Source organism: Taudactylus pleione, unplaced genomic scaffold (genome assembly GCF_031769625.1).
Source record: "Taudactylus pleione unplaced genomic scaffold, aTauple2 ptg000125l, whole genome shotgun sequence".
In the NCBI taxonomy this organism is placed as follows: Eukaryota; Metazoa; Chordata; class Amphibia; order Anura; family Myobatrachidae; genus Taudactylus; species Taudactylus pleione.
In genome coordinates, this window is record NW_028284527.1 from 11,138,434 (window position 1) to 11,210,522 (window position 72,089).

The following is a 72,089-nucleotide window of genomic DNA, read 5'->3' on the forward strand; positions in this document are numbered from 1 at the left end:
ATTATCATGTAGGATTCAAGTATTCTTGATTTATCTGCAGTGTGCTGGTTGCAATTTTCTTTTTTCTGTGTTCAGTGTAAACCCCACCCTTTACAAGCACCTGTAGTATATCATTAAGCTGATTGAGCAACTACCATATTTTTTGCTTGCAGTTTGGAGGCATGAAGGGAGTCAGCATTAGGAGGAGGTGCTGATCTTTATAGTGCCATGTGGAGGTTTTTTTGGGGTACCTCCAAGGTAAGTTAGCTCTCAGCTCATACATGTACTGTTATCATGCAGTACATCAATTTGTAATTCTATGATCCAGAATGGGTGCTACTGTTATGTAGCAATAATTATTTTGGGGTGAGCATTTGGGAGTGGGGCCCCCGGGGTTGTTCTGGCTGGACCTTTCTCATGGCATCATCACTTACTTCACAAAGAATATTTTTTCACTTCTTTATTCATTTGTATATTATTTATGTCATTTTAATTCTTTTACATTTCATTAACACTTATTGATTTATCTTTACACATCTATCCTTTTACACTTCACTATCACTTTTTTTCCCTTTTTTGTGTGATGCCCTGGGGATGGTCTTTGGCTGGAATTTTTTGGGGTGCCCTTCTTCTCAGACTTGAACTCCTTAATGTTAGGGATGCTGGTATAGAGGAGCCTTGACGTTGGCCCAGCGCTTATTCATATATTTGCAAATGTATGTAAACCAATACCTCTGAATTTCTATTATCATGTAAGATTCAAGTATTCTTGATTTATCTGCAGTGTGCTGGGGGTCAATTTTCTTTTTTCTGTATTCAGTGTAAACCCCGCCCTTTACAAGCACCTATAGCATATCATTAAGCTGATTGAGTAACTACCATATTTTTTGCTTGCAGTTTGAAACATGAAGGGAGTCAGCATTAGGAGGAGATGCTGTTCCTTATAGTGTCATGTGGAGGTTTTTTTGGGGTACCTCCAAGGTAAGTTAGCTCTCAGCTCATACATGTACTGTTATCATGCAGTACATCAATTTGTAATTATATGACCCAGAGTGGGTGCTACTATTATGAAGCAATAATTATTATTAGGTGAGCATTTGGGAGTGGGGCCCCCAGGGCTGTTCTGGCTGGACCTTTCTCATGGCATCACCACTTAATTCACATAGAATATTTTTTCACTTCTCTATTCGTTTGTATATTATTTATGTCATTTTAATTCTTTTACATTTCATTAACACTTATTGAATTATCTTTACACATCTATCCTTTTACTCTTCACTATCACCTTTTTTCCCCTTTTCGTGTGATGCCCTGGGGATGGTCCTTGGCTGGAATTTTTTGGGGTGCCTTGCTTCTCAGACTTGAACCCCTTAATGTTAGGGATGCTGGTATAGAGGAGCCTTGACATTGTCCCAGCGCTTATTCATATACTTGCAAATGTATGTAAACCAATACCTCTGAATTTCTATTATCATGTAAGATTCAAGTATTCTTGATTTATCTGCAGTGTGCTGGGGGCAATTTTCTTTTTTCTGTATTCAGTGTAAACCCCGCCCTTTACAAGCACCTGTAGCATATCATTAAGCTGATTGAGCAACTACCATATTTTTTGCTTGCAGTTTGGTGGCATGAAGGGAGTCAGCATTAGGAGGAGGTGCTGATCCTTATAGTGCCATGTAGAGGTTTTTTTGGGGTACCTCCAAGGTAAGTTAGCTCTCAGCTCATTCATGTACTGTTATCATGCAGTACAACAATTTGTAATTATATGATCCAGAGTGGGTGCTACTATTATGTAGCAATAATTATTTTTGGGTGAGCTTTTTGTAGTGGGGCCCCCGGGGTTGTTCTGGCTGGACCTTTCTCATGGCATTACCACTTAATTCACATAGAATATTTTTTCACTTCTCTATTCATTTGTATATTAATTATGTCATTTTAATTCTTGTACATTTCATTAACACTTATTATTTTATCTTTACACATCTATCCTTTTACACTTCACTATCACCTTTTTTGCACTTTTCATGTGATGCCCTGGGGAAGGTCTTTGGCTGGAATTTTTTGGGGTGCCCTGCTTCTCAGACTTGAACCACTTAATGTTAGGGATGCTGGTATAGAGGAGTCTTGACTTTGGCCCAGCGCTTATTTATATATTTGCAAATGTATGTAAACCAATACCTCTGAATTTCTATTACCATGTAAGATTCAAGTATTCTTGATTTATCTGCAGTGTGCTCAGGGGCAATTTTCTTTTTTCTGTATTCAGTGTAAACCCCGCCCATTACAAGCAGCCGTAGCATATCATTAAGCTGATTGAGCAACTACCATATTTTTTGCTTGCAGTTTGGTGGCATGAAGGGAGTCAGCATTAGGAGGAGGTGCTGATCCTTATAGTGCCATGTAGAGATTTTTTTGGGGTACCTCCAAGGTAAGTTAGCTCTCAGCTCATACATGTACTGTTATCATGCAGTACAACAATTTGTAATTATATAATCCAGAGTGGGTGCTACTATTATGTAGCAATAATTATTTTGGGGTGAGCATTTTGGAGTGGGGCCCCCGGTGTTGTTCTGGCTGGACCTTTCTCATGGCATCACCACTTAATTCACATAGAATATTTTTTCACTTCTCTATTCGTTTGTATATTATTTATGTCATTTTAATTCTTTTACATTTCATTAACACTTATTGTTTTATCTTTACACATCTATCCTTTTACACTTCACTATCACCTTTTTTCCCCTTTTCATGTGATGCCCTGGGGATGGTCCTTGGCTGGAATTTTTTGGGGTGCCTTGCTTCTCAGACTTGAACCCCTTAATGTTAGGGATGCTGGTATAGAGGAGCCTTGACGTTGTCCCAGCACTTATTCATATATTTGCAAATGTATGTAAACCAATATCTCTGAATTTCTATTATCATGTAGGATTCAAGTATTCTTGATTTATCTGCAGTGTGCTGGTAGCAATTTTCTTTTTTCTGTGTTCATTGCAAACCCCACCCTTTACAAGCACCTGTAGTATATCATTAAGCTGATTGAGCAACTACCATATTTTTTGCTTGCAGTTTGGAGGCATGAAGGGAGTCAGCATTAGGAGGAGGTGCTGATCCTTATAGTGCCATGTGGAGGTTTTTTTGGGGTATCTCCAAGGTAAGTTAGCTCTCAGCTCATACATGTACTGTTATCATGCAGTACATCAATTTGTAATTCTATGATCCAGAATGGGTGCTACTGTTATGTAGCAATAATTATTTTGGGGTGAGCATTTGGGAGTGGGGCCCCCGGGGTTGTTCTGGCTGGACCTTTCTCATGGCATCATCACTTACTTCACAAAGAATATTTTTTTCACTTCTTTATTCATTTGTATATTTTTACTGTCATTTTAATTATTTTACATTTCATTAACACTTATTGATTTATCTTTACACATCTATCCTTTTACACTTCACTATCACCTTTTTTCCCCTTTTCATGTGATGCCCTGGCGATGGTCCTTGGCTGGATTTTTTTTGGGGTGCCTTGCTTTCGGACCTGAACCCCTGAATGTTAGGGACGCTGGTATAGAGGAGCCTTGACATTGTCCCAGCGCTTATTCATATATTTGCAAATGTATGTAAACCAATACCTCTGAATTTCTATTATCATGTAGGATTCAAGTATTCTTGTTTTATCTGCAGTGTGCTGGGGGGCAATTTTCTTTTTTCTGTGTTCAGTGTAAACCCGGCCCTTTAAAAGCACCTGCAGCCTATCATTAAGCTGATTGAGCAACTACCATAGTTTTTGCTTGCAGATTGGAGGCATGAAGGGAGTTTGCATTAGCAGCAGGTGCTGATCCTTATAGTGCCATGTGTAGGCTTTTTTGGGGTACCTCCAAAATAAGTTAGCTCTCAGCTCATACATGTACTGTTATCATGCAGTACATCAATTTGTAATTATATGACCCAGAGTGGATGCTACTATAATGTAGCAATAAATATTTTGGGGTGAGCATTTGGGAGTGGGGCCCCCGAGGTTGTTCTGGCTGGACCTTTCTCATGGCATCGCCACTTAATTCACATAGAATATTTTTTCACTTCTCTATTCATTTGTATATTATTTATGTCATTTTAATTCTTTTACATTTCATTAACACTTATTGATTTATCTTTACACATCTATCCTTTTACACTTCACTATCACTTTTTTTCCCTTTTTCGTGTGATGCCCTGGGGATGGTCTTTGGCTGGAATTTTTTGGGGTGCCCTTCTTCTCAGACTTGAACCCCTTAATGTTAGGGATGCTGGTATAGAGGAGCCTTGACGTTGGCCCAGCGCTTATTCATATATTTGCAAATATATGTAAACCAATACCTCTGAATTTCTATTATCATGTAAGATTCAAGTATTCTTGAATTATCTGCAGTGTGCTGGGGGTCAATTTTCTTTTTTCTGTATTCAGTGTAAACCCCGCCCTTTACAAGCACCTATAGCATATCATTAAGCTGATTGAGTAACTACCATATTTTTTGCTTGCAGTTTGAAACATGAAGGGAGTCAGCATTAGGAGGAGATGCTGTTCCTTATAGTGTCATGTGGAGGTTTTTTTGGGGTACCTCCAAGGTAAGTTAGCTCTCAGCTCATACATGTACTGTTATCATGCAGTACATCAATTTGTAATTATATGACCCAGAGTGGGTGCTACTATTATGAAGCAATAATTATTATTGGGTAAGTATTTGGGAGTGGGGCCCCCAGGGTTGTTGTGGCTGGACCTTTCTCATGGCATCACCACTTAATTCACATAGAATATTTTTTCACTTCTCTATTCATTTGTATATTATTTATGTCATTTTAATTCTTTTACATTTCATTAACACTTATTGAATTATCTTTACACATCTATCCTTTTACTCTTCACTATCACCTTTTTTCCCCTTTTCGTGTGATGCCCTGGGGATGGTCCTTGGCTGGAATTTTTTGGGGTGCCTTGCTTCTCAGACTTGAACCCCTTAATGTTAGGGATGCTGGTATAGAGGAGCCTTGACGTTGGCAAAGCGCTTATTCATATATTTGCAAATGTATGTAAACCAATACCTCTGAATTTCTATTATCATGTAGGATTCAAGTATTCTTGATTTATCTGTAGTGTGCTGAAGGGCAATTTTCTTTTTTCTGTGTTCAGTGTAAACCCCACCCTTTACAAGCACCTATAGCATACCATTAAGCTGACTGAGCAACTACCATATTTTTTGCTTGCAGTTTGGAGGCATGAAGGGAGTCAGCATTAGGAGGAGGTGCTGATCCTTATAGTGCCATGTGGAGTTTTTTTGGGGGCACCTCCAAGGTAAGTTAGCTCTCAGCTCATACATGTATTGTTATCATGCAGTAAATCAATTTGTAATTATATGACCCACAGTGGGTGCTACTATTATGTAGCAATAATTATTTTGGGGTGAGCATTTGGGAGTGAGGCCCCCGGGGTTGTTCTGGCTGGACCTTTCTCATGGCATCACCACTTAATTCACATAGAATATTTTTTCACTTCTCTATTCGTTTGTATATTATTTATATCATTTTAATTCTTTTACATTTCATTAACACTAACTGATTTATATTTACAGTTCAATCCTTTTACACTTCACTATCACCTTTGTTCCCCTTTTCGTGTGATGCCCTTGGGATGGTCCTTGGCTGGAATTTTTTGGGGTGCCTTGCTTCTCGGACGTGAACCCCTTAATGTTAGGGACGGTGGTATAGAGGAGCCTTGACGTTGGCCCAGCGCGTATACCTATATTTGCAAATGCAAGTAAACCAATACCTCTGAATTTCTATTATCATGTTGGATTCAAGTATTCTTGATTTATCTGCAGTGTGCTTGGGGGCAATTTTCTTTTTTCTGTATTCAGTGTAAACCCCGCCCTTTACAAGCACATGTAGCATATCATTAACCTGTTTGAGCAACTACCATATCTTTTGCTTGCAGTTTGGTGGCATGAAGGGAGTCAGCATTAGGAGGAGGTGCTGATCCTTATAGTGCCATGTGGAGGTTTATATGGGGTACCTCCAAGGTAAGTTAGCTCTCAGCTCATACATGTACTGTTATCATGCAGTACATCCATTTGTAATTATATGACCCAGAGTGGGCGCTACTATTATGTTGCTATATTTTTTTGAGGGGGAGAGCGTTTGGGAGTGGGGCCCCCGGGGTTGTTCTGGCTGGACCTTTCTCATGGCATCACCACTTAATTCACATAGAATATTTTTTCACTTCTCTATTCGTTTGTATATTATTTATGTCATTTTAATTCTTTTACATTTCATTAACACTTATTGTTTTATCTTTACACATCTATCCTTTTACACTTCACTATCACCTTTTTTCCCCTTTTCGTGTGATGCCCTGGGGATGGTCCTTGGCTGGAATTTTTTGGGGTGCCTTGCTTCTCAGACTTGAACCCCTTAATGTTAGGGATGCTGGTATAGAGGAGCCTTGACATTGTCCCAGCGCTTATTCATATATTTGCAAATGTATGTAAACCAATATCTCTGAATTTCTATTATCATGTAAGATTCAAGTATTCTTGATTTATCTGCAGTGTGCTGGTTGCAATTTTCTTTTTTCTGTGTTCAGTGTAAACACCACCCTTTACAAGCACCTGAAGTATATCATTAAGCTGATTGAGCAACTACCATATTTTTTTGCTTGCAGTTTGGAGGCATTAAGGGAGTCAGCATTAGGAGGAGGTGCTGATCCTTATAGTACCATGTGGAGGTTTTTTTGGGGTACCTCCAAGGTAAGTTAGCTCTCAGCTCATACATGTACTATTATTATGCAGTACATCAATTTGTAATTCTATGATCCAGAATGGGTGCTACTATTATGTAGCAATAATTATTTTGGGGTGAGCATTTGGGAGTGGGGCCCCCGGGGTTGTTCTGGCTGGACCTTTCTCATGGCATCACCACTTAATTCACATAGAATATTTTTTCACTTCTCTATTCGTTTGTATATTATTTATGTCATTTTAATTCTATTACATTTCATTAACACTTATTGTTTTCTCTTTACACATCTATCCTTTTACACTTCACTATCACCTTTTTTCCCCTTTTCGTGTGATGCCCTGGGGATGGTCCTTGGCTGGAATTTTTTGGGGTGCCTTGCTTCTCAGACTTGAACCCCTTAATGTTAGGGATGCTGGTATAGAGGAGCCTTGACGTTGGCCCAGCGCTTATTCATATATTTGCAAATGTATGTAAACCAATACCTCTGAATTTCTATTATCATGTAGGATTCAAGTATTCTTGATTTATCTGCAGTGTGCTGGGGGTCAATTTTCTTTTTTCTGTATTCAGTGTAAACCCCGCCCTTTACAAGCACCTATAGCATATCATTAAGCTGATTGAGTAACTACCATATTTTTTGCTTGCAGTTTGAAACATGAAGGGAGTCAGCATTAGGAGGAGATGCTGTTCCTTATAGTGTCATGTGGAGGTTTTTTTGGGGTACCTCCAAGGTAAGTTAGCTCTCAGCTCATACATGTACTGTTATCATGCAGTACATCAATTTGTAATTATATGACCCAGAGTGGGTGCTACTATTATGAAGCAATAATTATTATTGGGTAAGCATTTGGGAGTGGGGCCCCCAGGGTTGTTGTGGCTGGACCTTTCTCATGGCATCACCACTTAATTCACATAGAATATTTTTTCACTTCTCTATTCATTTGTATATTATTTATGTCATTTTAATTCTTTTACATTTCATTAACACTTATTGAATTATCTTTACACATCTATCCTTTTACTCTTCACTATCACCTTTTTTCCCCTTTTCGTGTGATGCCCTGGGGATGGTCCTTGGCTGGAATTTTTTGTGGTGCCTTGCTTCTCAGACTTGAACCCCTTAATGTTAGGGATGCTGGTATAGAGGAGCCTTGACGTTGGCAAAGCGCTTATTCATATATTTGCAAATGTATGTAAACCAATACCTCTGAATTTCTATTATCATGTAGGATTCAAGTATTCTTGATTTATCTGTAGTGTGCTGAAGGGCAATTTTCTTTTTTCTGTGTTCAGTGTAAACCCCACCCTTTACAAGCACCTATAGCATACCATTAAGCTGACTGAGCAACTACCATATTTTTTGCTTGCAGTTTGGAGGCATGAAGGGAGTCAGCATTAGGAGGAGGTGCTGATCCTTATAGTGCCATGTGGAGTTTTTTTGGGGGCACCTCCAAGGTAAGTTAGCTCTCAGCTCATACATGTATTGTTATCATGCAGTAAATCAATTTGTAATTATATGACCCACAGTGGGTGCTACTATTATGTAGCAATAATTATTTTGGGGTGAGCATTTGGGAGTGAGGCCCCCGGGGTTGTTCTGGCTGGACCTTTCTCATGGCATCACCACTTAATTCACATAGAATATTTTTTCACTTCTCTATTCGTTTGTATATTATTTATATCATTTTAATTCTTTTACATTTCATTAACACTAACTGATTTATATTTACAGTTCAATCCTTTTACACTTCACTATCAACTTTGTTCCCCTTTTCGTGTGATGCCCTTGGGATGGTCCTTGGCTGGAATTTTTTGGGGTGCCTTGCTTCTCGGACGTGAACCCCTTAATGTTAGGGACGGTGGTATAGAGGAGCCTTGACGTTGGCCCAGCGCGTATACCTATATTTGCAAATGCAAGTAAACCAATACCTCTGAATTTCTATTATCATGTTGGATTCAAGTATTCTTGATTTATCTGCAGTGTGCTGGGGGGCAATTTTCTTTTTTCTTTGTTCAGTGTAAACCCGGCCATTTAAAAGCACCTATAGCCATTCATTAAGCTGATTGAGCAACTACCATAGTTTTTGCTTGCAGATTGGAGGCATTAAGGGAGTTTGCATTAGCAGCAGTTGCTGATCCTTATAGTGCCATGTGTAGGCTTTTTTGGGGTACCTCCAATATAAGTTAGCTCTCAGCTCACACATGTACTGTTATCATATAGTACATCAATTTGTAATTATATGACCCAGAGTGGGTGCTACTATTATGTTGCAATAATTATTTTGGGGTGAGCATTTGGGAGTGGGGCCCCTGAGGTTGTACTGGCTGGACCTTTCTCATGGAATTGCCACTTAATTCACATAGAATATTTTTTCACTTCTCTATTCATTTGTATATTATTTATGTCATTTTAATTCTTTTTCGTTTCATTAACACTTATTGAATTATCTTTACACATCTATCCTTTTACACTTCACTATCACCTTTTTTCCCCTTTTCGTGTGATGTCCTGGGGATGGTCCTTGGCTGGAATTTTTTTGGGTGCCTTTCTTCTCGGGCGTGAACCCCTTCATGTTAGGGACGCTGATATAGTGGAGCCTTGACGTTGGCCAAGCGCTTATTCATATATTTGCAAATATATGTAAAGCAATACCTCTGAATTTCTATTATCATGTAGGATTCAAGTATTCTTGATTTATCTGCAGTGTGCTGGGGGGCAATTTTCTTTTTTCTGTGTTCAGTGTAAACCCCACCCTTTACAAGCACCTGTAGTATATCATTAAGCTGATTGAGCAACTACCATATTTTTTGCTTGCAGTTTGGAGGCATGAAGGGAGTCAGCATTAGAAGGAGGTGCTGATCTTTATAGTGCCATGTGGAGGTTTTTTTGGGGTACCTCCAAGGTAAGTTAGCTCTCAGCTCATACATGTACTGTTATCATGCAGTACATCAATTTGTAATTCTATGATCCAGAATGGGTGCTACTGTTATGTAGCAATAATTATTTTGGGGTGAGCATTTGGGAGTGGGGCCCCCGGGGTTGTTCTGGCTGGACCTTTCTCATGGCATCATCACTTACTTCACAAAGAATATTTTTTCACTTCATTATTCATTTGTATATTTTTAATGTCATTTTAATTCTTTTACATTTCATTAACACTTATTGATTTATCTTTACACATCTATCCTTTTACACTTCACTATCACCTTTTTTCCCCTTTTCATGTGATGCCCTGTGGATTTTCTTTGGCTGGAATTTTTTGGGGTGCCCTGCTTCTCAGACTTGAACCCCTTAATGTTAGGGATTCTGGTATAGAGGAGCCTTGACTTTGGCCCAGCTCTTATTCATATATTTGCAAATGTATGTAAACCAATACCTCTGAATTTCTATTATCATGTAAGATTCAAGTATTCTTGATTTATCTGCAGTGTGCTGGGGGGCAATTTTCTTTTTTCTGTATTCAGTGTAAACCCCGCCCTTTACAAGCACCTGTAGCATATCATTAACCTGTTTGAGCAACTACCATATTTTTTGCTTGCAGTTCGGTGGCATGTAGGGAGTCAGCATTAGGAGGAGGTGCTGATCCTTATAGTGCCATGTGGAGGTTTTTTTGGGGTACCTCCAAGGTAAGTTAGCACTCAGCTCATACATGTACTATTATCATGCAGTACATCAATTTGTAATTCTATGATCCAGAATGGGTGCTACTGTTATGTAGCAATAATTATTTTGGGGTGAGCATTTGAGAGTGGGGCCCCCGGGGTTGTTCTGGCTGGACCTTTCTCATGGCATCACCACTTAATTCACAAAGAATATTTTTTCACTTCTCTATTCGTTTGTATATTATTTATGTCATTTTAATTCTATTACATTTCATTAACACTTATTGATTTATCTTTACACATATATCCTTTTACACTTCACTATCACCTTTTTTCCCCTTTTCATGTGAAGCCCTGGTGATGGTCCTTGGCTGGATTTTTTTTGGGGTGCCTTGCTTTCGGACCTGAACCCCTGAATGTTAGTGACGCTGGTATAGAGGAGCCTTGACGTTGGCCCAGCGCTTATTCATATATTTGCAAATGTATGTAAACCAATACCTCTGAATTTCTATTATCATGTAGGATTCAAGTTTTCTTGATTTATCTGCAGTGTGCTGGTTGCAATTTTCTTTTTTCTTTGTTCAGTGTAAACCCGGCCCTTTAAAAGCACCTATAGCCTTTCTTTAAGCTGATTGAGCAACTACCATAGTTTTTGCTTGCAGATTGGAGGCATGAAGGGAGTTTGCATTAGCAGCAGTTGCTGATCCTTATAGTGCCATGTGTAGGCTTTTTTGGGGTACCTCCAATATAAGTTAGCTCTCAGCTCACACATGTACTGTTATCATATAGTACATCAATTTGTAATTATATGACCCAGAGTGGGTGCTACTATTATGTAGCAATAATTATTTTGGTGTGAGCATTTGGGAGTGGGGCCCCCGAGGTTGTTCTGGCTGGACCTTTCTCATGGCATCGCCACTTAATTCACATAGAATATTTTTTCACTTCTCTATTCATTTGTATATTATTTATGTCATTTTAATTCTTTTACATTTCATTAACACTTATTGAATTATCTTTACACATCTATCCTTTTACTCTTCACTATCACCTTTTTTCCCCTTTTCGTGTGATGCCCTGGGGATGGTCCTTGGCTGGAATTTTTTGGGGTGCCTTGCTTCTCAGACTTGAACCCCTTAATGTTAGGGATGCTGGTATAGAGGAGCCTTGACGTTGGCAAAGCGCTTATTCATATATTTGCAAATGTATGTAAACCAATACCTCTGAATTTCTATTATCATGTAGGATTCAAGTATTCTTGATTTATCTGTAGTGTGCTGAAGGGCAATTTTCTTTTTTCTGTGTTCAGTGTAAACCCCACCCTTTACAAGCACCTATAGCATACCATTAAGCTGACTGAGCAACTACCATATTTTTTGCTTGCAGTTTGGAGGCATGAAGGGAGTCAGCATTAGGAGGAGGTGCTGATCCTTATAGTGCCATGTGGAGTTTTTTTGGGGGCACCTCCAAGGTAAGTTAGCTCTCAGCTCATACATGTATTGTTATCATGCAGTAAATCAATTTGTAATTATATGACCCACAGTGGGTGCTACTATTATGTAGCAATAATTATTTTGGGGTGAGCATTTGGGAGTGAGGCCCCCGGGGTTGTTCTGGCTGGACCTTTCTCATGGCATCACCACTTAATTCACATAGAATATTTTTTCACTTCTCTATTCGTTTGTATATTATTTATATCATTTTAATTCTTTTACATTTCATTAACACTAACTGATTTATATTTACAGTTCAATCCTTTTACACTTCACTATCACCTTTGTTCCCCTTTTCGTGTGATGCCCTTGGGATGGTCCTTGGCTGGAATTTTTTGGGGTGCCTTGCTTCTCGGACGTGAACCCCTTAATGTTAGGGACGGTGGTATAGAGGAGCCTTGACGTTGGCCCAGCGCGTATACCTATATTTGCAAATGCAAGTAAACCAATACCTCTGAATTTCTATTATCATGTTGGATTCAAGTATTCTTGATTTATCTGCAGTGTGCTTGGGGGCAATTTTCTTTTTTCTGTATTCAGTGTAAACCCCGCCCTTTACAAGCACCTGTAGCATATCATTAACCTGTTTGAGCAACTACCATATCTTTTGCTTGCAGTTTGGTGGCATGAAGGGAGTCAGCATTAGGAGGAGGTGCTGATCCTTATAGTGCCATGTGGAGGTTTATATGGGGTACCTCCAAGGTAAGTTAGCTCTCAGCTCATACATGTACTGTTATCATGCAGTACATCCATTTGTAATTATATGACCCAGAGTGGGCGCTACTATTATGTTGCTATATTTTTTTGAGGGGGAGAGCGTTTGGGAGTGGGGCCCCCGGGGTTGTTCTGGCTGGACCTTTCTCATGGCATCACCACTTAATTCACATAGAATATTTTTTCACTTCTCTATTCGTTTGTATATTATTTATGTCATTTTAATTCTTTTACATTTCATTAACACTTATTGTTTTATCTTTACACATCTATCCTTTTACACTTCACTATCACCTTTTTTCCCCTTTTCGTGTGATGCCCTGGGGATGGTCCTTGGCTGGAATTTTTTGGGGTGCCTTGCTTCTCAGACTTGAACCCCTTAATGTTAGGGATGCTGGTATAGAGGAGCCTTGACATTGTCCCAGCGCTTATTCATATATTTGCAAATGTATGTAAACCAATATCTCTGAATTTCTATTATCATGTAAGATTCAAGTATTCTTGATTTATCTGCAGTGTGCTGGTTGCAATTTTCTTTTTTCTGTGTTCAGTGTAAACACCACCCTTTACAAGCACCTGAAGTATATCATTAAGCTGATTGAGCAACTACCATATTTTTTTGCTTGCAGTTTGGAGGCATTAAGGGAGTCAGCATTAGGAGGAGGTGCTGATCCATATAGTACCATGTGGAGGTTTTTTTGGGGTACCTCCAAGGTAAGTTAGCTCTCAGCTCATACATGTACTATTATTATGCAGTACATCAATTTGTAATTCTATGATCCAGAATGGGTGCTACTATTATGTAGCAATAATTATTTTGGGGTGAGCATTTGGGAGTGGGGCCCCCGGGGTTGTTCTGGCTGGACCTTTCTCATGGCATCACCACTTAATTCACATAGAATATTTTTTCACTTCTCTATTCGTTTGTATATTATTTATGTCATTTTAATTCTTTTACATTTCATTAACACTTATTGTTTTATCTTTACACATCTATCCTTTTACACTTCACTATCACCTTTTTTCCCCTTTTCGTGTGATGCCCTGGGGATGGTCCTTGGCTGGAATTTTTTGGGGTGCCTTGCTTCTCAGACTTGAACCCCTTAATGTTAGGGATGCTGGTATAGAGGAGCCTTGACATTGTCCCAGCGCTTATTCATATATTTGCAAATGTATGTAAACCAATATCTCTGAATTTCTATTATCATGTAAGATTCAAGTATTCTTGATTTATCTGCAGTGTGCTGGTTGCAATTTTCTTTTTTCTGTGTTCAGTGTAAACACCACCCTTTACAAGCACCTGAAGTATATCATTAAGCTGATTGAGCAACTACCATATTTTTTTGCTTGCAGTTTGGAGGCATTAAGGGAGTCAGCATTAGGAGGAGGTGCTGATCCATATAGTACCATGTGGAGGTTTTTTGGGGGTACCTCCAAGGTAAGTTAGCTCTCAGCTCATACATGTACTATTATTATGCAGTACATCAATTTGTAATTCTATGATCCAGAATGGGTGCTACTATTATGTAGCAATAATTATTTTGGGGTGAGCATTTGGGAGTGGGGCCCCCGGGGTTGTTCTGGCTGGACCTTTCTCATGGCATCACCACTTAATTCACATAGAATATTTTTTCACTTCTCTATTCGTTTGTATATTATTTATGTCATTTTAATTCTATTACATTTCATTAACACTTATTGTTTTCTCTTTACACATCTATCCTTTTACACTTCACTATCACCTTTTTTCCCCTTTTCGTGTGATGCCCTGGGGATGGTCCTTGGCTGGAATTTTTTGGGGTGCCTTGCTTCTCAGACTTGAACCCCTTAATGTTAGGGATGCTGGTATAGAGGAGCCTTGACGTTGGCCCAGCGCTTATTCATATATTTGCAAATGTATGTAAACCAATACCTCTGAATTTCTATTATCATGTAGGATTCAAGTATTCTTGATTTATCTGCAGTGTGCTGGGGGTCAATTTTCTTTTTTCTGTATTCAGTGTAAACCCCGCCCTTTACAAGCACCTATAGCATATCATTAAGCTGATTGAGTAACTACCATATTTTTTGCTTGCAGTTTGAAACATGAAGGGAGTCAGCATTAGGAGGAGATGCTGTTCCTTATAGTGTCATGTGGAGGTTTTTTTGGGGTACCTCCAAGGTAAGTTAGCTCTCAGCTCATACATGTACTGTTATCATGCAGTACATCAATTTGTAATTATATGACCCAGAGTGGGTGCTACTATTATGAAGCAATAATTATTATTGGGTAAGCATTTGGGAGTGGGGCCCCCAGGGTTGTTGTGGCTGGACCTTTCTCATGGCATCACCACTTAATTCACATAGAATATTTTTTCACTTCTCTATTCATTTGTATATTATTTATGTCATTTTAATTCTTTTACATTTCATTAACACTTATTGAATTATCTTTACACATCTATCCTTTTACTCTTCACTATCACCTTTTTTCCCCTTTTCGTGTGATGCCCTGGGGATGGTCCTTGGCTGGAATTTTTTGTGGTGCCTTGCTTCTCAGACTTGAACCCCTTAATGTTAGGGATGCTGGTATAGAGGAGCCTTGACGTTGGCAAAGCGCTTATTCATATATTTGCAAATGTATGTAAACCAATACCTCTGAATTTCTATTATCATGTAGGATTCAAGTATTCTTGATTTATCTGTAGTGTGCTGAAGGGCAATTTTCTTTTTTCTGTGTTCAGTGTAAACCCCACCCTTTACAAGCACCTATAGCATACCATTAAGCTGACTGAGCAACTACCATATTTTTTGCTTGCAGTTTGGAGGCATGAAGGGAGTCAGCATTAGGAGGAGGTGCTGATCCTTATAGTGCCATGTGGAGTTTTTTTGGGGGCACCTCCAAGGTAAGTTAGCTCTCAGCTCATACATGTATTGTTATCATGCAGTAAATCAATTTGTAATTATATGACCCACAGTGGGTGCTACTATTATGTAGCAATAATTATTTTGGGGTGAGCATTTGGGAGTGAGGCCCCCGGGGTTGTTCTGGCTGGACCTTTCTCATGGCATCACCACTTAATTCACATAGAATATTTTTTCACTTCTCTATTCGTTTGTATATTATTTATATCATTTTAATTCTTTTACATTTCATTAACACTAACTGATTTATATTTACAGTTCAATCCTTTTACACTTCACTATCACCTTTGTTCCCCTTTTCGTGTGATGCCCTTGGGATGGTCCTTGGCTGGAATTTTTTGGGGTGCCTTGCTTCTCGGACGTGAACCCCTTAATGTTAGGGACGGTGGTATAGAGGAGCCTTGACGTTGGCCCAGCGCGTATACCTATATTTGCAAATGCAAGTAAACCAATACCTCTGAATTTCTATTATCATGTTGGATTCAAGTATTCTTGATTTATCTGCAGTGTGCTTGGGGGCAATTTTCTTTTTTCTGTATTCAGTGTAAACCCCGCCCTTTACAAGCACCTGTAGCATATCATTAACCTGTTTGAGCAACTACCATATCTTTTGCTTGCAGTTTGGTGGCATGAAGGGAGTCAGCATTAGGAGGAGGTGCTGATCCTTATAGTGCCATGTGGAGGTTTATATGGGGTACCTCCAAGGTAAGTTAGCTCTCAGCTCATACATGTACTGTTATCATGCAGTACATCCATTTGTAATTATATGACCCAGAGTGGGCGCTACTATTATGTTGCTATATTTTTTTGAGGGGGAGAGCGTTTGGGAGTGGGGCCCCCGGGGTTGTTCTGGCTGGACCTTTCTCATGGCATCACCACTTAATTCACATAGAATATTTTTTCACTTCTCTATTCGTTTGTATATTATTTATGTCATTTTAATTCTTTTACATTTCATTAACACTTATTGTTTTATCTTTACACATCTATCCTTTTACACTTCACTATCACCTTTTTTCCCCTTTTCGTGTGATGCCCTGGGGATGGTCCTTGGCTGGAATTTTTTGGGGTGCCTTGCTTCTCAGACTTGAACCCCTTAATGTTAGGGATGCTGGTATAGAGGAGCCTTGACATTGTCCCAGCGCTTATTCATATATTTGCAAATGTATGTAAACCAATATCTCTGAATTTCTATTATCATGTAAGATTCAAGTATTCTTGATTTATCTGCAGTGTGCTGGTTGCAATTTTCTTTTTTCTGTGTTCAGTTTAAACACCACCCTTTACAAGCACCTGAAGTATATCATTAAGCTGATTGAGCAACTACCATATTTTTTTGCTTGCAGTTTGGAGGCATTAAGGGAGTCAGCATTAGGAGGAGGTGCTGATCCTTATAGTACCATGTGGAGGTTTTTTTGGGGTACCTCCAAGGTAAGTTAGCTCTCAGCTCATACATGTACTATTATTATGCAGTACATCAATTTGTAATTCTATGATCCAGAATGGGTGCTACTATTATGTAGCAATAATTATTTTGGGGTGAGCATTTGGGAGTGGGGCCCCCGGGGTTGTTCTGGCTGGACCTTTCTCATGGCATCACCACTTAATTCACATAGAATATTTTTTCACTTCTCTATTCGTTTGTATATTATTTATGTCATTTTAATTCTATTACATTTCATTAACACTTATTGTTTTCTCTTTACACATCTATCCTTTTACACTTCACTATCACCTTTTTTCCCCTTTTCGTGTGATGCCCTGGGGATGGTCCTTGGCTGGAATTTTTTGGGGTGCCTTGCTTTCGGACCTGAACCCCTGAATGTTAGGGACGCTGGTATAGAGGAACCTTGACGTTGGCCCAGCGCTTCTTCATATATTTGCAAATGTATGTAAACCAATACCTCTGAATTTCTATTATCATGTAGGATTCAAGTATTCTTGATTTATCTGCAGTGTGCTGGGGGGCAATTTTCTTTTTTCTTTGTTCAGTGTAAACCCGGCCATTTAAAAGCACCTATAGCCATTCATTAAGCTGATTGAGCAACTACCATAGTTTTTGCTTGCAGATTGGAGGCATTAAGGGAGTTTGCATTAGCAGCAGTTGCTGATCCTTATAGTGCCATGTGTAGGCTTTTTTGGGGTACCTCCAATATAAGTTAGCTCTCAGCTCACACATGTACTGTTATCATATAGTACATCAATTTGTAATTATATGACCCAGAGTGGGTGCTACTATTATGTTGCAATAATTATTTTGGGGTGAGCATTTGGGAGTGGGGCCCCTGAGGTTGTACTGGCTGGACCTTTCTCATGGAATTGCCACTTAATTCACATAGAATATTTTTTCACTTCTCTATTCATTTGTATATTATTTATGTCATTTTAATTCTTTTTCGTTTCATTAACACTTATTGAATTATCTTTACACATCTATCCTTTTACACTTCACTATCACCTTTTTTCCCCTTTTCGTGTGATGTCCTGGGGATGGTCCTTGGCTGGAATTTTTTTGGGTGCCTTTCTTCTCGGGCGTGAACCCCTTCATGTTAGGGACGCTGATATAGTGGAGCCTTGACGTTGGCCAAGCGCTTATTCATATATTTGCAAATATATGTAAAGCAATACCTCTGAATTTCTATTATCATGTAGGATTCAAGTATTCTTGATTTATCTGCAGTGTGCTGGGGGGCAATTTTCTTTTTTCTGTGTTCAGTGTAAACCCCACCCTTTATAAGCACCTGTAGTATATCATTAAGCTGATTGAGCAACTACCATATTTTTTGCTTGCAGTTTGGAGGCATGAAGGGAGTCAGCATTAGAAGGAGGTGCTGATCTTTATAGTGCCATGTGGAGGTTTTTTTGGGGTACCTCCAAGGTAAGTTAGCTCTCAGCTCATACATGTACTGTTATCATGCAGTACATCAATTTGTAATTCTATGATCCAGAATGGGTGCTACTGTTATGTAGCAATAATTATTTTGGGGTGAGCATTTGGGATTGGGGCCCCCGGGGTTGTTCTGGCTGGACCTTTCTCATGGCATCATCACTTACTTCACAAAGAATATTTTTTCACTTCATTATTCATTTGTATATTTTTAATGTCATTTTAATTCTTTTACATTTCATTAACACTTATTGATTTATCTTTACACATCTATCCTTTTACACTTCACTATCACCTTTTTTCCCCTTTTCATGTGATGCCCTGTGGATTTTCTTTGGCTGGAATTTTTTGGGGTGCCCTGCTTCTCAGACTTGAACCCCTTAATGTTAGGGATTCTGGTATAGAGGAGCCTTGACTTTGGCCCAGCTCTTATTCATATATTTGCAAATGTATGTAAACCAATACCTCTGAATTTCTATTATCATGTAAGATTCAAGTATTCTTGATTTATCTGCAGTGTGCTGGGGGGCAATTTTCTTTTTTCTGTATTCAGTGTAAACCCCGCCCTTTACAAGCACCTGTAGCATATCATTAACCTGTTTGAGCAACTACCATATTTTTTGCTTGCAGTTTGGTGGCATGTAGGGAGTCAGCATTAGGAGGAGGTGCTGATCCTTATAGTGCCATGTGGAGGTTTTTTTGGGGTACCTCCAAGGTAAGTTAGCACTCAGCTCATACATGTACTATTATCATGCAGTACATCAATTTGTAATTCTATGATCCAGAATGGGTGCTACTGTTATGTAGCAATAATTATTTTGGGGTGAGCATTTGAGAGTGGGGCCCCCGGGGTTGTTCTGGCTGGACCTTTCTCATGGCATCACCACTTAATTCACAAAGAATATTTTTTCACTTCTCTATTCGTTTGTATATTATTTATGTCATTTTAATTCTATTACATTTCATTAACACTTATTGATTTATCTTTACACATATATCCTTTTACACTTCACTATCACCTTTTTTCCCCTTTTCATTTGAAGCCCTGGTGATGGTCCTTGGCTGGATTTTTTTTGGGGTGCCTTGCTTTCGGACCTGAACCCCTGAATGTTAGTGACGCTGGTATAGAGGAGCCTTGACGTTGGCCCAGCGCTTATTCATATATTTGCAAATGTATGTAAACCAATACCTCTGAATTTCTATTATCATGTAGGATTCAAGTTTTCTTGATTTATCTGCAGTGTGCTGGTTGCAATTTTCTTTTTTCTTTGTTCAGTGTAAACCCGGCCCTTTAAAAGCACCTATAGCCTTTCTTTAAGCTGATTGAGCAACTACCATAGTTTTTGCTTGCAGATTGGAGGCATGAAGGGAGTTTGCATTAGCAGCAGTTGCTGATCCTTATAGTGCCATGTGTAGGCTTTTTTGGGGTACCTCCAATATAAGTTAGCTCTCAGCTCACACATGTACTGTTATCATATAGTACATCAATTTGTAATTATATGACCCAGAGTGGGTGCTACTATTATGTAGCAATAATTATTTTGGTGTGAGCATTTGGGAGTGGGGCCCCCGAGGTTGTTCTGGCTGGACCTTTCTCATGGCATCGCCACTTAATTCACATAGAATATTTTTTCACTTCTCTATTCATTTGTATATTATTTATGTCATTTTAATTCTTTTTCATTTCATTAACACTTATTGAATTATCTTTACACATCTATCCTTTTACACTTCACTATCACCTTTTTTCCCTTTTTCGTGTGATGCCCTGGGGATGGTCCTTGGCTGGAATTTTTTTGGGTGCCTTTCTTCTCGGGCGTGAACCCCTTCATGTTAGGGACGCTGATATAGTGGAGCTTTGACGTTGGCCAAGCGCTTATTCATATATTTGCAAATATATGTAAAGCAATACCTCTGAATTTCTATTATCATGTAGGATTCAAGTATTCTTGATTTATCTGCAGTGTGCTGGGGGGCAATTTTCTTTTTTCTGTGTTCAATGTAAACCCCACCCTTTACAAGCACCTGTAGTATATCATTAAGCTGATTGAGCAACTACCATATTTTTTGCTTGCAGTTTGGAGGCATGAAGGGAGTCAGCATTAGGGGGAGGTGCTGATCCTTATAGTGCCATGTGGAGGTTTTTTTGGGGTACCTCCAAGGTAAGTTAGCTCTCAGCTCATACATGTACTGTTATCATGCAGTACATCAATTTGTAATTCTATGATCCAGAATGGGTGCTACTGTTATGTAGCAATAATTATTTTGGGGTGAGCATTTGGGAGTGGGGCCCCCGGGGTTGTTCTGGCTGGACCTTTCTCATGGCATCATCACTTACTTCACAAAGAATATTTTTTCACTTCTTTATTCATTTGTATATTTTTTATGTCATTTTAATTCTTTTACATTTCATTAACACTTATTGATTTATCTTTTCACATCTATCCTTTTACACTTCACTATCACCTTTTTTCCCCTTTTCATGTGATGACCTGGCGATGGTCCTTGGCTGGATTTTTTTTGGGGTGCCTTGCTTTCGGACCTGAACCCCTTAATGTTAGGGATGCTGGTATAGAGAAGCCTTAACGTTGGCCCAGCGCTTATTCATATATTTGCAAATGTATGTAAACCAATACCTCTGAATTTCTATTATCATGTAGGATTCAAGTATTCTTGATTTATCTGCAGTGTGTTGGGGGGCAATTTTCTTTTTTCTTTGTTCAGTGTAAACCCGGCCCTTTAAAAGCACCTATAGCCTTTCATTAAGCTGATTGAGCAACTACCATAGTTTTTGCTTGCAGATTGGAGGCATGAAGGGAGTTTGCATTAGCAGCAGTTGCTGATCCTTATAGTGCCATGTGTAGGCTTTTTTGGGGTACCTCCAATATAAGTTAGCTCTCAGCTCATACATGTACTGTTATCATATAGTACATCAATTTGTAATTATATGACCCAGAGTGGGTGCTACTATTATGTTGCTATATTTTTTTGAGGGGGTGAGCGTTTGGGAGTGGGGCCCCCGGGGTTGTTCTGGCTGGACCTTTCTCATGGCATCACCACTTAATTCACATAGAATATTTTTTCACTTCTCTATTCGTTTGTATATTATTTATGTCATTTTAATTCTATCACCTTTTTTCCCCTTTTCATGTGATGCCCTGTGGATGGTCTTTGGCTGGAATTTTTTGGGGTGCCCTGCTTCTCAGACTTGAACCCCTTAATGTTAGGGATGCTGGTATAGAGGAGCCTTGACTTTGGCCCAGCTCTTATTCATATATTTGCAAATGTATGTAAACCAATGCCTCTGAATTTCTATTATCATGTAAGATTCAAGTATTCTTGATTTATCTGCAGTGTGCTGGGGGGCAATTTTCTTTTTTCTTTGTTCAGTGTAAACCTGGCCCTTTAAAAGCACCTGTAGCCTTTCATTAAGCTGATTGAGCAACTACCATAGTTTTTGCTTGCAGATTGGAGGCATGAAGGGAGTTTGCATTAGCAGCAGTTGCTGATCCTTATAGTGCCATGTGTAGGCTTTTTTGGGGTACCTCCAATATAAGTTAGCTCTCAGCTCACACATGTACTGGTATCATATAGTACATCAATTTGTAATTATATGACCCAGAGTGGGTGCTACTATTATGTAGCAATAATTATTTTGGGGTGAGCATTTGGGAGTGGGGCCACCGGGGTTGTTCTGGCTGGACCTTTCTCATGGCATCATCACTTACTTCACAAAGAATATTTTTTCACTTCTTTATTCATTTGTATATTTTTTATGTCATTTTAATTCTTTTACATTTCATTAACACTTATTGATTTATCTTTTCACATCTATCCTTTTACACTTCACTATCACCTTTTTTCCCCTTTTCATGTGATGCCCTGGCGATGGTCCTTGGCTGGATATTTTTTGGGGTGCCTTGCTTTCGGACCTGAACCCCTGAATGTTAGGGACGCTGGTATAGAGGAGCCTTGACGTTGGCCCAGCGCTTATTCATATATTTGCAAATGTATGTAAACCAATACCTCTGAATTTCTATTATCATGTAGGATTCAAGTATTCTTGATTTATCTGCAGTGTGCTGGGGGGCAATTTTCTTTTTTCTGTATTCAGTGTAAAACCGGCCCTTTACAAGCACCTGTAGCCTATCATTAAGCTGATTGAGCAACTACCATAGTTTTTGCTTGCAGATTGGAGGCATGAAGGGAGTTTGCATTAGCAGCAGTTGCTGATCCTTATAGTGCCATGTGTAGGCTTTTTTGGGGTACCTCCAATATAAGTTAGCTCTCAGCTCATACATGTACTGTTATCATATAGTACATCAATTTGTAATTATATGACCCAGAGTGGGTGCTACTATTATGTAGCAATAATTATTTTGGGGGTGAGCATTTGGGAGTGGGGCCCCCGAGGTTGTTCTGGCTGGACCTTTCTCATGGCATCGCCACTTAATTCACATAGAATATTTTTTCACTTCTCTATTCATTTGTATATTATTTATGTCATTTTAATTCTTTTTCAATTCATTAACACTTATTGAATTATCTTTACACATCTATCCTTTTACACTTCACTATCACCATTTTTCCCATTTTCATGTGATGCCCTGGGGATGGTCCTTGGCTGGAATTTTTTTGGGTGCCTTTCTTCTCGGGCGTGAACCCCTTCATGTTAGGGACGCTGATATAGTGGAGCCTTGACGTTGGCCAAGCGCTTATTCATATATTTGCAAATATATGTAAAGCAATACAACTGAATTTCTATTATCATGTAGGATTCAAGTATTCTTGATTTATCTGCAGTGTGCTGGGGGGCAATTTTCTTTTTTCTGTATTCAGTGTAAACCCCGCCCTTTACAAGGACCTGTAACATACCATTAAGCTGATTAAGCAACTACCATATTTTTTGCTTGCAGTTTGGTGGCATGAAGGGAGTCAGCATTAGGAGGAGGTGCTGATCCTTATAGTGCCATGTGGAGGTTTTTTTGGGATACCTCCAAGGTAAGTTAGCTCTCAGCTCATACATGTACTGTTATCATGCAGTACAACAATTTGTAATTTTATGATCCAGAGTGGGTGCTACTATTATGTAGCAATAATTATTTTTTTGTGAGCATTTTGGAGTGGGGCCCCCGGGGTTGTTCTGGCTGGACCTTTCTCATGGCATCACCACTTAATTCACATAGAATATTTTTTCACTTCTCTATTCGTTTGTATATTATTTATGTCATTTTAATTCTTTTACATTTCATTAACACTTATTGATTTATCTTTACACATCTATCCTTTTACACTTCACTATCACCTTTTTTCCCTTTTTCGTGTGATGCCCTGGGGATGGTCCTTGGCTGGAATTTTTTGGCGTGCCTTGCTTCTCGGACGTGAACCCCTTAATGTTAGGGACGCTGATAAAGAGGAGCCTTGACGTTGGCCAAGCACTTATTCATATATTTGCAAATATATGTAAAGCAATACCTCTGAATTTCTATTATCATGTATGATTCAAGTATTCTTGATTTATCTGCAGTGTGCTGGGGGGCAATTTTCTTTTTTCTCTGTTTAGTGTAAACCCCACCCTTTACAAGCACCTGTAGTATATAATTAAGCTGATTGACCAACAACAATATTTTTTGCTTACAGTTTGGAGGCATGAAGGGAGTCAGCATTAGGAGGAGGTGCTGATCCGTATGGTGCCATGTGGAGGTTTTTTTGGGGTACCTCCAAGGTAAGTTAGCTTTCAGCAAATACATGTACTGTTATCATGCAGTACAACAATTTGTAATTATATGATCCAGAGTGGGTGCTACTATTATGTAGCAACAATTATTTTGGGGGGAGCATTTAGGAGTTGGGCCCCCGGGGTTGTTCTGGCTGGACCTTTCTCATGGCATCACCACTTACTTCACTTAGAATATTTTTTCACTTCTCTATTCATTTGTATATTATTTATGTAATTTTAATTCTTTTACATTTCATTAACACTTATTGTTTTATCTTTACACATCTATCCTTTTACACTTCACTATCACCTTTTTTCCCCTTTTCGTGTGATGCCCTGGGGATGGTCCTTGGCTGGAATTTTTTGGGGTGCCTTGCTTCTCAGACTTGAACCCCTTAATGTTAGTGATGCTGGTATAGAGGAGCCTTGACGTTGGCCCAGCGCTTTTTCATATATTTGCAAATGTATGTAAACCAATACCTCTGAATTTCTATTATCATGTAGGATTCAAGTATTCTTGATTTATCTGCAGTGTGCTGGTTGCAATTTTCTTTTTTCTGTGTTCAGTGTAAACCCCACCCTTTACAAGCACCTGTAGTATATCAATAAGCTGATTGAGCAACTACCATATTTTTTGCTTGCAGTTTGGAGGCAAGAAGGGAGTCAGCATTAGGAGGAGGTGCTGATCCATATAGTGCCATGTGGAGATTTTTTTGGGTTACCTCCAAGGTAAGTTAGCTCTCAGCTCATACATGTACTGTTATCATGCAGTACATCAATTTGTAATTCTATGATCCAGAATGGGTGCTACTGTTATGTAGGAATAATTATTTTGGGGTAAGCATTTGGGAGTGGGGCCCCCGGGGTTGTTCTTGCTGGAACTTTCTCATGGCATCATCACTTACATCACAAAGAATATTTTTTCACTTCTTTATTCATTTGTATATTTTTTATGTCATTTTAATTCTTTTACATTTCATTAACACTTATTGATTTATCTTTACACATCTATCCTTTTACACTTCACTATCACCTTTTTCCCCTTTTCATGTGATGCCCTGGCGAAGGTCCTTGGTTGGATTTTTTTTGGGGTGCCTTGCTTTCGGACCTGAACCCCTGAATGTTAGGGACGCTGGTATAGAGGAGCCTTGACGTTGGCCCAGCACTTATTCATATATTTGCAAATGTATGTAAACCAATACCTCTGAATTTCTATTATCATGTAGGATTCAAGTATTCTTGATTTATCTGCAGTGTGCTTCGGGGCAATTTTCTTTTTTCTGTATTCAGTGTAAACCCCGCCCTTTACAAGCACCTGTAACATACCATTAAGCTGATTGAGCAACTACCATATTTTTTGCTTGCAGTTTGGTGGCATGAAGGGAGTCAGCATTAGGAGGAGGTGCTGATCCTTATAGTGCCATGTGGAGGTTTTTTTGGGGTACCTCCAAGGTAAAATAGCTCTCAGCTCATACATGTACTGTTATTATGCAGTACAACAATTTGTAATTATATGATCCAGAGTGGGTGCTACTATTATGTAGCAATAATTATTTTGGGGTGAGCATTTGGGAGCGGGGCCCCCGGGGTTGTTCTGGCTGGACTTTTCTCATGGCATTACCACTTAATTCACATAGAATATTTTTTCACTTCTCTATTCATTTGTATATTTATTACTTATGTCATTTTAATTCTTGTACATTTCATTAACACCTATTGTTTTATCTTTACACATCTATCCTTTTACACTTCACTATCACCTTTTTTCCCCTTTTCGTGTGATGCCCTGGGGATGGTCTTTGGCTGGAATTTTTTGGGGTGCCCTGCTTCTCAGACTTGAACCCCTTAATGTTAGGGATGCTGGTATAGAGGAGCCTTGATGTTGGCCCAGCGCTTATTCATATATTTGCAAATGTATGTAAACCAATACCTCTGAATTTCTATTATCATGTAGGATTCAAGTATTCTTGATTTATCTGCAGTGTGCTGGTTGCAATTTTCTTTTTTCTGTGTTCAGTGTAAACCCCACCCTTTTCAAGCACCTGTAGTATATCATTAAGCTGATTGAGCAACTACCATATTTTTTGCTTGCAGTTTGGAGGCATGAAGGGAGTCAGCATTAGGAGGAGGTGCTGATCCTTATAGTGCCACGTGGAGGTTTTTTTGGGGTACCTCCAAGGTAAGTTAGCTCTCAGCTCATACATGTACTGTTATCATGCAGTACATCAATTTGTAATTCTATGATCCAGAATGGGTGCTACTGTTATGTAGCAATAATTATTTTGGGGTGAGCATTTGGGAGTGGGGCCCCCGGGGTTGTTCTGGCTGGACCTTTGTCATGGCAACATCACTTACTTCACAAAGAATATTTTTTCACTTCTTTATTCATTTGTATATTTTTAATGTCATTTTAATTCTTTTACATTTCATTAACACTTATTGTTTTATCTTTACACATCTATCCTTTTACACTTCACTATCACCTTTTTCCCCTTTTCATGTGATGCCTTGGCGAAGGTCCTTGGCTGGATTTTTTTTGGGGTGCCTTGCTTTCGGACCTGAACCCCTGAATGTTAGGGACGCTGGTATAGAGGAGCCTTGACGTTGGCCGAGCACTTATACAAATATTTGCAAATGTATGTAAACCAATACCTCTGAATTTCTATTATCATGTAGGATTCAAGTATTCTTGATTTATCTGCAGTGTGCTTGGGGGCAATTTTCTTTCTTCTGTATTCAGTGTAAACCCCGCCCTTTACAAGCACCTGTAACATACCATTAAGCTGATTGAGCAACTATCATATTTTTTGCTTGCAGTTTGGTGGCATGAAGGGAGTCAGCATTAGGAGGAGGTGCTGATCCTTATAGTGCCATGTGGAGGTTTTTTTGGGGTACCTCCAAGGTAAGTTAGCTCTCAGCTCATACATGTACTGTTATCATGCAGTACAACAATTTGTAATTATATGATCCAGAGTGGGTGCTACTATTATGTAGCAATAATTATTTTGGGGTGAGCATTTGGGAGCGGGGCCCCCGGGGTTGTTCTGGCTGGATCTTTATCATGGCATTACCACTTAATTCACATAGAATATTTTTTCACTTCACTATTCATTTGTATATTACTTATGTCATTTTAATTCTTATACATTTCATTAACACTTATTGTTTTATCTTTACACATCTATCCTTTTACACTTCACTATCACCTTTTTCCCCTTTTCATGTGATGCCCTGGGGATGGTCCTTGGCTGGAATTTTTTGGGGTGCCTTGCTTCTCAGACTTGAACCCCTTAATGTTAGGGATGCTGGTATAGAGGAGCCTTGACGTTGTCCCAGCGCTTATTCATATATTTGCAAATGTATGTAAACCAATACCTCTGAATTTCTATTATCATGTAGGATTCAAGTATTCTTGATTTATCTGCAGTGTGCTGGTTGCAATTTTCTTTTTTCTGTGTTCAGTGTAAACCCCACCCTTTACAAGCACCTGTAGTATATCATTAAGCTGATTGAGCAACTACCATATTTTTTGCTTGCAGTTTGGAGGCATGAAGGGAGTCAGCATTAGGAGGAGTTGCTGATTCTTATAGTGCCACGTGGAGGGTTTTTTGGGGTACCTCCAAGCTAAGTTAGCTCTCAGATCATACATGTACTGTTATCATGCAGTACATCAATTTGTAACTCTATGATCCAGAATGGGTGCTACTGTTATGTAGCATAATTATTTTGGGGTGAGCATTTGGGAGTGGGGCCCCCGGGGTTGTTCTGCCTGGACCTTTCTCATGGCATCATCACTTACTTCACAAAGAATATTTTTTCACATCTTTATTCATTTGTATATTTTTAATGTCATTTTAATTCTTTTACATTTCATTAACACTTATTGATTTATCTTTACACATCTATCCTTTTACACTTCACTATCACCTTTTTCCCCTTTTCATGTGATGCCCTGGCGAAGGTCCTTGGTTGGATTTTTTTTGGGGTGCCTTGCTTTCGGACCTGAACCCCAGAATGTTAGGGACGCTGGTATAGAGGAGCCTTGACGTTGGCCCAGCACTTATTCATTGATTTGCAAATGTATGTAAACCAATACCTCTGAATTTCTATTATCATGTAGGATTCAAGTATTCTTGATTTATCTGCAGTGTGCTTGGGGGCAATTTTCTTTTTTCTGTATTCAGAGTAAACCCCGCCCTTTACAAGCACCTGTAACATACCATTAAGCTATTGAGCAACTACCATATTTTTTGCTTGCAGTTTGGAGGCATGAAGGGAGTCAGCATTAGGAGTAGGTGCTGATCCTTATAGTTCCACGTGGAGGTTTTTTTGGGGTACCTCCAAGGTAAGTTAGCTCTCAGCTCATACATGTACTGTTATCATGCAGTACAACAATTTGTAATTATATGATCCAGAGTGGGTGCTTCTATTATGTAGCAATAATTATTTTGGGGTGAGCATTTGGGAGTGGGGCCCCCGGGGTTGTTCTGGCTGGACCTATCTAATGGCATCATCACTTACTTCACAAAGAATATTTTTTCACTTCTTTATTCATTTGTATATTACTTATGTCATTTTTATTCTTGTACATTTCATTAACACTTATTGTTTTATCTTTACACATCTATCCTTTTACACTTCACTATCACCTTTTTTCCCCTTTTCATGTGATGCCCTGGGGATGGTCTTTGGCTGGAATTTTTTGGGGTGCCCTGCTTCTCAGACTTGAACCCCTTAATGTTAGGGATGCTGGTATAGAGGAGCCTTGACGTTGGCCCAGCGCTTATTCATATATTTGCAAATGTATGTAAACCAATACCTCTGAATTTCTATTATCATGTAGGATTCAAGTATTCTTGATTTATCTGCAGTGTGCTGGTTGCAATTTTCTTTTTTCTGTGTTCAGTGTAAACCCCACCCTTTACAAGCACCTGTAGTATATCATTAAGCTGATTGAGCAACTACCATATTTTTTGCTTGCAGTTTGGAGGCATGAAGGGAGTCAGCATTAGGAGGAGGTGCTGATCCTTATAGTGCCACGTGGAGGTTTTTTTGGGGTACCTCCAAGGTAAGTTAGCTCTCAGCTCATACATGTACTGTTATCATGCAGTACATCAATTTGTAATTCTATGATCCAGAATGGGTGCTACAGTTATGTAGCAAAAATTATTTTGGGGTGAGCATTTGGGAGTGGGGCCCCCGGGGTTGTTCTGGCTGGACCTTTCTCATGGCTTCATCACTTACTTCACAAAGAATATTTTTTCACTTCTTTATTCATTTGTATATTTTTAATGTCATTTTAATTCTTTTACATTTCATTAACACTTATTGATTTATCTTTACACATCTATCCTTTTACACTTCACTATCACCTTTTTTCCCCTTTTCATGTGATGCCCTGGCAATGGTCCTTGGCTGGATTTTTTTTGGGGTGCCTTGCTTTCGGACCTGAACCCCTGAATGTTAGGGACGCTGGTATAGAGGAGCCTTGATGTTGGCCCAGCACTTATTCATATATTTGCAAATGTATGTAAACCAATAATTCTGAATTTCTATTATCATGTAGGATTCAAGTATTCTTGATTTATCTGCAGTGTGCTGGTTGCAATTTTCTTTTTTCTGTGTTCAGTGTAAACCCCACCCTTTACAAGCACCTGTAGTATATCATTAAGCTGATTGAGCAACTACCATATTTTTTGCTTGCAGTTTGGAGGCATGAAGGGAGTCAGCATTAGGAGGAGGTGCTGATCCTTATAGTGCCACGTGGAGGTTTTTTTGGGGTACCTCCAAGGTAAGTTAGCTCTCAGCTCATACATGTACTGTTATCATGCAGTACAACAATTTGTAATTATATGATCCTGAGTGGGTGCTACTATTATGTAGCAATAATTATTTTGGGGTGAGCATTTGGGAGCGGGGCCCCCGGGGTTGTTCTGGCTGGACCTTTCTCATGGCATTACCACTTAATTCACATAGAATATTTTTTCACTTCTCTATTCATTTGTATATTACTTATGTCATTTTAATTCTTATACATTTCATTAACACTTATTGTTTTATCTTTACACATCTATCCTTTTACACTTCACTATCACCTTTTTCCCCTTTTCATGTGATGCCCTGGGGATGGTCCTTGGCTGGAATTTTTTGGGGTGCCTTGCTTCTCAGACTTGAACCCCTTAATGTTAGGGATGCTGGTATAGAGGAGCCTTGACGTTGTCCCAGCGCTTATTCATATATTTGCAAATGTATGTAAACCAATACCTCTGAATTTCTATTATCATGTAGGATTCAAGTATTCTTGATTTATCTGCAGTGTGCTGGTTGCAATTTTCTTTTTTCTGTGTTCAGTGTAAACCCCACCCTTTACAAGCACCTGTAGTATATCATTAAGCTGATTGAGCAACTACCATATTTTTTGCTTGCAGTTTGGAGGCATGAAGGGAGTCAGCATTAGGAGGAGTTGCTGATTCTTATAGTGCCACGTGGAGGGTTTTTTGGGGTACCTCCAAGCTAAGTTAGCTCTCAGATCATACATGTACTGTTATCATGCAGTACATCAATTTGTAACTCTATGATCCAGAATGGGTGCTACTGTTATGTAGCATAATTATTTTGGGGTGAACATTTGGGAGTGGGGCCCCCGGGGTTGTTCTGCCTGGACCTTTCTCATGGCATCATCACTTACTTCACAAAGAATATTTTTTCACTTCTTTATTCATTTGTATATTTTTAATGTCATTTTAATTCTTTTACATTTCATTAACACTTATTGATTTATCTTTACACATCTATCCTTTTACACTTCACTATCACCTTTTTCCCCTTTTCATGTGATGCCCTGGCGAAGGTCCTTGGTTGGATTTTTTTTGGGGTGCCTTGCTTTCGGACCTGAACCCCAGAATGTTAGGGACGCTGGTATAGAGGAGCCTTGACGTTGGCCCAGCACTTATTCATTGATTTGCAAATGTATGTAAACCAATACCTCTGAATTTCTATTATCATGTAGGATTCAAGTATTCTTGATTTATCTGCAGTGTGCTTGGGGGCAATTTTCTTTTTTCTGTATTCAGAGTACAGTACTGTTATCATGCAGTACAACAATTTGTAATTATATGATCCAGAGTGGGTGCTTCTATTATGTAGCAATAATTATTTTGGGGTGAGCATTTGGGAGTGGGGCCCCCGGGGTTGTTCTGGCTGGACCTTTCTCATGGCATTACCACTTAATTCACATAGAACATTTTTTCACTTCTCTATTCTTTTGTATATTACTTATGTCATTTTTATTCTTGTACATTTCATTAACACTTATTGTTTTATCTTTACACATCTATCCTTTTACACTTCACTATCACCTTTTTTCCCCTTTTCATGTGATGCCCTGGGGATGGTCTTTGGCTGGAATTTTTTGGGGTGCCCTGCTTCTCAGACTTGAACCCCTTAATGTTAGGGATGCTGGTATAGAGGAGCCTTGACGTTGGCCCAGCGCTTATTCATATATTTGCAAATGTATGTAAACCAATACCTCTGAATTTCTATTATCATGTAGGATTCAAGTATTCTTGATTTATCTGCAGTGTGCTTGGGGGCAATTTTCTTTTTTCTGTATTCAGAGTACAGTACTGTTATCATGCAGTACAACAATTTGTAATTATATGATCCAGAGTGGGTGCTTCTATTATGTAGCAATAATTATTTTGGGGTGAGCATTTGGGAGTGGGGCCCCCGGGGTTGTTCTGGCTGGACCTTTCTCATGGCATTACCACTTAATTCACATAGAACATTTTTTCACTTCTCTATTCTTTTGTATATTACTTATGTCATTTTTATTCTTGTACATTTCATTAACACTTATTGTTTTATCTTTACACATCTATCCTTTTACACTTCACTATCACCTTTTTTCCCCTTTTCATGTGATGCCCTGGGGATGGTCTTTGGCTGGAATTTTTTGGGGTGCCCTGCTTCTCAGACTTGAACCCCTTAATGTTAGGGATGCTGGTATAGAGGAGCCTTGACGTTGGCCCAGCGCTTATTCATATATTTGCAAATGTATGTAAACCAATACCTCTGAATTTCTATTATCATGTAGGATTCAAGTATTCTTGATTTATCTGCAGTGTGCTGGTTGCAATTTTCTTTTTTCTGTGTTCAGTGTAAACCCCACCCTTTACAAGCACCTGTAGTATATCATTAAGCTGATTGAGCAACTACCATATTGTTTGCTTGCAGTTTGGAGGCATGAAGGGAGTCAGCATTAGGAGGAGGTGCTGATCCTTATAGTGCCACGTGGAGGTTTTTTTGGAATACCTCCAAGGTAAGTTAGCTGTCAGCTCATACATGTACTGTTATCATGCAGTACATCAATTTGTAATTCTATGATCCAGAATGGGTGCTACAGTTATGTAGCAAAAATTATTTTGGGGTGAGCATTTGGGAGTGGGGCCCCCGGGGTTGTTCTGGCTGGACCTTTCTCATGGCATCATCACTTACTTCACAAAGAATATTTTTTCACTTCTTTATTCATTTGTATATTTTTAATGTCATTTTAATTCTTTTACATTTCATTAACACTTATTGATTTATCTTTACACATCTATCCTTTTACACTTCACTATCACCTTTTTCCCCTTTTCATGTGATGCCCTGGCGAAGGTCCTTGGTTGGATTTTTTTTGGGGTGCCTTGCTTTCGGACCTGAACCCCAGAATGTTAGGGACGCTGGTATAGAGGAGCCTTGACGTTGGCCCAGCACTTATTCATTGATTTGCAAATGTATGTAAACCAATACCTCTGAATTTCTATTATCATGTAGGATTCAAGTATTCTTGATTTATCTGCAGTGTGCTTGGGGGCAATTTTCTTTTTTCTGTATTCAGAGTAAACCCCGCCCTTTACAAGCACCTGTAACATACCATTAAGCTATTGAGCAACTACCATATTTTTTGCTTGCAGTTTGGAGGCATGAAGGGAGTCAGCATTAGGAGTAGGTGCTGATCCTTATAGTGCCACGTGGAGGTTTTTTTGGGGTACCTCCAAGGTAAGTTAGCTCTCAGCTCATACATGTACTGTTATCATATAGTACATCAATTTGTAATTATATGACCCAGAGTGGGTGCTACTATTATGTAGCAATAATTATTTTGGGGGTGAGCATTTGGGAGTGGGGCCCCCGAGGTTGTTCTGGCTGGACCTTTCTCATGGCATCGCCACTTAATTCACATAGAATATTTTTTCACTTCTCTATTCATTTGTATATTATTTATGTCATTTTAATTCTTTTTCAATTCATTAACACTTATTGAATTATCTTTACACATCTATCCTTTTACACTTCACTATCACCATTTTTCCCATTTTCATGTGATGCCCTGGGGATGGTCCTTGGCTGGAATTTTTTTGGGTGCCTTTCTTCTCGGGCGTGAACCCCTTCATGTTAGGGACGCTGATATAGTGGAGCCTTGACGTTGGCCAAGCGCTTATTCATATATTTGCAAATATATGTAAAGCAATACAACTGAATTTCTATTATCATGTAGGATTCAAGTATTCTTGATTTATCTGCAGTGTGCTGGGGGGCAATTTTCTTTTTTCTGTATTCAGTGTAAACCCCGCCCTTTACAAGGACCTGTAACATACCATTAAGCTGATTAAGCAACTACCATATTTTTTGCTTGCAGTTTGGTGGCATGAAGGGAGTCAGCATTAGGAGGAGGTGCTGATCCTTATAGTGCCATGTGGAGGTTTTTTTGGGATACCTCCAAGGTAAGTTAGCTCTCAGCTCATACATGTACTGTTATCATGCAGTACAACAATTTGTAATTATATGATCCAGAGTGGGTGCTACTATTATGTAGCAATAATTATTTTTTTGTGAGCATTTTGGAGTGGGGCCCCCGGGGTTGTTCTGGCTGGACCTTTCTCATGGCATCACCACTTAATTCACATAGAATATTTTTTCACTTCTCTATTCGTTTGTATATTATTTATGTCATTTTAATTCTTTTACATTTCATTAACACTTATTGATTTATCTTTACACATCTATCCTTTTACACTTCACTATCACCTTTTTTCCCTTTTTCGTGTGATGCCCTGGGGATGGTCCTTGGCTGGAATTTTTTGGCGTGCCTTGCTTCTCGGACGTGAACCCCTTAATGTTAGGGACGCTGATAAAGAGGAGCCTTGACGTTGGCCAAGCACTTATTCATATATTTGCAAATATATGTAAAGCAATACCTCTGAATTTCTATTATCATGTATGATTCAAGTATTCTTGATTTATCTGCAGTGTGCTGGGGGGCAATTTTCTTTTTTCTCTGTTTAGTGTAAACCCCACCCTTTACAAGCACCTGTAGTATATAATTAAGCTGATTGACCAACAACAATATTTTTTGCTTACAGTTTGGAGGCATGAAGGGAGTCAGCATTAGGAGGAGGTGCTGATCCGTATAGTGCCATGTGGAGGTTTTTTTGGGGTACCTCCAAGGTAAGTTAGCTTTCAGCAAATACATGTACTGTTATCATGCAGTACAACAATTTGTAATTATATGATCCAGAGTGGGTGCTACTATTATGTAGCAACAATTATTTTGGGGGGAGCATTTAGGAGTTGGGCCCCCGGGGTTGTTCTGGCTGGACCTTTCTCATGGCATCACCACTTACTTCACTTAGAATATTTTTTCACTTCTCTATTCGTTTGTATATTATTTATGTAATTTTAATTCTTTTACATTTCATTAACACTTATTGTTTTATCTTTACACATCTATCCTTTTACACTTCACTATCACCTTTTTTCCCCTTTTCGTGTGATGCCCTGGGGATGGTCCTTGGCTGGAATTTTTTGGGGTGCCTTGCTTCTCAGACTTGAACCCCTTAATGTTAGTGATGCTGGTATAGAGGAGCCTTGACGTTGGCCCAGCGCTTTTTCATATATTTGCAAATGTATGTAAACCAATACCTCTGAATTTCTATTATCATGTAGGATTCAAGTATTCTTGATTTATCTGCAGTGTGCTGGTTGCAATTTTCTTTTTTCTGTGTTCAGTGTAAACCCCACCCTTTACAAGCACCTGTAGTATATCAATAAGCTGATTGAGCAACTACCATATTTTTTGCTTGCAGTTTGGAGGCAAGAAGGGAGTCAGCATTAGGAGGAGGTGCTGATCCATATAGTGCCATGTGGAGATTTTTTTGGGTTACCTCCAAGGTAAGTTAGCTCTCAGCTCATACATGTACTGTTATCATGCAGTACATCAATTTGTAATTCTATGATCCAGAATGGGTGCTACTGTTATGTAGGAATAATTATTTTGGGGTAAGCATTTGGGAGTGGGGCCCCCGGGGTTGTTCTTGCTGGAACTTTCTCATGGCATCATCACTTACATCACAAAGAATATTTTTTCACTTCTTTATTCATTTGTATATTTTTTATGTCATTTTAATTCTTTTACATTTCATTAACACTTATTGATTTATCTTTACACATCTATCCTTTTACACTTCACTATCACCTTTTTCCCCTTTTCATGTGATGCCCTGGCGAAGGTCCTTGGTTGGATTTTTTTTGGGGTGCCTTGCTTTCGGACCTGAACCCCTGAATGTTAGGGACGCTGGTATAGAGGAGCCTTGACGTTGGCCCAGCACTTATTCATATATTTGCAAATGTATGTAAACCAATACCTCTGAATTTCTATTATCATGTAGGATTCAAGTATTCTTGATTTATCTGCAGTGTGCTTCGGGGCAATTTTCTTTTTTCTGTATTCAGTGTAAACCCCGCCCTTTACAAGCACCTGTAACATACCATTAAGCTGATTGAGCAACTACCATATTTTTTGCTTGCAGTTTGGTGGCATGAAGGGAGTCAGCATTAGGAGGAGGTGCTGATCCTTATAGTGCCATGTGGAGGTTTTTTTGGGGTACCTCCAAGGTAAAATAGCTCTCAGCTCATACATGTACTGTTATTATGCAGTACAACAATTTGTAATTATATGATCCAGAGTGGGTGCTACTATTATGTAGCAATAATTATTTTGGGGTGAGCATTTGGGAGCGGGGCCCCCGGGGTTGTTCTGGCTGGACTTTTCTCATGGCATTACCACTTAATTCACATAGAATATTTTTTCACTTCTCTATTCATTTGTATATTTATTACTTATGTCATTTTAATTCTTGTACATTTCATTAACACCTATTGTTTTATCTTTACACATCTATCCTTTTACACTTCACTATCACCTTTTTTCCCCTTTTCGTGTGATGCCCTGGGGATGGTCTTTGGCTGGAATTTTTTGGGGTGCCCTGCTTCTCAGACTTGAACCCCTTAATGTTAGGGATGCTGGTATAGAGGAGCCTTGATGTTGGCCCAGCGCTTATTCATATATTTGCAAATGTATGTAAACCAATACCTCTGAATTTCTATTATCATGTAGGATTCAAGTATTCTTGATTTATCTGCAGTGTGCTGGTTGCAATTTTCTTTTTTCTGTGTTCAGTGTAAACCCCACCCTTTTCAAGCACCTGTAGTATATCATTAAGCTGATTGAGCAACTACCATATTTTTTGCTTGCAGTTTGGAGGCATGAAGGGAGTCAGCATTAGGAGGAGGTGCTGATCCTTATAGTGCCACGTGGAGGTTTTTTTGGGGTACCTCCAAGGTAAGTTAGCTCTCAGCTCATACATGTACTGTTATCATGCAGTACATCAATTTGTAATTCTATGATCCAGAATGGGTGCTACTGTTATGTAGCAATAATTATTTTGGGGTGAGCATTTGGGAGTGGGGCCCCCGGGGTTGTTCTGGCTGGACCTTTGTCATGGCAACATCACTTACTTCACAAAGAATATTTTTTCACTTCTTTATTCATTTGTATATTTTTAATGTCATTTTAATTCTTTTACATTTCATTAACACTTATTGTTTTATCTTTACACATCTATCCTTTTACACTTCACTATCACCTTTTTCCCCTTTTCATGTGATGCCTTGGCGAAGGTCCTTGGCTGGATTTTTTTTGGGGTGCCTTGCTTTCGGACCTGAACCCCTGAATGTTAGGGACGCTGGTATAGAGGAGCCTTGACGTTGGCCGAGCACTTATACAAATATTTGCAAATGTATGTAAACCAATACCTCTGAATTTCTATTATCATGTAGGATTCAAGTATTCTTGATTTATCTGCAGTGTGCTTGGGGGCAATTTTCTTTCTTCTGTATTCAGTGTAAACCCCGCCCTTTACAAGCACCTGTAACATACCATTAAGCTGATTGAGCAACTATCATATTTTTTGCTTGCAGTTTGGTGGCATGAAGGGAGTCAGCATTAGGAGGAGGTGCTGATCCTTATAGTGCCATGTGGAGGTTTTTTTGGGGTACCTCCAAGGTAAGTTAGCTCTCAGCTCATACATGTACTGTTATCATGCAGTACAACAATTTGTAATTATATGATCCAGAGTGGGTGCTACTATTATGTAGCAATAATTATTTTGGGGTGAGCATTTGGGAGCGGGGCCCCCGGGGTTGTTCTGGCTGGATCTTTATCATGGCATTACCACTTAATTCACATAGAATATTTTTTCACTTCACTATTCATTTGTATATTACTTATGTCATTTTAATTCTTATACATTTCATTAACACTTATTGTTTTATCTTTACACATCTATCCTTTTACACTTCACTATCACCTTTTTCCCCTTTTCATGTGATGCCCTGGGGATGGTCCTTGGCTGGAATTTTTTGGGGTGCCTTGCTTCTCAGACTTGAACCCCTTAATGTTAGGGATGCTGGTATAGAGGAGCCTTGACGTTGTCCCAGCGCTTATTCATATATTTGCAAATGTATGTAAACCAATACCTCTGAATTTCTATTATCATGTAGGATTCAAGTATTCTTGATTTATCTGCAGTGTGCTGGTTGCAATTTTCTTTTTTCTGTGTTCAGTGTAAACCCCACCCTTTACAAGCACCTGTAGTATATCATTAAGCTGATTGAGCAACTACCATATTTTTTGCTTGCAGTTTGGAGGCATGAAGGGAGTCAGCATTAGGAGGAGTTGCTGATTCTTATAGTGCCACGTGGAGGGTTTTTTGGGGTACCTCCAAGCTAAGTTAGCTCTCAGATCATACATGTACTGTTATCATGCAGTACATCAATTTGTAACTCTATGATCCAGAATGGGTGCTACTGTTATGTAGCATAATTATTTTGGGGTGAGCATTTGGGAGTGGGGCCCCCGGGGTTGTTCTGCCTGGACCTTTCTCATGGCATCATCACTTACTTCACAAAGAATATTTTTTCACATCTTTATTCATTTGTATATTTTTAATGTCATTTTAATTCTTTTACATTTCATTAACACTTATTGATTTATCTTTACACATCTATCCTTTTACACTTCACTATCACCTTTTTCCCCTTTTCATGTGATGCCCTGGCGAAGGTCCTTGGTTGGATTTTTTTTGGGGTGCCTTGCTTTCGGACCTGAACCCCAGAATGTTAGGGACGCTGGTATAGAGGAGCCTTGACGTTGGCCCAGCACTTATTCATTGATTTGCAAATGTATGTAAACCAATACCTCTGAATTTCTATTATCATGTAGGATTCAAGTATTCTTGATTTATCTGCAGTGTGCTTGGGGGCAATTTTCTTTTTTCTGTATTCAGAGTAAACCCCGCCCTTTACAAGCACCTGTAACATACCATTAAGCTATTGAGCAACTACCATATTTTTTGCTTGCAGTTTGGAGGCATGAAGGGAGTCAGCATTAGGAGTAGGTGCTGATCCTTATAGTTCCACGTGGAGGTTTTTTTGGGGTACCTCCAAGGTAAGTTAGCTCTCAGCTCATACATGTACTGTTATCATGCAGTACAACAATTTGTAATTATATGATCCAGAGTGGGTGCTTCTATTATGTAGCAATAATTATTTTGGGGTGAGCATTTGGGAGTGGGGCCCCCGGGGTTGTTCTGGCTGGACCTATCTAATGGCATCATCACTTACTTCACAAAGAATATTTTTTCACTTCTTTATTCATTTGTATATTACTTATGTCATTTTTATTCTTGTACATTTCATTAACACTTATTGTTTTATCTTTACACATCTATCCTTTTACACTTCACTATCACCTTTTTTCCCCTTTTCATGTGATGCCCTGGGGATGGTCTTTGGCTGGAATTTTTTGGGGTGCCCGGCTTCTCAGACTTGAACCCCTTAATGTTAGGGATGCTGGTATAGAGGAGCCTTGACGTTGGCCCAGCGCTTATTCATATATTTGCAAATGTATGTAAACCAATACCTCTGAATTTCTATTATCATGTAGGATTCAAGTATTCTTGATTTATCTGCAGTGTGCTGGTTGCAATTTTCTTTTTTCTGTGTTCAGTGTAAACCCCACCCTTTACAAGCACCTGTAGTATATCATTAAGCTGATTGAGCAACTACCATATTTTTTGCTTGCAGTTTGGAGGCATGAAGGGAGTCAGCATTAGGAGGAGGTGCTGATCCTTATAGTGCCACGTGGAGGTTTTTTTGGGGTACCTCCAAGGTAAGTTAGCTCTCAGCTCATACATGTACTGTTATCATGCAGTACATCAATTTGTAATTCTATGATCCAGAATGGGTGCTACAGTTATGTAGCAAAAATTATTTTGGGGTGAGCATTTGGGAGTGGGGCCCCCGGGGTTGTTCTGGCTGGACCTTTCTCATGGCTTCATCACTTACTTCACAAAGAATATTTTTTCACTTCTTTATTCATTTGTATATTTTTAATGTCATTTTAATTCTTTTACATTTCATTAACACTTATTGATTTATCTTTACACATCTATCCTTTTACACTTCACTATCACCTTTTTTCCCCTTTTCATGTGATGCCCTGGCAATGGTCCTTGGCTGGATTTTTTTTGGGGTGCCTTGCTTTCGGACCTGAACCCCTGAATGTTAGGGACGCTGGTATAGAGGAGCCTTGATGTTGGCCCAGCACTTATTCATATATTTGCAAATGTATGTAAACCAATAATTCTGAATTTCTATTATCATGTAGGATTCAAGTATTCTTGATTTATCTGCAGTGTGCTGGTTGCAATTTTCTTTTTTCTGTGTTCAGTGTAAACCCCACCCTTTACAAGCACCTGTAGTATATCATTAAGCTGATTGAGCAACTACCATATTTTTTGCTTGCAGTTTGGAGGCATGAAGGGAGTCAGCATTAGGAGGAGGTGCTGATCCTTATAGTGCCACGTGGAGGTTTTTTTGGGGTACCTCCAAGGTAAGTTAGCTCTCAGCTCATACATGTACTGTTATCATGCAGTACAACAATTTGTAATTATATGATCCTGAGTGGGTGCTACTATTATGTAGCAATAATTATTTTGGGGTGAGCATTTGGGAGCGGGGCCCCCGGGGTTGTTCTGGCTGGACCTTTCTCATGGCATTACCACTTAATTCACATAGAATATTTTTTCACTTCTCTATTCATTTGTATATTACTTATGTCATTTTAATTCTTATACATTTCATTAACACTTATTATTTTATCTTTACACATCTATCCTTTTACACTTCACTATCACCTTTTTCCCCTTTTCATGTGATGCCCTGGGGATGGTCCTTGGCTGGAATTTTTTGGGGTGCCTTGCTTCTCAGACTTGAACCCCTTAATGTTAGGGATGCTGGTATAGAGGAGCCTTGACGTTGTCCCAGCGCTTATTCATATATTTGCAAATGTATGTAAACCAATACCTCTGAATTTCTATTATCATGTAGGATTCAAGTATTCTTGATTTATCTGCAGTGTGCTGGTTGCAATTTTCTTTTTTCTGTGTTCAGTGTAAACCCCACCCTTTACAAGCACCTGTAGTATATCATTAAGCTGATTGAGCAACTACCATATTTTTTGCTTGCAGTTTGGAGGCATGAAGGGAGTCAGCATTAGGAGGAGTTGCTGATTCTTATAGTGCCACGTGGAGGGTTTTTTGGGGTACCTCCAAGCTAAGTTAGCTCTCAGATCATACATGTACTGTTATCATGCAGTACATCAATTTGTAACTCTATGATCCAGAATGGGTGCTACTGTTATGTAGCATAATTATTTTGGGGTGAGCATTTGGGAGTGGGGCCCCCGGGGTTGTTCTGCCTGGACCTTTCTCATGGCATCATCACTTACTTCACAAAGAATATTTTTTCACTTCTTTATTCATTTGTATATTTTTAATGTCATTTTAATTCTTTTACATTTCATTAACACTTATTGATTTATCTTTACACATCTATCCTTTTACACTTCACTATCACCTTTTTCCCCTTTTCATGTGATGCCCTGGCGAAGGTCCTTGGTTGGATTTTTTTTGGGGTGCCTTGCTTTCGGACCTGAACCCCAGAATGTTAGGGACGCTGGTATAGAGGAGCCTTGACGTTGGCCCAGCACTTATTCATTGATTTGCAAATGTATGTAAACCAATACCTCTGAATTTCTATTATCATGTAGGATTCAAGTATTCTTGATTTATCTGCAGTGTGCTTGGGGGCAATTTTCTTTTTTCTGTATTCAGAGTACAGTACTGTTATCATGCAGTACAACAATTTGTAATTATATGATCCAGAGTGGGTGCTTCTATTATGTAGCAATAATTATTTTGGGGTGAGCATTTGGGAGTGGGGCCCCCGGGGTTGTTCTGGCTGGACCTTTCTCATGGCATTACCACTTAATTCACATAGAACATTTTTTCACTTCTCTATTCTTTTGTATATTACTTATGTCATTTTTATTCTTGTACATTTCATTAACACTTATTGTTTTATCTTTACACATCTATCCTTTTACACTTCACTATCACCTTTTTTCCCCTTTTCATGTGATGCCCTGGGGATGGTCTTTGGCTGGAATTTTTTGGGGTGCCCTGCTTCTCAGACTTGAACCCCTTAATGTTAGGGATGCTGGTATAGAGGAGCCTTGACGTTGGCCCAGCGCTTATTCATATATTTGCAAATGTATGTAAACCAATACCTCTGAATTTCTATTATCATGTAGGATTCAAGTATTCTTGATTTATCTGCAGTGTGCTGGTTGCAATTTTCTTTTTTCTGTGTTCAGTGTAAACCCCACCCTTTACAAGCACCTGTAGTATATCATTAAGCTGATTGAGCAACTACCATATTGTTTGCTTGCAGTTTGGAGGCATGAAGGGAGTCAGCATTAGGAGGAGGTGCTGATCCTTATAGTGCCACGTGGAGGTTTTTTTGGAATACCTCCAAGGTAAGTTAGCTGTCAGCTCATACATGTACTGTTATCATGCAGTACATCAATTTGTAATTCTATGATCCAGAATGGGTGCTACAGTTATGTAGCAAAAATTATTTTGGGGTGAGCATTTGGGAGTGGGGCCCCCGGGGTTGTTCTGGCTGGACCTTTCTCATGGCATCATCACTTACTTCACAAAGAATATTTTTTCACTTCTTTATTCATTTGTATATTTTTAATGTCATTTTAATTCTTTTACATTTCATTAACACTTATTGATTTATCTTTACACATCTATCCTTTTACACTTCACTATCACCTTTTTCCCCTTTTCATGTGATGCCCTGGCGAAGGTCCTTGGTTGGATTTTTTTTGGGGTGCCTTGCTTTCGGACCTGAACCCCAGAATGTTAGGGACGCTGGTATAGAGGAGCCTTGACGTTGGCCCAGCACTTATTCATTGATTTGCAAATGTATGTAAACCAATACCTCTGAATTTCTATTATCATGTAGGATTCAAGTATTCTTGATTTATCTGCAGTGTGCTTGGGGGCAATTTTCTTTTTTCTGTATTCAGAGTAAACCCCGCCCTTTACAAGCACCTGTAACATACCATTAAGCTATTGAGCAACTACCATATTTTTTGCTTGCAGTTTGGAGGCATGAAGGGAGTCAGCATTAGGAGTAGGTGCTGATCCTTATAGTGCCACGTGGAGGTTTTTTTGGGGTACCTCCAAGGTAAGTTAGCTCTCAGCTCATACATGTACTGTTATCATGCAGTACAACAATTTGTAATTATATGATCCAGAGTGGGTGCTTCTATTATGTAGCAATAATTATTTTGGGGTGAGCATTTGGGAGTGGGGCCCCCGGGGTTGTTCTGGCTGGACCTTTCTCATGGCATTACCACTTAATTCACATAGAACATTTTTTCACTTCTCTATTCTTTTGTATATTACTTATGTCATTTTTATTCTTGTACATTTCATTAACACTTATTGTTTTATCTTTACACATCTATCCTTTTACACTTCACTATCACCTTTTTTCCCCTTTTCATGTGATGCCCTGGGGATGGTCTTTGGCTGGAATTTTTTGGGGTGCCCTGCTTCTCAGACTTGAACCCCTTAATGTTAGGGATGCTGGTATAGAGGAGCCTTGACGTTGGCCCAGCGCTTATTCATATATTTGCAAATGTATGTAAACCAATACCTCTGAATTTCTATTATCATGTAGGATTCAAGTATTCTTGATTTATCTGCAGTGTGCTGGTTGCAATTTTCTTTTTTCTGTGTTCAGTGTAAACCCCACCCTTTACAAGCACCTGTAGTATATCATTAAGCTGATTGAGCAACTACCATATTGTTTGCTTGCAGTTTGGAGGCATGAAGGGAGTCAGCATTAGGAGGAGGTGCTGATCCTTATAGTGCCACGTGGAGGTTTTTTTGGGGTACCTCCAAGGTAAGTTAGCTCTCAGCTCATACATGTACTGTTATCATGCAGTACATCAATTTGTAATTCTATGATCCAGAATGGGTGCTACAGTTATGTAGCAAAAATTATTTTGGGGTGAGCATTTGGGAGTGGGGCCCCCGGGGTTGTTCTGGCTGGACCTTTCTCATGGCATCATCACTTACTTCACAAAGAATATTTTTTCACTTCTTTATTCATTTGTATATTTTTAATGTCATTTTAATTCTTTTACATTTCATTAACACTTATTGATTTATCTTTACACATCTATCCTTTTACACTTCACTATCACCTTTTTTCCCCTTTTCATGTGATGCCCTGGCAATGGTCCTTGGCTGGATTTTTTTTGGGGTGCCTTGCTTTCGGACCTGAACCACTGAATGTTAGGGACGCTGGTATAGAGGAGCCTTGATGTTGGCCCAGCACTTATTCATATATTTGCAAATGTATGTAAACCAATAATTCTGAATTTCTATTATCAAGTAGGATTCAAGTATTCTTGATTTATCTGCAGTGTGCTTGGGGGCAATTTTCTTTTTTCTGTGTTCAGTGTAAACCCCACCCTTTACAAGCACCTGTAGTATATCATTAAGCTGATTGAGCAACTACCATATTTTTTGCTTGCAGTTTGGAGGCATGAAGGGAGTCAGCATTAGGAGGAGGTGCTGATCCTTATAGTGCCACGGGGAGGTTTTTTTGGGGTACCTCCAAGGTAAGTTAGCTCTCAGCTCATACATGTACTGTTATCATGCAGTACATCAATTTGTAATTCTATGATCCTGAATGGGTGCTACAGTTATGTAGCAAAAATTATTTTGGGGTGAGCATTTGGGAGTGGGGCCCCCGGGGTTGTTCTGGCTGGACCTTTCTCATGGCATCATCACTTACTTCACAAAGAATATTTTTTCACTTCTTTATTCATTTGTATATTTTTAATGTCATTTTAATTCTTTTACATTTCATTAACACTTATTGATTTATCTTTACACATCTATCCTTTTACACTTCACTATCACCTTTTTTCCCCTTTTCATGTGATGCCCTGGCAATGGTCCTTGGCTGGATTTTTTTTGGGGTGCCTTGCTTTCGGACCTGAACCACTGAATGTTAGGGACGCTGGTATAGAGGAGCCTTGATGTTGGCCCAGCACTTATTCATATATTTGCAAATGTATGTAAACCAATACCTCTGAATTTCTATTATCATGTAGGATTCAAGTATTCTTGATTTATCTGCAGTGTGCTTGGGGGCAATTTTCTTTTTTCTGTATTCAGTGTAAACCCCGCCCTTTACAAGCACCTGTAACATACCATTAAGCTGATTGAGCAACTACCATATTTTTTGCTTGCAGTTTGGTGGCATGAAGTTAGTCAGCATTAGGAGGAGGTGCTGATCCTTATAGTGCCATGTGGAGGTTTTTTTGGGGTACCTCCAAGGTAAGTTAGCTCTCAGCTCATACATGTACTGTTATCATGCAGTACAACAATTTGTAATTATATGATCCAGAGTGGGTGCTACAATTATGTAGCAATAATTATTTTGGGGTGAGCATTTGGGAGTGGGGCCCCCGGGGTTGTTCTGGCTGGACCTTTCTCATGGCATTACCACTTAATTCACATAGAACATTTTTTCACTTCTCTATTCTTTTGTATATTACTTATGTCATTTTAATTCTTGTACATTTCATTAACACTTATTGTTTTATCTTTACACATCTATCCTTTTACACTTCACTATCACCTTTTTTCCCTTTTCGTGTGATGCCCTGGGGATGGTCTTTGGCTGGAATTTTTGGGGGTGCCCTGCTTCTCAGACATGAACCCCTTAATGTTAGGGATTCTGGTATAGAGGAGCCTTGACGTTGGCCCAGCGCTTATTCATATATTTGCAAATGTATGTAAACCAATACCTCTGAATTTCTATTATCATGTAGGATTCAAGTATTCTTGATTTATCTGCAGTGTGCTGGTTGCAATTTTCTTTTTTCTGTGTTCAGTGTAAACCCCACCCTTTACAAGCACCTGTAGTATATCATTAAGCTGATTGAGCAACTACCATATTTTTTGCTTGCAGTTTGGAGGCATGAAGGGAGTCAGCATTAGGAGGAGGTGCTGATCCTTATAGTGCCACGTGGAGGTTTTTTTGGGGTACCTCCAAGGTAAGTTAGCTCTCAGCTCATACATGTACTGTTATCATGCAGTACATCAATTTGTAATTCTATGATCCAGAATGGGTGCTACAGTTATGTAGCAAAAATTATTTTGGGGTGAGCATTTGGGAGTGGGGCCCCCGGGGTTGTTCTGGCTGGACCTTTCTCATGGCTTCATCACTTACTTCACAAAGAATATTTTTTCACTTCTTTATTCATTTGTATATTTTTAATGTCATTTTAATTCTTTTACATTTCATTAACACTTATTGATTTATCTTTACACATCTATCCTTTTACACTTCACTATCACCTTTTTTCCCCTTTTCATGTGATGCCCTGGCAATGGTCCTTGGCTGGATTTTTTTTGGGGTGCCTTGCTTTCGGACCTGAACCCCTGAATGTTAGGGACGCTGGTATAGAGGAGCCTTGATGTTGGCCCAGCACTTATTCATATATTTGCAAATGTATGTAAACCAATAATTCTGAATTTCTATTATCATGTAGGATTCAAGTATTCTTGATTTATCTGCAGTGTGCTGGTTGCAATTTTCTTTTTTCTGTGTTCAGTGTAAACCCCACCCTTTACAAGCACCTGCAGTATATCATTAAGCTGATTGAGCAACTACCATATTTTTTGCTTGCAGTTTGGAGGCATGAAGGGAGTCAGCATTAGGAGGAGGTGCTGATCCTTATAGTGCCACGTGGTGGTTTTTTTGGGGTACCTCCAAGGTAAGTTAGCTCTCAGCTCATACATGTACTGTTATCATGCAGTACAACAATTTGTAATTATATGATCCAGAGTGGGTGCTTCTATTATGTAGCAATAATTATTTTGGGGTGAGCATTTGGGAGCGGGACCCCCGGGGTTGTTCTGGCTGGACCTTTCTCATGGCATTACCACTTAATTCACATAGAATATTTTTTCACTTCTCTATTCATTTGTATATTACTTATGTCATTTTAATTCTTGTACATTTCATTAACACTTATTGTTTTATCTTTAAGCATCTATCCTTTTACACTTCACTATCACCTTTTTTCCCCTTTTCATGTGATGCCCTGGGGATGGTCCTTGGCTGGAATTTTTTGGGGTGCCTTGCTTCTCAGACTTGAACCCCTTAATGTTAGGGATGCTGGTATAGAGGAGCCTTGACGTTGTCCCAGCGCTTATTCATATATTTGCAAATGTATGTAAACCAATACCTCTGAATTTCTTTTATCATGTAGGATTCAAGTATTCTTGATTTATCTGCAGTGTGCTGGTTGCAATTTTCTTTTTTCTGTGTTCAGTGTAAACCACACCCTTTACAAGCACCTGTAGTATATCATTAAGCTGATTGAGCAACTACCATATTTTTTGCTTGCAGTTTGGAGGCATGAAGGGAGTCAGCATTAGGAGGAGTTGCTGATTCTTATAGTGCCACGTGGAGGGTTTTTTGGGGTACCTCCAAGCTAAGTTAGCTCTCAGCTCATACATGTACTGTTATCATGCAGTACATCAATTTGTAACTCTATGATCCAGAATGGGTGCTACTGTTATGTAGCATAATTATTTTGGGGTGAGCATTTGGGAGTGGGGCCCCCGGGGTTGTTCTGCCTGGACCTTTCTCATGGCATCATCACTTACTTCACAAAGAATATTTTTTCACTTCTTTATTCATTTGTATATTTTTAATGTCATTTTAATTCTTTTACATTTCATTAACACTTATTGATTTATCTTTACACATCTATCCTTTTACACTTCACTATCACCTTTTTCCCCTTTTCATGTGATGCCCTGGCAAAGGTCCTTGGTTGGATTTTTTTTGGGGTGCCTTGCTTTCGGACCTGAACCCCTGAATGTTAGGGACGCTGGTATAGAGGAGCCTTGACGTTGGCCCAGCACTTATTCATATATTTGCAAATGTATGTAAACCAATACCTCTGAATTTCTATTATCATGTAGGATTCAAGTATTCTTGATTTATCTGCAGTGTGCTTGGGGGCAATTTTCTTTTTTCTGTATTCAGTGTAAACCCCGCCCTTTACAAGCACCTGAAACATACCATTAAGCTGATTGAGCAACTACCATATTTTTTGCTTGCAGTTTGGAGGCATGAAGTTAGTCAGCATTAGGAGGAGGTGCTGATCCTTATAGTGCCATGTGGAGGTTTATTTGGGGTACCTCCAAGGTAAGTTAGCTCTCAGCTCATACATGTACTGTTATCATGCAGTACAACAATTTGTAATTATATGATCCAGAGTGGGTGCTACTATTATGTAGCAATAATTATTTTGGGGTGAGCATTTGGGAGTGGGGCCCCCGGAGTTGTTCTGGCTGGACCTTTCTCATGGCATTACCACTTAATTCACATAGAACATTTTTTCACTTCTCTATTCTTTTGTATATTACTTATGTCATTTTAATTCTTGTACATTTCATTAACACTTATTGTTTTATCTTTACACATCTATCCTTTTACACTTCACTATCACCTTTTTTCCCCTTTTCGTGTGATGCCCTGGGGATGGTCTTTGGCTGGAATTTTTGGGGGTGCCCTGCTTCTCAGACTTGAACCCCTTAATGTTAGGGATGCTGGTATAGAGGAGCCTTGACGTTGGCCCAGCGCTTATTCATATATTTGCAAATGTATGTAAACCAATACCTCTGAATTTCTATTATCATGTAGGATTCAAGTATTCTTGATTTATCTGCAGTGTGCTGGTTGCAATTTTCTTTTTTCTGTGTTCAGTGTAAACCCCACCCTTTACAAGCACCTGTAGTATATCATTAAGCTGATTGAGCAACTACCATATTTTTGCTTGCAGTAAGGAGGCATGAAGGGAGTCAGCATTAGGAGGAGGTGCTGATCCTTATAGTGCCACGTGGAGGTTTTTTTGGGGTACCTCCAAGGTAAGTTTTCTCTCAGCTCATACATGTACTGTTATCATGCAGTACATCAATTTGTAATTCTATGATCCAGAATGGGTGCTACAGTTATGTAGCAATAATTATTTTGGGGTGAGCATTTGGGAGTGGGGCCCTCGGGGTTGTTCTGGCTGGACCTTTCTCATGGCATCATCACTTACTTCACAAAGAATATTTTTTCACTTCTCTATTCATTTGTATATTTTTAATGTCATTTTAATTCTTTTACATTTCATTAACACTTATTGATTTATCTTTACACATCTATCCTTTTACACTTCACTATCACCTTTTTTCCCCTTTTCATGTGATGCCCTGGCAATGGTCCTTGGCTGGATTTTTTTTGGGGTGCCTTGCTTTCGGACCTGAACCCCTGAATGTTAGGGACGCTGGTATAGAGGAGCCTTGATGTTGGCCCAGCACTTATTCATATATTTGCAAATGTATGTAAACCAATAATTCTGAATTTCTATTATCATGTAGGATTCAAGTATTCTTGATTTATCTGCAGTGTGCTGGTTGCAATTTTCTTTTTTCTGTGTTCAGTGTAAACCCCACCCTTTACAAGCACCTGTAGTATATCATTAAGCTGATTGAGCAACTACCATATTTTTTGCTTGCAGTTTGGAGGCATGAAGGGAGTCAGCATTAGGAGGAGGTGCTGATCCTTATAGTGCCACGTGGAGGTTTTTTTGGGGTACCTCCAAGGTAAGTTAGCTCTCAGCTCATACATGTACTGTTATCATGCAGTACATCAATTTGTAATTCTATGATCCAGAATGGGTGCTACAGTTATGTAGCAAAAATTATTTTGGGGTGAGCATTTGGGAGTGGGGCCCCCGGGGTTGTTCTGGCTGGACCTTTCTCATGGCTTCATCACTTACTTCACAAAGAATATTTTTTCACTTCTTTATTCATTTGTATATTTTTAATGTCATTTTAATTCTTTTACATTTCATTAACACTTATTGATTTATCTTTACACATCTATCCTTTTACACTTCACTATCACCTTTTTTCCCCTTTTCATGTGATGCCCTGGCAATGGTCCTTGGCTGGATTTTTTTTGGGGTGCCTTGCTTTCGGACCTGAACCCCTGAATGTTAGGGACGCTGGTATAGAGGAGCCTTGATGTTGGCCCAGCACTTATTCATATATTTGCAAATGTATGTAAACCAATAATTCTGAATTTCTATTATCATGTAGGATTCAAGTATTCTTGATTTATCTGCAGTGTGCTGGTTGCAATTTTCTTTTTTCTGTGTTCAGTGTAAACCCCACCCTTTACAAGCACCTGCAGTATATCATTAAGCTGATTGAGCAACTACCATATTTTTTGCTTGCAGTTTGGAGGCATGAAGGGAGTCAGCATTAGGAGGAGGTGCTGATCCTTATAGTGCCACGTGGTGGTTTTTTTGGGGTACCTCCAAGGTAAGTTAGCTCTCAGCTCATACATGTACTGTTATCATGCAGTACAACAATTTGTAATTATATGATCCAGAGTGGGTGCTTCTATTATGTAGCAATAATTATTTTGGGGTGAGCATTTGGGAGCGGGACCCCCGGGGTTGTTCTGGCTGGACCTTTCTCATGGCATTACCACTTAATTCACATAGAATATTTTTTCACTTCTCTATTCATTTGTATATTACTTATGTCATTTTAATTCTTGTACATTTCATTAACACTTATTGTTTTATCTTTAAGCATCTATCCTTTTACACTTCACTATCACCTTTTTTCCCCTTTTCATGTGATGCCCTGGGGATGGTCCTTGGCTGGAATTTTTTGGGGTGCCTTGCTTCTCAGACTTGAACCCCTTAATGTTAGGGATGCTGGTATAGAGGAGCCTTGACGTTGTCCCAGCGCTTATTCATATATTTGCAAATGTATGTAAACCAATACCTCTGAATTTCTTTTATCATGTAGGATTCAAGTATTCTTGATTTATCTGCAGTGTGCTGGTTGCAATTTTCTTTTTTCTGTGTTCAGTGTAAACCACACCCTTTACAAGCACCTGTAGTATATCATTAAGCTGATTGAGCAACTACCATATTTTTTGCTTGCAGTTTGGAGGCATGAAGGGAGTCAGCATTAGGAGGAGTTGCTGATTCTTATAGTGCCACGTGGAGGGTTTTTTGGGGTACCTCCAAGCTAAGTTAGCTCTCAGCTCATACATGTACTGTTATCATGCAGTACATCAATTTGTAACTCTATGATCCAGAATGGGTGCTACTGTTATGTAGCATAATTATTTTGGGGTGAGCATTTGGGAGTGGGGCCCCCGGGGTTGTTCTGCCTGGACCTTTCTCATGGCATCATCACTTACTTCACAAAGAATATTTTTTCACTTCTTTATTCATTTGTATATTTTTAATGTCATTTTAATTCTTTTACATTTCATTAACACTTATTGATTTATCTTTACACATCTATCCTTTTACACTTCACTATCACCTTTTTCCCCTTTTCATGTGATGCCCTGGCAAAGGTCCTTGGTTGGATTTTTTTTGGGGTGCCTTGCTTTCGGACCTGAACCCCTGAATGTTAGGGACGCTGGTATAGAGGAGCCTTGACGTTGGCCCAGCACTTATTCATATATTTGCAAATGTATGTAAACCAATACCTCTGAATTTCTATTATCATGTAGGATTCAAGTATTCTTGATTTATCTGCAGTGTGCTTGGGGGCAATTTTCTTTTTTCTGTATTCAGTGTAAACCCCGCCCTTTACAAGCACCTGAAACATACCATTAAGCTGATTGAGCAACTACCATATTTTTTGCTTGCAGTTTGGAGGCATGAAGTTAGTCAGCATTAGGAGGAGGTGCTGATCCTTATAGTGCCATGTGGAGGTTTATTTGGGGTACCTCCAAGGTAAGTTAGCTCTCAGCTCATACATGTACTGTTATCATGCAGTACAACAATTTGTAATTATATGATCCAGAGTGGGTGCTACTATTATGTAGCAATAATTATTTTGGGGTGAGCATTTGGGAGTGGGGCCCCCGGAGTTGTTCTGGCTGGACCTTTCTCATGGCATTACCACTTAATTCACATAGAACATTTTTTCACTTCTCTATTCTTTTGTATATTACTTATGTCATTTTAATTCTTGTACATTTCATTAACACTTATTGTTTTATCTTTACACATCTATCCTTTTACACTTCACTATCACCTTTTTTCCCCTTTTCGTGTGATGCCCTGGGGATGGTCTTTGGCTGGAATTTTTGGGGGTGCCCTGCTTCTCAGACTTGAACCCCTTAATGTTAGGGATGCTGGTATAGAGGAGCCTTGACGTTGGCCCAGCGCTTATTCATATATTTGCAAATGTATGTAAACCAATACCTCTGAATTTCTATTATCATGTAGGATTCAAGTATTCTTGATTTATCTGCAGTGTGCTGGTTGCAATTTTCTTTTTTCTGTGTTCAGTGTAAACCCCACCCTTTACAAGCACCTGTAGTATATCATTAAGCTGATTGAGCAACTACCATATTTTTGCTTGCAGTAAGGAGGCATGAAGGGAGTCAGCATTAGGAGGAGGTGCTGATCCTTATAGTGCCACGTGGAGGTTTTTTTGGGGTACCTCCAAGGTAAGTTTTCTCTCAGCTCATACATGTACTGTTATCATGCAGTACATCAATTTGTAATTCTATGATCCAGAATGGGTGCTACAGTTATGTAGCAATAATTATTTTGGGGTGAGCATTTGGGAGTGGGGCCCTCGGGGTTGTTCTGGCTGGACCTTTCTCATGGCATCATCACTTACTTCACAAAGAATATTTTTTCACTTCTCTATTCATTTGTATATTTTTAATGTCATTTTAATTCTTTTACATTTCATTAACACTTATTGATTTATCTTTACACATCTATCCTTTTACACTTCACTATCACCTTTTTTCCCCTTTTCATGTGATGCCCTGGCAATGGTCCTTGGCTGGATTTTTTTTGGGGTGCCTTGCTTTCGGACCTGAACCCCTGAATGTTAGGGACGCTGGTATAGAGGAGCCTTGATGTTGGCCCAGCACTTATTCATATATTTGCAAATGTATGTAAACCAATAATTCTGAATTTCTATTATCATGTAGGATTCAAGTATTCTTGATTTATCTGCAGTGTGCTGGTTGCAATTTTCTTTTTTCTGTGTTCAGTGTAAACCCCACCCTTTACAAGCACCTGTAGTATATCATTAAGCTGATTGAGCAACTACCATATTTTTTGCTTGCAGTTTGGAGGCATGAAGGGAGTCAGCATTAGGAGGAGGTGCTGATCCTTATAGTGCCACGTGGAGGTTTTTTTGGGGTACCTCCAAGGTAAGTTAGCTCTCAGCTCATACATGTACTGTTATCATGCAGTACATCAATTTGTAATTCTATGATCCAGAATGGGTGCTACTGTTATGTAGCAATAATTATTTTGGGGTGAGCATTTGGGAGTGGGGCCCCCGGGGTTGTTCTGGCTGGACCTATCTCATGGCATCATCACTTACTTCACAAAGAATATTTTTTCACTTCTTTATTCATTTGTATATTTTTAATGTCATTTTAATTCTTTTAAATTTCATTAACACTTATTGATTTATCTTTACACATCTATCCTTTTACACTTCACTATCACCTTTTCTCCCCTTTTCATGTGATGCCCTGGCAATGGTCCTTGGCTGGATTTTTTTTGGGGTGCCTTGCTTTCGGACCTGAACCCCTGAATGTTAGGGACGCTGGTATAGAGGAGCCTTGACATTGGCCCAGCACTTATTCATATATTTGCAAATGTATGTAAACCAATACCTCTGAATTTCTATTATCATGTAGGATTCAAGTATTCTTGATTTATCTGCAGTGTGCTGGTTGCAATTTTCTTTTTTCTGTGTTCAGTGTAAACCCCACCCTTTACAAGCACCTGTAGTATATCATTAAGCTGATTGAGCAACTACCATATTTTTTGCTTGCAGTTTGGAGGCATGAAGGGAGTCAGCATTAGGAGGAGTTGCTGACTCTTATAGTTCCACGTGGAGGGTTTTTTGGGGTACCTCCAAGCTAAGTTAGCTCTCAGATCATACATGTACTGTTATCATGCAGTACATCAATTTGTAACTCTATGATCCAGAATGGGTGCTACTGTTATGTAGCATAATTATTTTGGGGTGAGCATTTGGGAGTGGGGCCCCCGGGGTTGTTCTGCCTGGACCTTTCTCATGGCATCATCACTTACTTCACAAAGAATATTTTTTCACATCTTTATTCATTTGTATATTTTTAATGTCATTTTAATTCTTTTACATTTCATTAACACTTATTGATTTATCTTTACACATCTATCCTTTTACACTTCACTATCACCTTTTTCCCCTTTTCATGTGATGCCCTGGCGAAGGTCCTTGGTTGGATTTTTTTTGGGGTGCCTTGCTTTTGGACCTGAACCCCAGAATGTTAGGGACGCTGGTATAGAGGAGCCTTGACGTTGGCCCAGCACTTATTCATTGATTTGCAAATGTATGTAAACCAATACCTCTGAATTTCTATTATCATGTAGGATTCAAGTATTCTTGATTTATCTGCAGTGTGCTTGGGGGCAATTTTCTTTTTTCTGTATTCAGAGTAAACCCCGCCCTTTACAAGCACCTGTAACATACCATTAAGCTATTGAGCAACTACCATATTTTTTGCTTGCAGTTTGGAGGCATGAAGGGAGTCAGCATTAGGAGTAGGTGCTGATCCTTATAGTTCCACGTGGAGGTTTTTTTGGGGTACCTCCAAGGTAAGTTAGCTCTCAGCTCATACATGTACTGTTATCATGCAGTACAACAATTTGTAATTATATGATCCAGAGTGGGTGCTTCTATTATGTAGCAATAATTATTTTGGGGTGAGCATTTGGGAGTGGGGCCCCCGGGGTTGTTCTGGCTGGACCTTTCTCATGGCATTACCACTTAATTCACATAGAACATTTTTTCACTTCTCTATTCTTTTGTATATTACTTATGTCATTTTTATTCTTGTACATTTCATTAACACTTATTGTTTTATCTTTACACATCTATCCTTTTACACTTCACTATCACCTTTTATCCCCTTTTCATGTGATGCCCTGGGGATGGTCTTTGGCTGGAATTTTTTGGGGTGCCCTGCTTCTCAGACTTGAACCCCTTAATGTTAGGGATGCTGGTATAGAGGAGCCTTGACGTTGGCCCAGCGCTTATTCATATATTTGCAAATGTATGTAAACCAATACCTCTGAATTTCTATTATCATGTAGGATTCAAGTATTCTTGATTTATCTGCAGTGTGCTGGTTGCAATTTTCTTTTTTCTGTGTTCAGTGTAAACCCCACCCTTTACAAGCACCTGTAGTATATCATTAAGCTGATTGAGCAACTACCATATTTTTTGCTTGCAGTTTGGAGGCATGAAGGGAGTCAGCATTAGGAGGAGGTGCTGATCCTTATAGTGCCACGTGGAGGTTTTTTTGGGGTACCTCCAAGGTAAGTTAGCTCTCAGCTCATACATGTACTGTTATCATGCAGTACATCAATTTGTAATTCTATGATCCAGAATGGGTGCTACAGTTATGTAGCAAAAATTATTTTGGGGTGAGCATTTGGGAGTGGGGCCCCCGGGGTTGTTCTGGCTGGACCTTTCTCATGGCTTCATCACTTACTTCACAAAGAATATTTTTTCACTTCTTTATTCATTTGTATATTTTTAATGTCATTTTAATTCTTTTACATTTCATTAACACTTATTGATTTATCTTTACACATCTATCCTTTTACACTTCACTATCACCTTTTTTCCCCTTTTCATGTGATGCCCTGGCAATGGTCCTTGGCTGGATTTTTTTTGGGGTGCCTTGCTTTCGGACCTGAACCCCTGAATGTTAGGGACGCTGGTATAGAGGAGCCTTGATGTTGGCCCAGCACTTATTCATATATTTGCAAATGTATGTAAACCAATAATTCTGAATTTCTATTATCATGTAGGATTCAAGTATTCTTGATTTATCTGCAGTGTGCTGGTTGCAATTTTCTTTTTTCTGTGTTCAGTGTAAACCCCACCCTTTACAAGCACCTGTAGTATATCATTAAGCTGATTGAGCAACTACCATATTTTTTGCTTGCAGTTTGGAGGCATGAAGGGAGTCAGCATTAGGAGGAGGTGCTGATCCTTATAGTGCCACGTGGAGGTTTTTTTGGGGTACCTCCAAGGTAAGTTAGCTCTCAGCTCATACATGTACTGTTATCATGCAGTACAACAATTTGTAATTATATGATCCAGAGTGGGTGCTACTATTATGTAGCAATAATTATTTTGGGGTGAGCATTTGGGAGCGGGGCCCCCGGGGTTGTTCTGGCTGGACCTTTCTCATGGCATTACCACTTAATTCACATAGAATATTTTTTCACTTCTCTATTCATTTGTATATTACTTATGTCATTTTAATTCTTATACATTTCATTAACACTTATTGTTTTATCTTTACACATCTATCCTTTTACACTTCACTATCACCTTTTTCCCCTTTTCATGTGATGCCCTGGGGATGGTCCTTGGCTGGAATTTTTTGGGGTGCCTTGCTTCTCAGACTTGAACCCCTTAATGTTAGGGATGCTGGTATAGAGGAGCCTTGATGTTGTCCCAGTGCTTATTCATATATTTGCAAATGTATGTAAACCAATACCTCTGAATTTCTATTATCATGTAGGATTCAAGTATTCTTGATTTATCTGCAGTGTGCTGGTTGCAATTTTCTTTTTTCTGTGTTCAGTGTAAACCCCACCCTTTACAAGCACCTGTAGTATATCATTAAGCTGATTGAGCAACTACCATATTTTTTGCTTGCAGTTTGGAGGCATGAAGGGAGTCAGCATTAGGAGGAGTTGCTGATTCTTATAGTGCCACGTGGAGGGTTTTTTGGGGTACCTCCAAGCTAAGTTAGCTCTCAGATCATACATGTACTGTTATCATGCAGTACATCAATTTGTAACTCTATGATCCAGAATGGGTGCTACTGTTATGTAGCATAATTATTTTGGGGTGAGCATTTGGGAGTGGGGCCCCCGGGGTTGTTCTGCCTGGACCTTTCTCATGGCATCATCACTTACTTCACAAAGAATATTTTTTCACTTCTTTATTCATTTGTATATTTTTAATGTCATTTTAATTCTTTTACATTTCATTAACACTTATTGATTTATCTTTACACATCTATCCTTTTACACTTCACTATCACCTTTTTCCCCTTTTCATGTGATGCCCTGGCGAAGGTCCTTGGTTGGATTTTTTTTGGGGTGCCTTGCTTTCGGACCTGAACCCCAGAATGTTAGGGACGCTGGTATAGAGGAGCCTTGACGTTGGCCCAGCACTTATTCATATATTTGCAAATGTATGTAAACCAATACCTCTGAATTTCTATTATCATGTAGGATTCAAGTATTCTTGATTTATCTGCAGTGTGCTTGGGGGCAATTTTCTTTTTTCTGTATTCAGAGTAAACCCCGCCCTTTACAAGCACCTGTAACATACCATTAAGCTATTGAGCAACTACCATATTTTTTGCTTGCAGTTTGGAGGCATGAAGGGAGTCAGCATTAGGAGTAGGTGCTGATCCTTATAGTGCCACGTGGAGGTTTTTTTGGGGTACCTCCAAGGTAAGTTAGCTCTCAGCTCATACATGTACTGTTATCATGCAGTACAACAATTTGTAATTATATGATCCAGAGTGGGTGCTTCTATTATGTAGCAATAATTATTTTGGGGTGAGCATTTGGGAGTGGGGCCCCCGGGGTTGTTCTGGCTGGACCTTTCTCATGGCATTACCACTTAATTCACATAGAACATTTTTTCACTTCTCTATTCTTTTGTATATTACTTATGTCATTTTTATTCTTGTACATTTCATTAACACTTATTGTTTTATCTTTACACATCTATCCTTTTACACTTCACTATCACCTTTTTTCCCCTTTTCATGTGATGCCCTGGGGATGGTCTTTGGCTGGAATTTTTTGGGGTGCCCTGCTTCTCAGACTTGAACCCCTTAATGTTAGGGATGCTGGTATAGAGGAGCCTTGACGTTGGCCCAGCGCTTATTCATATATTTGCAAATGTATGTAAACCAATACCTCTGAATTTCTATTATCATGTAGGATTCAAGTATTCTTGATTTATCTGCAGTGTGCTGGTTGCAATTTTCTTTTTTCTGTGTTCAGTGTAAACCCCACCCTTTACAAGCACCTGTAGTATATCATTAAGCTGATTGAGCAACTACCATATTGTTTGCTTGCAGTTTGGAGGCATGAAGGGAGTCAGCATTAGGAGGAGGTGCTGATCCTTATAGTGCCACGTGGAGGTTTTTTTGGGGTACCTCCAAGGTAAGTTAGCTCTCAGCTCATACATGTACTGTTATCATGCAGTACATCAATTTGTAATTCTATGATCCAGAATGGGTGCTACAGTTATGTAGCAAAAATTATTTTGGGGTGAGCATTTGGGAGTGGGGCCCACGGGGTTGTTCTGGCTGGACCTTTCTCATGGCATCATCACTTACTTCACAAAGAATATTTTTTCACTTCTTTATTCATTTGTATATTTTTAATGTCATTTTAATTCTTTTACATTTCATTAACACTTATTGATTTATCTTTACACATCTATCCTTTTACACTTCACTATCACCTTTTTTCCCCTTTTCATGTGATGCCCTGGCAATGGTCCTTGGCTGGATTTTTTTTGGGGTGCCTTGCTTTCGGACCTGAACCACTGAATGTTAGGGACGCTGGTATAGAGGAGCCTTGATGTTGGCCCAGCACTTATTCATATATTTGCAAATGTATGTAAACCAATAATTCTGAATTTCTATTATCAAGTAGGATTCAAGTATTCTTGATTTATCTGCAGTGTGCTGGTTGCAATTTTCTTTTTTCTGTGTTCAGTGTAAACCCCACCCTTTACAAGCACCTGTAGTATATCATTAAGCTGATTGAGCAACTACCATATTTTTTGCTTGCAGTTTGGAGGCATGAAGGGAGTCAGCATTAGGAGGAGGTGCTGATCCTTATAGTGCCACGTGGAGGTTTTTTTGGGGTACCTCCAAGGTAAGTTAGCTCTCAGCTCATACATGTACTGTTATCATGCAGTACATCAATTTGTAATTCTATGATCCTGAATGGGTGCTACAGTTATGTAGCAAAAATTATTTTGGGGTGAGCATTTGGGAGTGGGGCCCCCGGGGTTGTTCTGGCTGGACCTTTCTCATGGCATCATCACTTACTTCACAAAGAATATTTTTTCACTTCTTTATTCATTTGTATATTTTTAATGTCATTTTAATTCTTTTACATTTCATTAACACTTATTGATTTATCTTTACACATCTATCCTTTTACACTTCACTATCACCTTTTTTCCCCTTTTCATGTGATGCCCTGGCAATGGTCCATGGCTGGATTTTTTTTGGGGTGCCTTGCTTTCGGACCTGAACCACTGAATGTTAGGGACGCTGGTATAGAGGAGCCTTGATGTTGGCCCAGCACTTATTCATATATTTGCAAATGTATGTAAACCAATAATTCTGAATTTCTATTATCAAGTAGGATTCAAGTATTCTTGATTTATCTGCAGTGTGCTGGTTGCAATTTTCTTTTTTCTGTGTTCAGTGTAAACCCCACCCTTTACAAGCACCTGTAGTATATCATTAAGCTGATTGAGCAACTACCATATTTTTTGCTTGCAGTTTGGAGGCATGAAGGGAGTCAGCATTAGGAGGAGGTGCTGATCCTTATAGTGCCACGTGGAGGTTTTTTTGGGGTACCTCCAAGGTAAGTTAGCTCTCAGCTCATACATGTACTGTTATCATGCAGTACATCAATTTGTAATTCTATGATCCTGAATGGGTGCTACAGTTATGTAGCAAAAATTATTTTGGGGTGAGCATTTGGGAGTGGGGCCCCCGGGGTTGTTCTGGCTGGACCTTTCTCATGGCATCATCACTTACTTCACAAAGAATATTTTTTCACTTCTTTATTCATTTGTATATTTTTAATGTCATTTTAATTCTTTTACATTTCATTAACACTTATTGATTTATCTTTACACATCTATCCTTTTACACTTCACTATCACCTTTTTTCCCCTTTTCGTGTGATGCCCTGGGGATGGTCTTTGGCTGGAATTTTTGGGGGTGCCCTGCTTCTCAGACATGAACCCCTTAATGTTAGGGATTCTGGTATAGAGGAGCCTTGACGTTGGCCCAGCACTTATTCATATATTTGCAAATGTATGTAAACCAATAATTCTGAATTTCTATTATCAAGTAGGATTCAAGTATTCTTGATTTATCTGCAGTGTGCTGGTTGCAATTTTCTTTTTTCTGTGTTCAGTGTAAACCCCACCCTTTACAAGCACCTGTAGTATATCATTAAGCTGATTGAGCAACTACCATATTTTTTGCTTGCAGTTTGGAGGCATGAAGGGAGTCAGCATTAGGAGGAGGTGCTGATCCTTATAGTGCCACGTGGAGGTTTTTTTGGGGTACCTCCAAGGTAAGTTAGCTCTCAGCTCATACATGTACTGTTATCATGCAGTACATCAATTTGTAATTCTATGATCCGGAATGGGTGCTACAGTTATGTAGCAAAAATTATTTTGGGGTGAGCATTTGGGAGTGGGGCCCCCGGGGTTGTTCTGGCTGGACCTTTCTCATGGCTTCATCACTTACTTCACAAAGAATATTTTTTCACTTCTTTATTCATTTGTATATTTTTAATGTCATTTTAATTCTTTTACATTTCATTAACACTTATTGATTTATCTTTACACATCTATCCTTTTACACTTCACTATCACCTTTTTTCCCCTTTTCATGTGATGCCCTGGCAATGGTCCTTGGCTGGATTTTTTTTGGGGTGCCTTGCTTTCGGACCTGAACCCCTGAATGTTAGGGACGCTGGTATAGAGGAGCCTTGACGTTGGCCCAGCACTTATTCATATATTTGCAAATGTATGTAAACCAATACCTCTGAATTTCTATTATCATGTAGGATTCAAGTATTCTTGATTTATCTGCAGTGTGCTGGTTGCAATTTTCTTTTTTCTGTGTTCAGTGTAAACCCCACCCTTTACAAGCACCTGCAGTATATCATTAAGCTGATTGAGCAACTACCATATTTTTTGCTTGCAGTTTGGAGGCATGAAGGGAGTCAGCATTAGGAGGAGGTGCTGATCCTTATAGTGCCACGTGGAGGTTTTTTTGGGGTACCTCCAAGGTAAGTTAGCTCTCAGCTCATACATGTACTGTTATCATGCAGTACAACAATTTGTAATTATATGATCCAGAGTGGGTGCTACTATTATGTAGCAATAATTATTTTGGGGTGAGCATTTGGGAGCGGGGCCCCCGGGGTTGTTCTGGCTGGACCTTTCTCATGGCATTACCACTTAATTCACATAGAATATTTTTTCACTTCTCTATTCATTTGTATATTACTTATGTCATTTTAATTCTTGTACATTTCATTAACACTTATTGTTTTATCTTTACACATCTATCCTTTTACACTTCACTATCACCTTTTTTCCCCTTTTCATGTGATGCCCTGGGGATGGTCCTTGGCTGGAATTTTTTGGGGTGCCTTGCTTCTCAGACTTGAACCCCTTAATGTTAGGGATGCTGGTATAGAGGAGCCTTGACGTTGTCCCAGCGCTTATTCATATATTTGCAAATGTATGTAAACCAATACCTCTGAATTTCTTTTATCATGTAGGATTCAAGTATTCTTGATTTATCTGCAGTGTGCTGGTTGCAATTTTCTTTTTTCTGTGTTCAGTGTAAACCCCACCCTTTACAAGCACCTGTAGTATATCATTAAGCTGATTGAGCAACTACCATATTTTTTGCTTGCAGTTTGGAGGCATGAAGGGAGTCAGCATTAGGAGGAGTTGCTGATTCTTATAGTGCCACGTGGAGGGTTTTTTGGGGTACCTCCAAGCTAAGTTAGCTCTCAGCTCATACATGTACTGTTATCATGCAGTACATCAATTTGTAACTCTATGATCCAGAATGGGTGCTACTGTTATGTAGCATAATTATTTTGGGGTGAGCATTTGGGAGTGGAGCCCCCGGGGTTGTTCTGCCTGGACCTTTCTCATGGCATCATCACTTACTTCACAAAGAATATTTTTTCACTTCTTTATTCATTTGTATATTTTTAATGTCATTTTAATTCTTTTACATTTCATTAACACTTATTGATTTATCTTTACACATCTATCCTTTTACACTTCACTATCACCTTTTTCCCCTTTTCATGTGATGCCCTGGCGAAGGTCCTTGGTTGGATTTTTTTTGGGGTGCCTTGCTTTCGGACCTGAACCCCTGAATGTTAGGGACGCTGGTATAGAGGAGCCTTGACGTTGGCCCAGCACTTATTCATATATTTGCAAATGTATGTAAACCAATACCTCTGAATTTCTATTATCATGTAGGATTCAAGTATTCTTGATTTATCTGCAGTGTGCTTGGGGGCAATTTTCTTTTTTCTGTATTCAGTGTAAACCCCGCCCTTTACAAGCACCTGAAACATACCATTAAGCTGATTGAGCAACTACCATATTTTTTGCTTGCAGTTTGGAGGCATGAAGTTAGTCAGCATTAGGAGGAGGTGCTGATCCTTATAGTGCCATGTGGAGGTTTATTTGGGGTACCTCCAAGGTAAGTTAGCTCTCAGCTCATACATGTACTGTTATCATGCAGTACAACAATTTGTAATTATATGATCCAGAGTGGGTGCTACTATTATGTAGCAATAATTATTTTGGGGTGAGCATTTGGGAGTGGGGCCCCCGGGGTTGTTCTGGCTGGACCTTTCTCATGGCATTACCACTTAATTCACATAGAACATTTTTTCACTTCTCTATTCTTTTGTATATTACTTATGTCATTTTAATTCTTGTACATTTCATTAACACTTATTGTTTTATCTTTACACATCTATCCTTTTACACTTCACTATCACCTTTTTTCCCCTTTTCGTGTGATGCCCTGGGGATGGTCTTTGGCTGGAATTTTTTGGGGTGCCCTGCTTCTCAGACTTGAACCCCTTAATGTTAGGGATGCTGGTATAGAGGAGCCTTGACGTTGGCCCAGCGCTTATTCATATATTTGCAAATGTATGTAAACCAATACCTCTGAATTTCTATTATCATGTAGGATTCAAGTATTCTTGATTTATCTGCAGTGTGCTGGTTGCAATTTTCTTTTTTCTGTGTTCAGTGTAAACCCCACCCTTTACAAGCACCTGTAGTATATCATTAAGCTGATTGAGCAACTACCATATTTTTGCTTGCAGTAAGGAGGCATGAAGGGAGTCAGCATTAGGAGGAGGTGCTGATCCTTATAGTGCCACGTGGAGGTTTTTTTGGGGTACCTCCAAGGTAAGTTTTCTCTCAGCTCATACATGTACTGTTATCATGCAGTACATCAATTTGTAATTCTATGATCCAGAATGGGTGCTACAGTTATGTAGCAATAATTATTTTGGGGTGAGCATTTGGGAGTGGGGCCCCCGGGGTTGTTCTGGCTGGACCTTTCTCATGGCATCATCACTTACTTCACAAAGAATATTTTTTCACTTCTCTATTCATTTGTATATTTTTAATGTCATTTTAATTCTTTTACATTTCATTAACACTTATTGATTTATCTTTACACATCTATCCTTTTACACTTCACTATCACCTTTTTTCCCCTTTTCATGTGATGTCCTGGCAATGGTCCTTGGCTGGATTTTTTTTGGGGTGCCTTGCTTTCGGACCTGAACCCCTGAATGTTAGGGACGCTGGTATAGAGGAGCCTTGATGTTGGCCCAGCACTTATTCATATATTTGCAAATGTATGTAAACCAATAATTCTGAATTTCTATTATCATGTAGGATTCAAGTATTCTTGATTTATCTGCAGTGTGCTGGTTGCAATTTTCTTTTTTCTGTGTTCAGTGTAAACCCCACCCTTTACAAGCACCTGTAGTATATCATTAAGCTGATTGAGCAACTACCATATTTTTTGCTTGCAGTTTGGAGGCATGAAGGGAGTCAGCATTAGGAGGAGGTGCTGATCCTTATAGTGCCACGTGGAGGTTTTTTTGGTGTACCTCCAAGGTAAGTTAGCTCTCAGCACATACATGTACTGTTATCATGCAGTACATCAATTTGTAATTCTATGATCCAGAATGGGTGCTACTGTTATGTAGCAATAATTATTTTGGGGTGAGCATTTGGGAGTGGGGCCCCCGGGGTTGTTCTGGCTGGACCTATCTCATGGCATCATCACTTACTTCACAAAGAATATTTTTTCACTTCTTTATTCATTTGTATATTTTTAATGTCATTTTAATTCTTTTAAATTTCATTAACACTTATTGATTTATCTTTACACATCTATCCTTTTACACTTCACTATCACCTTTTTTCCCCTTTTCATGTGATGCCCTGGCAATGGTCCTTGGCTGGATTTTTTTTGGGGTGCCTTGCTTTCGGACCTGAACCCCTGAATGTTAGGGACGCTGGTATAGAGGAGCCTTGACATTGGCCCAGCACTTATTCATATATTTGCAAATGTATGTAAACCAATACCTCTGAATTTCTATTATCATGTAGGATTCAAGTATTCTTGATTTATCTGCAGTGTGCTGGTTGCAATTTTCTTTTTTCTGTGTTCAGTGTAAACCCCACCCTTGACAAGCACCTGTAGTATATCATTAAGCTGATTGAGCAACTACCATATTTTTTGCTTGCAGTTTGGAGGCATGAAGGGAGTCAGCATTAGGAGGAGTTGCTGATTCTTATAGTGCCACGTGGAGGTTTTTTTGGGGTACCTCCAAGCTAAGTTAGCTCTCAGCTCATACATGTACTGTTATCATGCAGTACATCAATTTGTAACTCTATGATCCAGAATGGGTGCTACTGTTATGTTGCATAATTATTTTGGGGTGAGCATTTGGGAGTGGGGCCCCCGGGGTTGTTCTGCTTGGACCTTTCTCATGGCATCATCACTTACTTCACAAAGAATATTTTTTCACTTCTTTATTCATTTGTATATTTTTAATGTCATTTTAATTCTTTTACATTTCATTAACACTTATTGATTTATCTTTACACATCTATCCTTTTACACTTCACTATCACCTTTATCCCCTTTTCATGTGATGCCCTGGCGAAGGTCCTGGTTGGATTTTTTTTGGGGTGCCTTGCTTTCGGACCTGAACCCCTTAATGTTAGGGACGCTGGTATAGAGGAGCCTTGACGTTGGCCCAGCACTTATTCATATATTTGCAAATGTATGTAAACCAATACCTCTGAATTTCTATTATCATGTAGGATTCAAGTATTCTTGATTTATCTGCAGTGTGCTTGGGGGCAATTTTCTTTTTTCTGTATTCAGTGTAAACCCCGCCCTTTACAAGAACCTGTAACAAACCATTAAGCTGATTGAGCAACTACCATATTTTTTGCTTGCAGTTTGGTGGCATGAAGGGAGTCAGCATTAGGAGGAGGTGCTGATCCTTATAGTGCCATGTGGAGGTTTTTTTGGGGTACCTCCAAGGTAAGTTAGCTCTCAGCTCATACATGTACTGTTATCATGCAGTACAACAATTTGTAATTATATGATCCAGAGTGGGTGCTACTATTATGTAGCAATAATTATTTTGGGGTGAGCATTTGGGAGTGGGGCCCCCGGGGTTGTTCTGGCTGGACCTTTCTCATGGCATTACCACTTAATTCACATAGAACATTTTTTCACTTCTCTATTCTTTTGTATATTACTTATGTCATTTTAATTCTTGTACATTTCATTAACACTTATTGTTTTATCTTTACACATCTATCCTTTTACACTTCACTATCACCTTTTTTCCCCTTTTCGTGTGATGCCCTGGGGATGGTCTTTGGCTGGAATTTTTGGGGGTGCCCTGCTTCTCAGACTTGAACCCCTTAATGTTAGGGATGCTGGTATAGAGGAGCCTTGACGTTGGCCCAGCGCTTATTCATATATTTGCAAATGTATGTAAACCAATACCTCTGAATTTCTATTATCATGTAGGATTCAAGTATTCTTGATTTATCTGCAGTGTGCTGGTTGCAATTTTCTTTTTTCTGTGTTCAGTGTAAACCCCACCCTTTACAAGCACCTGTAGTATATCATTAAGCTGATTGAGCAACTACCATATTTTTTGCTTGCAGTTTGGAGGCATGAAGGGAGTCAGCATTAGGAGGAGTTGCTGATTCTTATAGTGCCACGTGGAGGGTTTTTTGGGGTACCTCCAAGGTAAGTTAGCTCTCAGCTCATACATGTACTGTTATCATGCAGTACATCAATTTGTAATTCTATGATCCAGAATGGGTGCTACAGTTATGTAGCAAAAATTATTTTGGGGTGAGCATTTGGGAGTGGGGCCCCCGGGGTTGTTCTGGCTGGACCTTTCTCATGGCATCATCACTTACTTCACAAAGAATATTTTTTCACTTCTTTATTCATTTGTATATTTTTAATGTCATTTTAATTCTTTTACATTTCATTAACACTTATTGATTTATCTTTACACATCTATCCTTTTACACTTCACTATCACCTTTTTTCCCCTTTTCATGTGATGCCCTGGCAATGGTCCTTGGCTGGATTTTTTTTGGGGTGCCTTGCTTTCGGACCTGAACCCCTGAATGTTAGGGACGCTGGTATAGAGGAGCCTTGATGTTGGCCCAGCACTTATTCATATATTTGCAAATGTATGTAAACCAATAATTCTGAATTTCTATTATCATGTAGGATTCAAGTATTCTTGATTTATCTGCAGTGTGCTGGTTGCAATTTTCTTTTTTCTGTGTTCAGTGTAAACCCCACCCTTTACATGCACCTGCAGTATATCATTAAGCTGATTGAGCAACTACCATATTTTTTGCTTGCAGTTTGGAGGCATGAAGGGAGTCAGCATTAGGAGGAGGTGCTGATCCTTATAGTGCCACGTGGAGGTTTTTTTGGGGTACCTCCAAGGTAAGTTAGCTCTCAGCTCATACATGTACTGTTATCATGCAGTACAACAATTTGTAATTATATGATCCAGAGTGGGTGCTACTATTATGTAGCAATAATTATTTTGGGGTGAGCATTTGGGAGTGGGGCCCCCGGGGTTGTTCTGGCTGGACCTTTCTCATGGCATTACCACTTAATTCACATAGAATATTTTTTCACTTCTCTATTCATTTGTATATTACTTATGTCATTTTAATTCTTGTACATTTCATTAACACTTATTGTTTTATCTTTACACATCTATCCTTTTACACTTCACTATCACCTTTTTTCCCCTTTTCATGTGATGCCCTGGGGATGGTCCTTGGCTGGAATTTTTTTTGGTGCCTTGCTTCTCAGACTTGAACCCCTTAATGTTAGGGATGCTGGTATAGAGGAGCCTTGACGTTGTCCCAGCGCTTATTCATATATTTGCAAATGTATGTAAACCAATGCCTCTGAATTTCTTTTATCATGTAGGATTCAAGTATTCTTGATTTATCTGCAGTGTGCTGGTTGCAATTTTCTTTTTTCTGTGTTCAGTGTAAACCCCACCCTTTACAAGCACCTGTAGTATATCATTAAGCTGATTGAGCAACTACCATATTTTTTGCTTGCAGTTTGGAGGCATGAAGGGAGTCAGCATTAGGAGGAGTTGCTGATTCTTATAGTGACACGTGGAGGGTTTTTTGGGGTACCTCCAAGCTAAGTTAGCTCTCAGCTCATACATGTACTGTTATCATGCAGTACATCAATTTGTAACTCTATGATCCAGAATGGGTGCTACTGTTATGTAGCATAATTATTTTGGGGTGAGCATTTGGGAGTGGTGCCCCCAGGGTTGTTCTGCCTGGACCTTTCTCATGGCATCATCACTTACTTCACAAAGAATATTTTTTCACTTCTTTATTCATTTGTATATTTTTAATGTCATTTTAATTCTTTTACATTTCATTAACACTTATTGATTTATCTTTACACATCTATCTTTTTACACTTCACTATCACCTTTTTCCCCTTTTCATGTGATGCCCTGGCGAAGGTCCTTGGTTGGATTTTTTTTGGGCTGCCTTGCTTTCGGACCTGAACCCCTGAATGTTAGGGACGCTGGTATAGAGGAGCCTTGACGTTGGCCCAGCACTTATTCATATATTTGCAAATGTATGTAAACCAATACCTCTGAATTTCTATTATCATGTAGGATTCAAGTATTCTTGATTTATCTGCAGTGTGCTTGGGGGCAATTTTCTTTTTTCTGTATTCAGTGTAAACCCCGCCCTTTACAAGCACCTGAAACATACCATTAAGCTGATTGAGCAACTACCATATTTTTTGCTTGCAGTTTGGAGGCATGAAGTTAGTCAGCATTAGGAGGAGGTGCTGATCCTTATAGTGCCATGTGGAGGTTTATTTGGGGTACCTCCAAGGTAAGTTAGCTCTCAGCTCATACATGTACTGTTATCATGCAGTACAACAATTTGTAATTATATGATCCAGAGTGGGTGCTACTATTATGTAGCAATAATTATTTTGGGGTGAGCATTTGGGAGTGGGGCCCCCGGGGTTGTTCTGGCTGGACCTTTCTCATGGCATTACCACTTAATTCACATAGAACATTTTTTCACTTCTCTATTCTTTTGTATATTACTTATGTCATTTTAATTCTTGTACATTTCATTAACACTTATTGTTTTATCTTTACACATCTATCCTTTTACACTTCACTATCACCTTTTTTCCCCTTTTCGTGTGATGCCCTGGGGATGGTCTTTGGCTGGAATTTTTGGGGGTGCCCTGCTTCTCAGACTTGAACCCCTTAATGTTAGGGATGCTGGTATAGAGGAGCCTTGACGTTGGCCCAGCGCTTATTCATATATTTGCAAATGTATGTAAACCAATACCTCTGAATTTCTATTATCATGTAGGATTCAAGTATTCTTGATTTATCTGCAGTGTGCTGGTTGCAATTTTCTTTTTTCTGTGTTCAGTGTAAACCCCACCCTTTACAAGCACCTGTAGTATATCATTTAGCTGATTGAGCAACTACCATATTTTTGCTTGCAGTTTGGAGGCATGAAGGGAGTCAGCATTAGGAGGAGGTGCTGATCCTTCTAGTGCCACATGGAGGTTTTTTTGGGGTACCTCCAAGGTAAGTTTTCTCTCAGCTCATACATGTACTGTTATCATGCAGTACATCAATTTGTAACTCTATGATCCAGAATGGGTGCTACTGTTATGTAGCATAATTATTTTGGGGTGAGCATTTGGGAGTGGGGCCCCCGGGGTTGTTCTGCCTGGACCTTTCTCATGGCATCATCACTTACTTCACAAAGAATATTTTTTCACTTCTTTATTCATTTGTATATTTTTAATGTCATTTTAATTCTTTTACATTTCATTAACACTTATTGATTTATCTTTACACATCTATCCTTTTACACTTCACTATCACCTTTTTCCCCTTTTCATGTGATGCCCTGGCGAAGGTCCTTGGTTGGATTTTTTTTGGGGTGCCTTGCTTTCGGACCTGAACCCCTGAATGTTAGGGACGCTGGTATAGAGGAGCCTTGACGTTGGCCCAGCACTTATTCATATATTTGCAAATGTATGTAAACCAATACCTCTGAATTTCTATTATCATGTAGGATTCAAGTATTCTTGATTTATCTGCAGTGTGCTTGGGGGCAATTTTCTTTTTTCTGTATTCAGTGTAAACCCCGCCCTTTACAAGCACCTGAAACATACCATTAAGCTGATTGAGCAACTACCATATTTTTTGCTTGCAGTTTGGAGGCATGAAGTTAGTCAGCATTAGGAGGAGGTGCTGATCCTTATAGTGCCATGTGGAGGTTTTTTGGGGGTACCTCCAAGGTAAGTTAGCTCTCAGCTCATACATGTACTGTTATCATGCAGTACAACAATTTGTAATTATATGATCCAGAGTGGGTGCTACTATTATGTAGCAATAATTATTTTGGGGTGAGCATTTGGGAGTGGGGCCCCCGGGGTTGTTCTGGCTGGACCTTTCTCATGGCATTACCACTTAATTCACATAGAACATTTTTTCACTTCTCTATTCTTTTATATATTACTTATGTCATTTTAATTCTTGTACATTTCATTAACACTTATTGTTTTATCTTTACACATCTATCCTTTTACACTTCACTATCACCTTTTTTCCCCTTTTCGTGTGATGCCCTGGGGATGGTCTTTGGCTGGAATTTTTGGGGGTGCCCTGCTTCTCAGACTTGAACCCCTTAATGTTAGGGTTGCTGGTATAGAGGAGCCTTGACGTTGGCCTAGCGCTTATTCATATATTTGCAAATGTATGTAAACCAATACCTCTGAATTTCTATTATCATGTAGGATTCAAGTATTCTTGATTTATCTGCAGTGTGCTGGTTGCAATTTTCTTTTTTCTGTGTTCAGTGTAAACCCCACCCTTTACAAGCACCTGTAGTATATCATTAAGCTGATTGAGCAACTACCATATTTTTGCTTGCAGTTTGGAGGCATGAAGGGAGTCAGCATTAGGAGGAGGTGCTGATCCTTATAGTGCCACGTGGAGGTTTTTTTGGGGTACCTCCAAGGTAAGTTAGCTCTCAGCTCATACATGTACTGTTATCATGCAGTACATCAATTTGTAATTCTATGATCCAGAATGGGTGCTACAGTTATGTAGCAATAATTATTTTGGGGTGAGCATTTGGGAGTGGGGCCCCCGGGGTTGTTCTGGCTGGACCTTTCTCATGGCATCATCACTTACTTCACAAAGAATATTTTTTCACTTCTCTATTCATTTGTATATTTTTAATGTCATTTTAATTTTTTTACATTTCATTAACACTTATTGATTTATCTTTACACATCTATCATTTTACACTTCACTATCACCTTTTTTCCCCTTTTCATGTGATGCCCTGGCAATGGTCCTTGGCTGGATTTTTTTTGGGGTGCCTTGCTTTCGGACCTGAACCCCTGAATGTTAGGGACGCTGGTATAGAGGATCCCTGATGTTGGCCCAGCGCATATTCATATATTTGCAAATGTATGTAAACCAATACCTCTGAATTTCTATTATCATGTAGGATTCAAGTATTCTTGATTTATCTGCAGTGTGCTGGTTGCAATTTTCTTTTTTCTGTGTTCAGTGTAAACCCCACCCTTTACAAGCACCTGTAGTATATCATTAAGCTGATTGAGCAACTACCATATTTTTTGCTTGCAGTTTGGAGGCATGAAGGGAGTCAGCATTAGGAGGAGGTGCTGATCCTTATAGTGCCATGTGGATGTTTTTTTGGGGTACCTCCAAGGTAAGTTAGCTTTCAGCTCATACATGTACTGTTATCATGCAGTACATCAATTTGTAATTCTATGATCCAGAATGGGTGCTACAGTTATGTAGCAAAAATTATTTTGGGGTGAGCATTTGGGAGTGGGGCCCCCGGGGTTGTTCTGGCTGGACCTTTCTCATGGCTTCATCACTTACTTCACAAAGAATATTTTTTCACTTCTTTATTCATTTGTATATTTTTAATGTCATTTTAATTCTTTTACATTTCATTAACACTTATTGATTTATCTTTACACATCTATCCTTTTACACTTCACTATCACCTTTTTTCCCCTTTTCATGTGATGCCCTGGCAATGGTCCTTGGCTGGATTTTTTTTGGGGTGCCTTGCTTTCGGACCTGAACCCCTGAATGTTAGGGATGCTGGTATAGAGGAGCCTTTATGTTGGCCCAGCACTTATTCATATATTTGCAAATGTATGTAAACCAATAATTCTGAATTTCTATTATCATGTAGGATTCAAGTATTCTTGATTTATCTGCAGTGTGCTGGTTGCAATTTTCTTTTTTCTGTGTTCAGTGTAAACCCCACCCTTTACAAGCACCTGTAGTATATCATTAAGCTGATTGAGCAACTACCATATTTTTTGCTTGCAGTTTGGAGGCATGAAGGGAGTCAGCATTAGGAGGAGGTGCTGATCCTTATAGTGCCACGTGGAGGTTTTTTGGGGGTACCTCCAAGGTAAGTTAGCTCTCAGCTCATACATGTACTGTTATCATGCAGTACAACAATTTGTAATTCTATGATCCAGAGTGGGTGCTACTATTATGTAGCAATAATTATTTTGGGGTGAGCATTTGGGAGCGGGGCCCCCGGGG